The sequence below is a fragment of the Amphiprion ocellaris genome, chromosome 20 (assembly GCF_022539595.1).
Source record: "Amphiprion ocellaris isolate individual 3 ecotype Okinawa chromosome 20, ASM2253959v1, whole genome shotgun sequence".
Lineage (NCBI taxonomy): Eukaryota > Metazoa > Chordata > Actinopteri > Pomacentridae > Amphiprion > Amphiprion ocellaris.
Window position 1 is genome coordinate 6,223,268 of NC_072785.1, and position 68,785 is coordinate 6,292,052.

A 68,785-nucleotide genomic window follows, 5' to 3' on the forward strand; every position below is an offset into this window, starting at 1 on the left:
GCATTTTATTTCCAGCACGGACCAGACAGCTTAGCTTATTCAGCTGAGGGGGAGAATGGCTATTGACAGAGGCCAAAAATTAGACCAGTGAAGACTGAAGGTGAGGCACTATTAAATTTTTGATATCTGCATTTAACTGTCTAGTAATTTAGCACTTATCAAACATGTTAACACCTAACTTGGATTAAAAAATGTGACAGACACAGCTTGTATGAAAGCAACATAAATGCACAATGAAGACAAAAGGCAATGCCCTATCGACTTGTCTTACTAGTATGGGTTGTGTAGAGGATGAAGTCCACAACTTTATCCTCTACACAGTCCAACAACACTAAATAGTTTTAGTGTTGTTTATTAACATGACTGAATCCTCTGCAAGTACCCAAGGACAGGAGAGGGAGTGAGAGAGAAACCTACTGCTGCCACTTAGCTGGACATAGCGCCACAGAGAGAGACAGAAGAGAGCAGGGACCGGATGGACAGATAGGCTTTCCTCGTCTTGACTAAATCAGGTTGTGTCCTAGTTGAAAAGTGTGTCCAGAATCGGGGCACTCAAGTTACAGCCATGAGATCCCTTGTGCTTTCACCTGGCATGTCATCTGCGTCCAGTTTCTGGGCCATTGTTGCCATCATCTGCTGCTTTAACATACTCCTCATAAGGCTTCACAATGTCTCCACTGCCAAGGCAGAGCTTTTGAGGGATGGTATGCATTTTTCTGTTAATCCATGGTTTGTTTACAGTTTAAGATTCAAATACAAAAAAAAGAAGATAAGACCATGCTTTAATATCCAAACATCCATACCATTCAAGATTTTTTTTTAGAATGTCCCAGTACATGGTATGTTAAATGCAGTGTGCCAAAATAATACAGTAACAAAAAATTTAAACTGAAACAGTACAATGAAAAAAAATAGTGTAAAAGAATCACAGTATAAACAGATAAGAAGAAAAATAATCTGAAGATTGTCACTGAAAAGCACGCCAAAATATCAAGGTATGACATGATTCATGATCATTTTTAACGTGTTTTCTTTATCAGTGGGACATTTTTGAGTGCCAAATATTTTTTGATGTCAATACAACTTGTTCAGGTACAAATATCAGTTCAAGTCATGTTAACAATGCTAAATTATATTTTCAAACTATATTTTATTGCCAAACTAAATTGTCAGTGTTCTGGCCCCATACACTGGCTGGCCAGCTATGCAGCATACAGCTGTGAACAAGGTCAGCAGCAAAGTATATTTTGCAGGGAATCAGTGAGGACAGAGAGCTGGACAGCAGTGAGGATTAGGAGCTGGGTAACTGAGTGGCAAGACAGCAGTGGGAGCCATGCTTATTCCCAGAAGGCCTATAAGAGGATGACTTATAGGAACTTTGGAAAACAGGATTAAGCAGGGAAATGCGAGCTTGCCAACTGGATACATAACTGAACCTCTCATCATTCACGATAACAGAGCCATCAGCCTGTGTTACAAAAAAAGTGACATTTCTGTCTTCCTTGTTTCTCGTCAGTTTGAGTGTAACTCGGGAAAGAGGACTTTAAAAACAGCTTTGAATATGAGTGTTGAATGAATTAGTGGGCACTAAACTGTCTATGAAATCTTCAGTTGTCCAATATATTGTAGTTTTGCAGTTCTTGGTTATAATATATCCAATAATTCTGTATTTCTCTCGCTTCATTTACAAGAAGCAATTTTCAAATTAGCACAAACCCCAAAATGCACCTGTGGTTAACAGGTATGATGGGTATTCATTTAACAGCTATTTAATCAACAACCTAAGCCTTGGCCAAATAAAAAAAATCCATGACATGAGGGTAATTACAATTTATTCTCTGGAGACAATGAGTCTGTAGCAAATTTCAGAGCAATCCATCAGTGTTTGAGAAATTTTGGTTTGAACCATGGTGACAGACTGGTGAACTGAATGACCAACTGATGTTGACATCCCAAGAGCCAGATATGAAATTTCAGTTTCTATTTACTGACTGAGTCACTTGTCTGTATTAGGAGCATAGGAATTAAAGAGAGGTAGAAATTTGATATAATTTCACAGGATAATCATAACTGTAAATCTGGCTATACTTCCAATGTGGATGTATTCTGTTGATTTACTGTATACTGTATTTACTGTAGCTTGTCATGATGCACCAGAGTTTTCATCATGTCTACAATATCAAGTTGTATTAGACCATTTTCACTTTTTCTAGGCACTGCTTTATTTCCTCACAGTGTATTGACTTAGTAGACACAATACAATATGAGCAACATTTACAGATAATGTCATTGTACACAGGTATATGAAAGACATGTTTCTATGGCTTGAGCTGAGGGGAAATAAACACTGCTCAAAAAAATTAAAGGAACACTTAATCATCACAGTATTACACCAATTCAACTAAACTTGCGGGATATCAATGTCCAGTCAGGAAAATGTAAGTAACTGTGAGTCAAATGGTATCCTTTGAGCTGCTGGAGGCCTTTGATAAACAGCTGTCCAGAAAGTGATGCGAGTGTTATTTTTAGAAGTAAAACAAAGAACATCCGAGTAGTGAGTCCAGGTGCAATTGGCGCTGTGAAAATGTACTTCATACTGATTGTAGGAGGGTAATTCAAAAAGTTCTCGGCCTCAATAGAAAATGTCAGAAGAGAAAGATGTTCCTGTATTATTTATCAACAACAGTTTGATTTAACTTCAAGTTTAATCAAACTGTTGTTTGACAGTGTCAGATCCGGTGAGTAAGGTGCATGGAGCAACAGTTCAAAGCTACATTTGGCTGCTTTTGCTTCTGCCAGCTTTAGTGTGTGGATGGGCGCATTGTCCTTGAGCACAGCTTGAAGCTTTCCTCCCCTTTTTTCTTTGATTGCTTCAAACATTTGAGTTTATGTGGACATTGATAGAAGGTGTTTTAGTACAGTTAAGCCCCAAAATGGGACTTTATTTCTGGGTGACCCTGAAAACTTTCTTAAGTACCTTCACATCAAGCCAATATGGAAACTGAAAAATTAAGAAATCAAATTATTGTGCTGTGGTCTGAGGCACGTTTAATTCAAGTTCATTTATTTGCACCTGGGTTGCAAAGTACCCCAATATTTCAGAATGACACAGGACAAAATGTGTTGCAGCTTTGGTGTTGTAGATCATGTTTTAAAAACTCATTTAGTTGAAAGTGAGATGTTTATGAACTAATCAGAGCAATGCTTGAGATAAAGGACAGACTTTTTGGACTTGTCTTCCTCATACACAACTCATTTTTCTATTGATGCACTGTGTAATTTATCTAAATAATAAACTACCGTTTTTCAATACCATTAACTGAGAGAATTTATAAAATTGTACATCACTTATTTCAAACAAGAAAGTAAAGTAAGAGTTATCACACCGTAGGAGATCAATTTCAACAGTGTCTATGTTTGCATAGATTAATTTGTCTTTAATTACATTGGATGTTTGAACGGTTGAGAACAACTTTTTATAGGCACCTAAAACATCCCTTTTTACTGACGTCTGGGTAAATTAATTGTTACATCACTTTGATATGGAGTCTTGGCAACATGGAAACGCTGTTATGAAGGTTAAGAATACACAGACTGCTGTGTGATATTTTGCATATATACAAGGCATGCTACTAAATTTTATTCAACAGTTTCATTGCTGTATCTGGAAACTTCAAGAACTTTTGTTTGTATCTATTTAGTGGGCAAATGTTGATCTTAGCTTATTCCTCTCATGTTGTCACATGGATCACATTTCCTCTCTGATATTTTAGAGCATAAAAAATGTCAAATAGCATTCACCTGTGATTTTATTTTATTTTTTTACAATACAGCAAAAAGCCAGGTATTTATCAGTTGAAATGGACACACGGTATGCAGTTAGTTAATTCAATTTTCAATTCAATTCAATTTTATTTATATAGTGCCAATTACAGTCAAATTGTCTCAGGATGCTTTACAGTTAGCTCGCAGATCTGAAAAGAGTACAGGTGTTTTAGGGCTGAAAGCTGAATCATTTTCTGAACACTATTCACATGAAATGGTAACTTCAAATGAAAAAAGAAGAAAATCACAGACATAGTCCTTAATAATGGCATAGGTTCATTTCTACAGATTTAGTTCTATGGTTTGCCCATTTTTTATAAAGCAAACAAATTATTCCATACTGTACATTCATAGTAAGGGTGGCTGTGGCTCAGGTGGAGAGCTGGTTGTCCACCGATCAACATGTGGCGGGGCCAGGAATTGAGCTGCCAACCTTGCAAAGTGTCCTTGGGCAAGACACTGAAACCCAAGTTGCTCTCAATGGCAGGCAGGCACCTTGCATGGCAGCTCTGTCACCATTGGTATGTGTGTGTGAATGGGTAAATGGGAAACATTGTAAAGTGCTTTGCATACCTCTAAGGTAGAAAGGCTCTATATAAATGCAAACCATTCATTTAACATTTAAATGCTAGTGTACACAATACTTGGCTACACAAAAGCCCTTATACTTTCTGTACTGAATCTCTGAGACAATAACAATATACCATCTATCAGTGACAAACATTTATCGTCTGTTTTTACTAATAAGCCCCTTTACCAACAAAGCCACAGCTTTAATTTTTTTTTCTAGTAGCCCCATGAGATGGAATTGACTGTGGTTATGCACTACATCGGTTCCCTTTGCCAGGAGGTGAAACCTTATCTAGCCAGGACCTCTGAAGCTCATTCACACATTCACGAAATGGCATACCTCATTTGTCCTATACCACTAAAAGAATTATCACCTTTGTGCAGTGGAAGGTTTAGTGTGTCCTCATGATTCTGGGAGCTATGTTGCAGGAAGTGCTAGCCCTTTGAATGGGCTCCCTAGGCAAATTGGTTCTAGGGGAGAGACAATGAGAGCTCACCACAGAGCTAAGTACAAGTGTATGTCTGGTGGCCAAGCCTTGAACCATGACAAAGGGGAGAAACGATTCAGGGATTCCAGTTAATATGCCAAAACAGAGCTGCAGCAACTCACTCTGATTAGAAATCAGGGTTCCCTTCTGGCACCAGTCCTGGGAGGGGAACTGGCTGGCAAGTGTTTGTCAGGGCCCTCTCCCTGGTCCCTGCATCAGCCCCCACCTAACCTCCCTTTATTCTCCCTGTCCCTCCTTTTTCTGTTTCTCCCCAGTTCTACCTCTTCATTCTCCCTCCCTCTCTATTCCACCTACACCTCACTCTCGCTCTCCTGTGCCACTCTCTACAGTGGCTGTAACCAATTATTCCCTCATCAGCAGTAACTCCAGGCAGCTGTGGCGCTGTGCTCTGGTCTCATCACCTCTGCAATAAAAGCCGGCTTCGCACTCAACCCTCTGCTAGATTGTAGCTTCTGCTTACGCAGTTAGTAATTGGCCACTGCACTTGTTTTTTTTTTTTTTTTTTTTTTTTTAAATACTGTTTGCATGTACCTTGCTCTAATTTGAGTCTCTTTTCCCTGCAGTTCTGCTGGTCATGCTGCCTGTGCGTTCTGCTGGAACTATCCTGCCAAACCTCTGGCAAGGTCCTGTCAAGCCTCTGTAGTATCCTGCCATGTCCTGTCCACGTTGCAGCCACGCTCCCCTTCTAAAGAGTGTACCGGCTCCCACCTGGCCCAACTCCGATCTGTCACTGCACTCTCCACCACCAACTCCCCCTGTCCAGCGGTGACACCTCTGGATCACCAGTCCCCAGGAGCCAGCCGTCCCCCCTTCCTTCCAGCTGGTAGTGAGTTTAGTTCAGTTTCTCCCTCACTCTGGCTATCCTCTAGTTCTAGCTTTAGTTCTAGTTAGTTCCCTCACCCAATTTGTTTTTTCCTGTTCTTTTGTAAATAAAATTCTGTTATCCCTGTCACCGGTGTCTGTTGTGCTGCGTGCTCTCTGCTTGGGTTCTCATTGGCGCTGTGATAGTTTGGTGGCTGTGCCTAGGCACAGCCTGCAAAAAAGTTGCATTAAGCCACCACCCAGTACACCTACCATATGCAAGGATAAGAGCTGGGGTCAGGTGCACTGCAAGCTGAGCGGTATGCTGACTCTCAACAGCACAAACTAGTTCTGGGGATGTGGAACATCACCTCTCTGATGGGAAGACACTGGAGATGGTGTGGCTGGTGGGACAGTACCAGCTAGATATAGCTGGGCTCATCCCCACACATAGCAGAGGTTCTGGGGGCTGGGCTCTCTCCTTTCTGAGTTGAACTGGGTGATAGATGCCAGAGGGTGTGGGAGAAATAACAAGTCCCTAGCTGAGCAATGTTGTGCTCAAAATCTCCCTGGTGAGAGGGTTTGCCTCTTTGTGACAATAGGTCACTGAGGAGCGTGCACTGACTGTTGTCAGTGCTTAGGCACCATACAACACTTCATCTGCTGCAACATCTTCGATTCTTTGGGTGACGTTCTGGAAGGGATTCTGCAAGCGGTCTCCATAGTTCTATTGGAAGATTTCAGTGCTCACGTGGGCAGTGGTGGAGAAACCTGGAGTGAAGCAGAGTAGTGTTTTTACTTAATGCTATAACAGCATAGGGTAGCTCACAAGGATACTAAGTAACAGAGCTGACAGGCCAATCTGACAATCGACTTTGTGCTCGTATAATCAGACCTGTGTCTGTACTAGTATGTCTTCTTTTCTCGGCTGAAGAAAAGAACAGAGCTGTCAACAGATCACCATGTGATGGTGATTTAAATTGGATTTTAAAGAGGAAAGACAAGCTTGGTAAATGTTCCGTGAGGGTGAACTGGGAGCAGCCCTTTTGGAGGCTTTGTCCGTGTAGTCTTCAACATCTACCTCTTTAAGAGTTTCTTGTGCATTCTTCAGGAGGTTAGAGAAGCACTTTTGGTTGACCTTGGAGAGTTCCTGGCAAACCGGTTGACAATTCAGGAAGGAAAGCTTGGCTTGACTGGAGGTACTTTCAACAGTGGAAAGAATACTTTCAGGGTTCCTAAAGCCAACAAACTGTCCTCTGTGGAGGTGGCAGACTCTGAAGATTTAGGACAAGTCAAACCATGATCTTGGCAGACATCATTTCCATGAAGCTCTTCAGTGGCAACACGCCAAGTGTGGAGAAGATTTGTCAAAGTATGTTGGAATCTTTCATGAGTGACAGGAAACTGGAGCATGAGACAGATGGATTGATGTTGGGTCATCAACAATGCAGGCCTTGGACCGTCAATGGTGAAGAGGGACCTGACCCATGAGGCTGAGTTCTTGATTTACCAGTCAGTCTATTTTCCAACACTCATGTATTGTCGTAAGCTTTGGTGACCAAAAGAAAGAGATCATGGACACAAGCGACAAAAATGAGATTTCTACATAAGTTGGCCAGAAAAATCTAGCTAGCAAAGAACTTCAGGTGCTGCTGAGTTAAAAAAAATACTAGCTACATGCTGTGAGTGGTTCAGTGAAACTGCCTTACAGTGTTCAGTTTCATGCACAAACAAATCTTAACCTTGAATCCTCATACTGAAGTGAGATCCCTTACTTGAAAATGATGAAAATGTCAGTTCTACTGTGCTATACAGTAGTTACTTCCTGGCTAGTTTACTGTAAAGCAGCATAAGCTCCAGAAACAATCATGATGCTACAACTGTGTGGCAAATCGGTGAGTGCTGAACTATGAACCTCATAAAGAGTGTTCATGTGTGTCAAAATTTCATTTGTATAGAACTATAGCAACAGCTTAATCCAACACCAAACTTAACTTACAACAGAGGACAGAAACATTGATGTAACATCCTGTTATGTGCAGTGATTAAACGCTTACTGGTGCTGTGATAAATGATGAGGAAGCTGCATAGTGATTTCCACTTCAGTGCATATGTGCAAAACTTCATGGCAAACTTATGAACCTCTGCCATTTCTAAAGAAAGTGTCTTTCATATGCAACAAAACTGTATAAAAGGAAATTGAAGAACTTTATGATCTGTATTGTAAAGGATGCTGTTTTCACAACATGTTCCGAAAGGAAATTAATAATTTAGAGCTGGGAATTTTAAATATAGGACTGAGGTCTTTGCCTGAATAGCATATGAATGACAATTGTCACATTTTTTTGTAACTTAGGTATAAATTATGGCTGCTATAAAAACAACCATCATTGTATATGACAATTCACTGTTTGACTGAAGTTACAAATTTATTCCATGCAGTTGATTCTGAACAGAGTTTGACCTCAAATATTGTACAAGGTCCCGTTTTAAATAAACTGATAATAATAATAATAATAATAATAATAATAATAATAATAATAATAATAATAATAATAATAATAATAATAATATAATAATAATAATAATAATAATAATAATTGTAATACTGTGAGGTGTTGCCAACAAAAATAGAACCCTATGAACAATTAAACTGTTCAAATATTTGAAGATATGCCCCCTGTATATGTAAACCAATAGTGTCTTAGGTTTTGAAAACTCACTACTGATATATCAAATCTCAATAGCTAAATTGTTGGAAATTTGGGTGTACATCATAGGAACTGTTTGTCTTTCTTATTAAATAAAGGGATATACTTTTAAGAGAGGGAACAATACCCTACATTTCTTGCTACAATGCCAAAATGCAATGCCACATCCTTTCTGCTTTTGAATAATATCAATAGCACAGTGGACTAGAGTAAACAAAGTTGGAGCTATTTTTTTTTAAGTTTAATGGCAATCTCTCTACTGTGTAAACCAGAGCAAACATTTTAGTTAGTTACAAATGTCCACAACTAAAATAATGGAAATTCAGGCTTATTTTCATTGTTTTTTCTTGCTCTTGCACTGGATGAAGATGCCGGACAAGCTGAAGGACTGAGCAACTGCTGTAACTAATTTGTCAAGCCCAACTCCAACAACAGGGTCTGCAGCAATGAGGCGGTATATTCAGTAACTTTTTTTTTTTTTTAAATGCCTGTTTTCTAAGTAGCTAATATCTCTAACTATTCTAACTATGATGCTTTAATTCTGTGAATTGCTTGCAGATGTTAACTGTGAAATTCTTGTGAAATGTTAAACTCCAGTTGTCCTTCGTTAAGGTATTGGTTTTATAGATACAGATAACCAATCCAATAAACCAGATTGAAAAGGCCAAAAGCAGTGGGAAAGAATATTCGTGAATAGGAGTCAATCTTGGAAACTCGCACATGCATCCTGTTTTCACGCCAGGCTCCAGAACGGCAGTCATCAAAGCAGCAGAAGAAGCTGGTGCAGTCTTTTCCATCTAAACACTCATAAGCATAGTCATCCTCCTCATGATAGGGCATAATGTTATTCATCTGCAACAAGGATGTGCCAGGTCGGATGTTCACCATGCTGGATGCTTTCTGCTGTGGAGGTAGCATACAGGTATTTTAGTATGTCACTATTACTTTTAGTGGATTCAAAATCACATACAGAATCACGTACAGAAAAAAAACAAGAGACAAAATGATTGCTTGGTACCTGTGTGTTACTGTTGGCTTTTGCCTTCTTGGTCTGTCTGTTGCTGGTGAAGTAGTGTAAAGTGCCATACTCCATAAGAGCAGCGAAGGTGAAGATGAAGCAGACAGAGACAAATAGATCCATGGCTGTGACATAGGAAACTTTTGGCAGTGACTTCCTGGAGATGGTGCTTAGAGTCGTCATGGTAAGCACTGTAGTGATACCTAAATTAGATTGTCACAAAAACAATTCTTGATTGTCAAATATTAAAAGTTTTAAATGTTGATTGTTGAGTGCTGCACATTTATAATAATTAAGAGTTTAGATTTTAAAAAATGCACTGGTCTTAACTGTGATATAAGCAGCATTTTTTGATAATTTTGGCAGAAAATGTTGAATCCAAATTTCCATTACTCAAAGTAAGAAGTTGACAGGAGTTGTCTGACCTTTCGAAAGACTTTATTATGTTGTTATGATATACAGAACAATGAAAATTTGTACTCTTTCTAGTATAGTGCTTGAAATAAGAAAATATAAAACCTAGAGATGTGCGGGCTGGGACTGCATCCTTGTTGATCCAGAAGGAGACCCAGGACAAGACCACAATCATGCTGCATGGAATGTATGTCTGAATTGTGAAGTAGCCCATTCTGCGACTCAGGTCAAAAAAGATCGTCATGATTACATATTCGCCTGAAAATGTAACAAATGCAGTACAAGAATAAATTAAGTTTAGGTGATGATGTTGGACTGTACACTTCTATAATTCAAATTTTAAATTCTGATGATATCAATATAAAACCTGAGGCTGGCTACATGTGAGATAACTTGGACATAATCTCTAACCTGATTGTGTGTGTGCCACATCAGAGGTGTTCCTCAGCCCTACAAAGGCAAACTGATAGAGTCTCCAGTACCGCTGGTCGGCCACTTCCACTGCTCGTCTCTGCCACCGATACATGATCTCATTCTTGGGATAACCATCTGTAGAAACCCCCAACACAGATGAATGACAGATAAATTAGAAGCCTTACTAATACCACTAATATCTAACAGAAAACTTGTATCTGTCATTGAGTGAGCTATGCAACACAGGGAACGGGGAACATTCAAGATATAATTGACCTGCCCAGTCTCATGAAATTTCTTCAAATGAGCAAAATATCTTCCGTTGCAATAACGGTCTATGCATTTCAGTGTGGGGTATTTGCAAGCCAGCTTTGACAGTCCGTCCTGTAACAGTGTGTGTAGATGTGAATTGGTGTTTACTTAGTAAAATACATTGTGAAAATAACTGCTCTATCTGAGGTATACATTAAAGGAGGTAAGAAATTCTATTTGTCATTGATGCATTGTGTGGTGGTTTGTTGAACCCGCAGAAGTTTATACAGATTACTCTTGTAATGATTTAAAAATTGACTATTAAAGTGTCTCATGTTTGCAAGATTGAAAATACTTCTCGGTGAAATATATTTTTGGTTAATAAGTGTCTTCCAAAATGACCTGTATGACCGTTCTAATACTTTTAGGTTATGTTAAATTTTAGGGTATATGCAAGTAAAAACACTTGGTTATACTAAGGGAAAGACAGTGACCATGGCTAAGGTTTGAGATTGACTGATAGTACATTTAAGTCACCTTAAAAAAAAAAATACTATTCTAGAAAAAACGGCCTGGTTGAAAGTCGACTTAGACCTCCTTTGCAATGGTAATCCACTTCAATTACTGCTACAGAGAGAGCATTATTTGCACAAGTGCACAAGAATGTTTGCTTTGTTCTTATGTGCACATATATGTATATATATATATATATATATATATATATATATATATATATATATATAGATAGATAGATAGATAGATAGATAGATAGATAGATAGATAGATAGATAGATAGATAGATAGATAGATAGATAGATAGATAGATAGATAGATAGATAGATATAGTGGTGGAGAAAAGCTTTCGGACACCCCATGCATTTGTCAAATATTGCATTAAGGATCACTCTTAGGTCTTCAAGTGCATTTTATTTTTAAAATCGATTGGTTTCATAGAAACACATAAGAAATTTTGCGTATTGTGGCATTTTGGTACCAGTGATCCACTAATGAAGGTTGTGCTTTTTATTAAAAGACACAATTTTTGTTGCCGTGCTTCATGTCTATATAAAGCACATTTGAAAGTTCTTCAGAGACAAAAATGGCTAAAGCAAGGAACCTAATACAGCAAACATGTATGAAGATACAGATTCCCAGCCAGGAAGGGTACAGCTGCCACCAGATAGCCAGGAAGTGCAGATGCAGTTCTTCAGCAGTTCGATACACTCTGCAAAAATACAGACGAAACAACAGCTTGGAAGACAAACCCAGATCTGCTCATCCAAGGGTTTCTTCAGCAAGAAATGACTGCATCCTGATCCCAAGTACAGGGAAAACCACTGAATGGCATCACAGGACCTTTAGCAGCAGTGGTCAAACCAAACTGGTGTCCAGTGTTCCACCCACACTGTATGTGGTCAATTTTTAGATCATGGCTTACAAGGCTGTCAAGAAGCCCCTGATCAATGAGAGACAGAGGTTAGCCCGGCGTCGTTAGGCCCAAGCACACAAGAACTGGACAGCCAGGAATTGGAAGAAGAATCTGTGGCCAGACGAGTCCAGTTTCCAGCTTTATCTTCCTCCTGCTAATGTGAGGGTATGCAAAATGTCAGGTGAAGCATTATCTCCAGCGTGTACAGTATCTACTGTCAAGCATGGTGGAGTCAGTATCGTGGTTTGGGGATGCATGAGTGCTGCTGGTGTTGGTCATCTCACTGTCTGTGATGGCACGTTGAACTCTGCCCAGTATTGTGCCATTCTCAAAACTCACATGCTCCCTTCTGCACATGCACTGCTCCGTCTAGGTCAAAACTTGATATTTCAAAAAGATAATGGCCTTTGCCACACATCCAGGACCAGTAGAACTTGGCTGCAGGAGCACAGCATCCAGGTCTTAGAGTGGCCAGCTCAACCACCGGACATGAGCCCCATTGAAAATCTATGGTGGATTATCCAAAGGTCTGTTTCAAAACACAAACCAAAGAAAAAGCAATAAAGCAGTAATTCAAGAAGAATGGGACAAGATTACCCCTTAACAGTGTGAAAGGCTCATGGGGAACATGCAAGCCAGGATTAGAGTTTACTGCATGCTAATGGCAGGACTACGAAATATTAATTTGATGATGTGATGGTTTATTTTTTGTTCAATTTTGAAGACATACCCTGTTATTTGTTGACTTTGTTACCGACAATGTTGAAAATTGACATATTAAAACTGTCAAAAATTTTGTTTTGTTAGTTTTTCTTGTAAATGATAAACAAAAAAAAATCTCATTTGCATTTGTTTGTGTCTGTCTAATGCAGCCACAATACTTGAAACACAAAACACGATTTTTCTACAAATATTTCATGATAATATTTTAGACTGTGTAAAATTTTAAGAATGTCCGAAAACTTTTTTCCATCACTGTATATACTACCTGTCAAAAGTTTTCGAATGCCCAAATTTTTCCAATTTTTTATTGAAATTCAAATACTTCAAGTCCAATGAATTGCTTGAAATGGTACAAAGGTAAATGGTGAAATGCCCGAGGTTAGAAAAAAATGTAAGGTTACCCAAAATGGAAAAATAATGTGCATTTCAGAATTATACACAAATGCCTTTTTCATGGAACAAGAAATGGGTTAACAACTTAAAGTTGTTCTGCAGCAATGGATGTTGATCAAGCCTTGAAAGTTGGTGCTACTAAATCCTACAGGTGTCCCAACTTTTTTTTGATTACTTACAACCTCCTCTGTCTGCATAAAAGTAGTGTTGGAACATACCATGGCACCATACCCTCAAGAGCATTATTTGAACAGTATTGTACTGCTGAAAGTAGTATGTTGCTATAAAACAAGGAAAAGGCAATTAATAACACTTAAAACACTTTAAATTTAGGTTTTTCCTACAAAGAAATTGTGAAGAAAGTCAAAGTGTCAGTGAGTAGAGTTTTCTTCACCATCAAAAGGCACTCAGAAACTGGGGGAAACTGACAGGAAGAGGTCTGGAAGACCAAAAGCCACAACAGAATCAGAAGACTAGTTTCTTAGACTCAACAGCTTGCATGATAGGTAGCTCACAGGACACAGCTTCAAGCCAGCTTAATCGAGGTTGTAGTGAGCAAGTCTCAGTTTCAACTGTGAAGGGATGACTTGGAGTGGCAGGTTTGACAGGCTTTGCAGCAAGAAAGCCATTGCTCATATGTCAGAATAAGAAAAAGAGGCTTGCCTGGGCCTTGAAACACCGCCAATGGACTACTGAAGACTGGAAGAAGGTATTATGGACTGAAGAATCAAAATTTGAAATCTTTGGTTCATCACGCAGGATTTGTGTACGCTGTCGAGTAGGTGAAAAGATGGTTCCTCAGTGTGTGACAACCGCTGTCAAACATGGAGGCAGAAGCGTGATGGTCTGGGGTTGTTTTGCTGGATCCAGGGTCAGTGACTTGTATAGAGTGAGAGGAACCCTGAACCAAAACAGCTACCACGGCATTCTGTAGCACCATGCAGTCCCCTCTGGTATGTTCCTAGTTGGTCAGGAGTCCTACAGCAAGACAATGACCCAAAACAGAAGTCCAAGCTATGCCAGAACTACCTTAGGAAAAAACAACAAGAAGGTGAGCTTGAAAACATGGAGTGGCCAGCACAGTTGCAAAGCAACCACACATTTATGGGAACTTCTACAACAGAGTTAGGAAGAACTTTCTAAAGAATATTTGACTTCCATTGTGGAGAGAATGCCACAAGTGTATTCAGCTGTTATATCTGCCAAAGCTGGCTAGGTTGATGACTCAAACGTTTAGAATACATTTTGGTTTCTAAATTGATTTTGCTTTTAACGTCATTTGTTTGTTTGTTATATGCTTTCATTAACATGCATCATTTCCTATAAAAAAAAATAAAGGAAAAATTGGGGTGTTCTAAAACTTTTGACCGGTTTTGTGTGTGTGTGTGTGTGTATATATATATATATATATATATATATATATATATATATATATATATATATATATATCCACAGATGTGTGGTCATTTGACGTCATTTAGTGTGACTGTACTGTTTCTGACATTTTTCTCAAGTGCATGACATGGTCTCTGTATTTTCCTCTTGTATGTGGAAATCACAATGCAGGAGAAAAATGAAGGATGACACAGACAGCATGAATCAGACTAGGGATGGGTGCTTAATTCATTAAGCCTGTCAAAGAAAATGAGACTGTGGGACTCCTCTCTCTGCTAGTGGAGCAGATGATAGATTGGTACTGGAAAAGAGAGAGCAGCCACAAGCAGATGGGCTTTTTTGGCAGAAAGAAAGAATAAGGGCTTAGCCACCATGCCAGCCTGCACAAAAGCATCTCTTTCTGGCTATATTACAGAAGTTAAAGTCAAGATGACGGGTTCAAAAAAGAGAGGGAAATACAATTGACCACCTACAGCTTGAAAACTCCAGAGGACACGAATGCTCATCCATTGGAAAGTTATGCAGCTTAAGGTAACACTCCGCATTAATAGTCAACCTGACAAAAACAGAATGATGACAATAAAAAAATCAAGTCTCAGCATTGTTTTTTTTCCTCCCACTTATGACTAAACATAGAAAGGGTACTTCATGTTCTCTCTGTAATTACACTGCTGGATACAGAAGAAGTAATGACCAAGCCACAAAATTGCACATTGCACACAGTAAATCTGTACAAACAGCAAATATATTCAAGGCATTGATACTTCAAAATTAAAAATGCCCTACTTAAAAGATTTGCAAACTGACTGCACAATTGTCCCACCTCAGTGTGTACATGACTCTCCCATTGCTCCATAGCCTCAGAAGGCGGTTGGGAGTGGTGATCCAATGGGCGTCAGACTTTCGGGAATTCCTGAAGAATGTGTCGGGAATCCAGATTTTGCCTACCATGTTACTGTTAAGCATGAGCAACTTCATTGAGCTGTTGAACTTTAGTCGACTATCATACCATGTTTGAGCAAAGAAGATGTCAATCGTGTATTCCTGCAACAGAGTTAGGAAATCCATGCAAATAAAGTGAATTTTTAAAAAGACCAATTTTATTTTTTTATTTTGTAAACTATTTGATGGACCTTTCGCAACTGTAAGATTTCCAAAGGTCTTTGAAAGAATTAACTTGAAAAGATTCTGGCTCAGTACCATTAAATTTGGTACAGATATTCATGGACCCCAGAGAATGTATCTTAACTTAAACATTGTAAAAGCACACACTGTAGAGACACTTGCTGGTTATATAGCATTATGATAGGTTTAAGACTCCATGTATTAACTATTAAATCAGCAAAGAAAAAAACAGTGATAAATCAGAAGAAACAGTCTCACCATGTTGATAGGGTCCACTGGTCCAATGCTGTTGACATACACAGCTGTTTCAATCACTGTTGGCCTCACTGTAAAATAGCAGAAAACATACATAGCATCTACTAACATTGTACACCTTTGTTAGTTACTGTCCAAAAATAATATCCTATCAATCTAAATCAAAAAATGAAACACAACAAAAAAACAATGGGAACACCAGCTGGAATGAATAGCATCCTTTTTGAATTGTTGAGAGAATGGTAGATACCTGGAATACAATTGTGTTCAAATGTTTACATTCATTGTAAAGATCATGCATATCATGGCAGTCTTGAGTTTCCAAGTGACTGCTACTCTCCTATAAATACACAAATCTTTGTGACAAAAAACAATCATGCATTTTGGTTCTTAGATGTATTATAGGTCTTTTTTAAATTATGACAATATCTCATGGGTCAAAAACCAGCAGCTTTATCAGTTTTGGTAATGTACAAAGTTGTGTAAATTAAATATTGTTCATGGCATGACCTCTTGCCTTCTTGACCCTCTTGTGAGAGATCACAATTGACTACAGCTGCTAAATTCATTGAGACATTTTAAATAGCACCCATTTCATAAAGTAATTAAACTCTGCCACAAACACTACAATGGGAAAGTCTACGGTGTCACAGTCACAGCCTCTGGCTGTGGCTAGTGGCAGTGCTCCTCCCTCCCTTGGGCCTGGTCTCTTTCTTTCTCTCCTAGGTGTTCAGTGGTGGAGCTGAGTGGCGGCAGGTGTGACGACTTGTAATCAGCAAGATGAAGTGCAGGTGGAAGTCATACAATCATCTGCTTCAGGCTCCCTATAAGATGAGACGCCAGTCTTCATTTGGAGCCGGACTGTTGAATTCCATCCTCAGTTAGTGCTTCGCACTTTTCAGTCTGTGCTGCTTATTCTCGAGCTATTTGTAATCCTGTTTTTCTCTATTTAGTATGGACTCCTGCCTCCTCGTGTCCCTGGCCCTTCAGCATTTACACCGTCTGCAGTGAGTCACCTTACCTTGATTCTCTGGATCCTGGTTTCTGACCGCACACCTGCCGCTGCCACAGGAACACCAGTCACTCCATCTGGAACGCCATACTCGCCTTGCCTGAAGCCAGTTACCGGTCATCCTCAAGCCTGGCAAGCCAGCCACACCACCGCGGGCTGAGTTACATCAAGGAGGAGATCCGTTTCTCTCTGGACTGCCTGATTCTGGCTTCTAGCTTGGACTCTGTTCACTTAGAACATTCAGTTAAGTTCTCCAGCCTTGCATTATCAGATTGGTAGACCAGGCCTAGTAGTTTTGATCTGAGAATTTTGTATTAACTTGATTCTGGGATTATTGCTATTTCTAGTGGTTTATGTCTTTTGCTAGAAATTAGTTTCTTCTTGTCCTTAGGAGATTTTGGTAGTCAGGATTACTTAAGCCGAGAAATTGTGAATAACTAGTTTGGTGTTTCTTTTCTGTTGAACTCCTGCCTTGGTTATACCAACTGTGGGGTTTCTGTTTCTTGAGTTTTCTAGTTCCTGTAGTTGGTCTGCCTTACCTCTAGAGGGGTTCTAGTTCTGTCTCCTTTGCAAATACACTTTAGTTAACTTCTGGTTTCAGGGTTCCGGTTTTCTGATATTAGTTTTCGTATATCTTTTGGTGTTGTAAATAAATACTTTCAAACTGCTTTTGTTTCCTGACTCTTATTTCCTGCACTTGAGCCTCTGCACCCATCGTAACATACGGCGCTGAGTACAGATCCCAGGAAGCAAATCGTTGACTTGAACAAGTCAAGAAAGTCACTTGGGACAAGTTTAAACAAGTCCAAGATGCCAAAATAAACTGTAAAAACAACTACTTGTTGCGTTACTGTCATGATCAGGAAGAAAATGCTATCACCCGCTGTGGAGAAAAAAATCTCCGAGGTCAAAATATGCACACAGTAACTTGAATTATCAGTTTTGGTAGTGTAGAAAGCGGTCTTCATCAAATTTTCTTCATGGCATGGCCTCTTGACTTTGTGGGAGTGATTACGATTGACTGCTGCTGACTCCTTCCTAGTTAATGTAATTAGGGCCCATTTGATACATTCATTGGACTCTGCCACAAAGACAACAGTGGTAAAGTCTAAGGAGCTCAGCAAAGCTTGGGGGGAAAAAGTCTGGAGAAAAAAAAAATCACTGACTTGAGCAAGTCCAGAAAGTTACTTGGACCCATTTCAAAGCAGCTACAGAAAGTCAATTGTTTGCACAAAGTCAACTGTGCAAACAATTGTTTGTAAGTATAAAGTGCTTGTAACAGTGTAAAATACAAGCTATCACCTATTGCTGAGACAATTGGTCTCAATGGTCATAGAAAATGCAGGTCAATTCACTGTTAGTGTCCACAGTTAGCTGTGTTTTACATCACCATGGGCTGAGAGATTGCTGTGCAAGAAAGAAGCCCTTTCTCCCACAAGGGCACCTTAAAGTTTGGCGTGTGAAGTTTGCTGCTGATCAGATGGACAAAGAAAAGCCTTTCTGGAAGAAATCTATGGCCAGAACAATAATTGACCTATTTGTCTACAATGACTAGCAATATGTTTGAAGGAGAGAAACTAAGGCCTTTAACTGCAAGAACATCAAACTTACCATCAAGCATGGTGGTGGTTCTACTCTGGGGCTGTTTTGCTGCCAGTGGAACTGATGCTTTACATAAAGTAAGTTGAATAATGAAAAAAAGCTAGATGACTCTTCATACATTCTTCTTCTGCATTCTTTAGGAAAACCTAAAATCATCAGCCAGAAGATTGGGTCTTGGGTCAACTGGATGTTTTAACAAGACAATGGCTCAAAACACACATCAAAAGTGAAGTAAAGGTTAAAACTGGTTAAGGTAATTAAGGTTTTACACTGGCCACTTTGAAAGTCCTGACTTAAACCCCATCAAGAATCTGTGGACAGTGCTAGAGTCTGTGTCAAAAACCCAACAAATTTAGTTTGACTGCACAAGTTCTGCCAAGAAGAGTGATCAGAGATACAACCAAAAGCTTGTGAACAGCTATCAAAAGTTCCTAATTGAGACGAAAATGTCCATCCAAATATTTTAATTGCTGTATGTATATCTGTGACCCAGCAGATTTTGGCAAATTTGCAGAAGACCTTTAATAAATCTATGAAAACCAAAATGCATGATTGTTTTTTATGACAAAAATGCATGTGTTTCAATCATCCCATCATAGAAAATTAGGATTTGTTAAAGTCACTGAATACTGAAGACTGCAATGATATACATAGTCTCTACAAGAGTGTGTAAACATTTGTTCACAACTGTCAAAAACTCTGGGCTTAGATGATTACATGCATGCATTCATTGCAGTGTTACATGTTCTCCAATGTTGGTGCCAAATCGTGGCACTTTGACTAAGTTAAGTCTAACTCTGGGATCAGTGTCAAGTCCGATTCATGGTTTCAACATCCCAGTGTGCTGACAGCTCTATTAACAATGAATTATGAAAGGTGTGAATGACAATCTCCTCTGAACAAACACTTGGTTTTCTGGCACATGTGCAGTCAACATGTTTACAGTGCGTACAGTCCCCACAGTCAGAAATTTTGGGCTCAGAGACAGACAGACAGACAGACAGACAGACAGACAGACAGACAGACAGACAGACAGACAGTCTATGTGGTCCCTAATTTGTGTGGATGACAAAATATATGTTACCTGCAGCAATGTGTGTCCATTCTGTATGCTACAAAAGCTATAGTGCATATGTTCAACAGTAATGTGAATGTGTGGAATATGTAAATGCAACATACTGCAAATGTATGGTACAGTCCTGCCAGCTGACTCCGGCAGATGAGAGAATTCGTATAATAACAATATATCTATGGTGTCTATAAAGTGTCTTTGTGCGCATCTGCAGAAAATTATACTCAATCACAAAGCATTTAAATTAGAAAGTTTAAAATAAAAAAATGGATGACTAAACTGGAACTGAATCTGAAGGGACGACAGTGGATGGAAATGAACGAAATTTACCCTGATGGAAAGTGAACTGAAATTTGACTAAGGATTTGGACTTGGATTACTGGCATGATTTTGGACTCAGGATTGAAAGTGTTGAGCTTAAGGATGAATGATCTCCAGGCCCATGTGGTAAGAAGTTGAAATGAATTATCTGTCATCCTGTACTGAGACGATGATTGCAGACCTAATATCTGGATATCTGCATGTGTACATATAGAGAAAATGAGTCCATGAGTGTCTGACCTTTGATTTAGGATTATCCAATACATTCTTATTTTATGTTAACTGAATACCTTAACAGAAATTAAAATGGAAATGAAATTATTCCATCTTTGTGTTTCTGAAAGAGCATTACAGTTTTGTTGTAAATTAGAAAACTTAAAAATTCTTCATTATTGTACAGTCTGTCTTGCTGGTTCTGTTATTTCAGGTATGTCTATGGATACAGGAAAATTAAAGGAGAATAAAATAGGCTATTAACCAAGTTGACCAATATAAACTTATAACGGAGTTTGGCATATTCTCAAGGGACGGAGAAGGACACAATGTCTGTGACAGTGCTAAGTGTTCCTAACTTTATGTTAATGTGTGTTTGTTGTAAGGGTATGTGTATGTTATGTTGCTCCAAATTTGAATCTATCAAAATGAGGTGTTCTGAAATGTATATTTTGTTTGATGTTACATAATTTAGCTAAGAAAGGCCTAAAAATGAAAATTGTAGAATTGTAGAACTATGGCTCCTCATGCAGATACAAATTCTACAGCTGTGCCTCCATTTTCTATCACAATAGTCAGCATGTTAATCTCACCATGGCAAAGCTCATCAGCTTTTTCCAAGAAGCCATCATTAACAGTGCTACCCCCAACACTCTGTCCTTCTACTGTTCCAACTAGTGCTTCTTTCACTCCCTCCATTATAGATTCCATCTCTCCTTGTATTTTTTTTTTTTTTTTTTTTTTTTTTTTTTTTACCATAGCTACATTATTTAGCATCATCTCATTTGTCTACCTCCATCTGGGACTTACTATTAACAAATACTTGAGCTTCATCATTTTTTTCTTTTGGCTTAATCATCATAGGTTCCTTGTGTTTCCCTTCCATACTCACCTAGCTGACATCACTGATACAAAGCCTCTAGTGCCAGTGACCAACTCTATCACTCCTGTCCTACTCCAGGTGTGTTCCAATCTCTTACTGCATCACCTAGCCTGCACTCTTGACTCCACATTTCAACTGACCTTCTCCAATTTCCTGTGGCGCACAGAGTTCACTTAGTTCAAACTGCACAGCCATCCTACAGAATCCAACCTTCCTCCATCTCCAAAGACTGCCAATAGCAACCAAACCTGCAATCCAGTGCCCCTTATGTACTTGAGACTAGACTCAGATTAAACCCCCTGGGAACCTCTAGCATACCATATACAAACCAGAAAGTCTCAAAATAATTTCCCCTTCTGTTCATAACCAAGACTGGTGAGGTCGCAACCTGATCCTGGTTCCTCTCCCACTTCAAGCAAGCCTATTGAACATTGCAAGCATATCAGCTTTCAAAGCCTTCTCCCAGAGAAATCTGACAAAAATGTAAGAAGAATAAAGCAGACATAAACAACAACAAAGAAGAACTACAGAGTGCAGATGCTAATGGTAATGGAAAAGACGGTGCACGGCCGAAAGGCAGTGAAAAAGTAAAGGTGAGTATGAAGAAAATCCTACAGAAGATTCTTGATTTCAGAAAAAGAACAGCTGTCAGCTTGGTGACATTAAAGACAAGCTTAACAGGACAAAGCAGAGAATTGGAGAAGCAAGGTGGTACAGCAGATTTGGTTATTTGATAAAAGTCCCAACTTAACGTGAAAGCAAGCTAGTCCATCAAGAGGAAAGATCAAACAGAGAAAACATCAAAATTCATAATGGAACTAAGCATGACGAAAGTGGCTACAGATTTACAAAATTGTTGGCATGGAAATAAAATAAACAGCAGGTGACAGATTAAAGCACGATTGTGCTGGTGTACAATTGCACAATGGAAAGACAGAGAATGTAAAATAATAATATTGGAAGTTCATATACAGGCTATATTACCCATTAAGAACCTGGAAATGTACATGAATAAGTTGGACAATCCATGGGTAAAATCAGTTTTGAGGTACAGATAACCTTAATAAAGATATATGAATTGGGTGAAGATATTAAAATACTAAGTTGGTGTGCATATGACTCAGATTTCACCCCACATAAGTTGGATGCAAGATTCAAATTTTGGCTAGAAAAGGGAATAACATGTCTTTGTGGGATAATACAGAAAGATAAAATCATGTCCTTTACAACCCTTAGGAAACTGTCTTGTTAGACAAGCAAAAAACACTGCAAAAAGGAGGAATCATATTAGGGAGTGGCAAGATGTACATCTGTCTCAGTGGAATTTCACAAAATCTCATGCATGAAAAGCAGTGTTTCCTCTACATTCATGTAGATGTGGCGGACCGCCATTCCTACATCCTAGCAGCCGCTCCATCAAATTTCTTTTTTTTTTTTTTAAACTGTTGCAAATACACCATCGCCACATGTCTCCACCTTCACAGCAGAGTCCAGCACTGTGTCGGGTACTCGCGAGTACTAAGGTAAACTACAAATTTGATCAGTATCTACTCTTTGATACGTCGAGTTAATACAACATTAATTAACTCGCGAGAGCGCGGCCTGGAAAATGACATCACATCAAGCATCCAGGCACCAGGTCAGACAGTCAGAGGAGTTTCGTCTTGGAAAATAGGGCAGCGACTTATGGGAGAAAAGTTATTAGCTTAAGATAACTCATAATAGATTCTTCAAGTTAAATAGACATTTGAAAAATATTGATGTCCAGCTAACGTTATGTCACATATCGGTAGCTTCAGTTAATTTTGCCTGGTGTCAACTCAGTGTCGCTAATTGATAGCATTAAGTTAATATCTACACGCCATGATGTAACTGCTGACTGCATTTTCAGATGAGCTTGTTCAAATAGTTTTATTTATTTTATTTTTTATTTTTACATTCAGCCATTAAAAAGCTATTTTCAACTGGCCATTCAATAAATAAGTTGTAAAAGTAAAATCTGCAGTCAAATGTCATTTGTTTACGCTGCCACAGCTGAAAAAAATCGTAGAGGAAGCACTGAAAAGTATTCTATTGAAAGACTGGATCACATTTTTTTTAAAATTCCTCTCTTGATGAAAGCACGTTATAATAGTGAAAATTGTCAGTGTTGGATGAATTGTGTATATATAGCCGCAGACCACTACCACGTTTCTTGGGATTGCAAGACATACAGAGCTACTGGAGGATACATGTGGCAATTCAGACCATTCTGAAGACCTATACACCACTAGATTTTAAAGTTATGTCCTTAAGGTGTACCTCTCCAGAAGCAAAAAGTATTGACAAATGCTGAATAGGTATTTAATTGACAGCGGGAAAAAAGGCTCTGACTAAAAGGTGGTTGACTCCAGCTAGGTCAATTAAAAAAATTGGATTGACATAACAATAGAGATTTACAGGATGGAAAAGATTTCTTTTTCATTAAATCTAAAAATGGATGTTTTTACACGACATCAGGAAAACTGGGCACAATATGTCAAAACAATTAGATCAGATTTTGTTATTTTAATGAACTGAAGGAATGTTTACAGTCCCACTTTTAAAAAACTACTCCACTTTTGCGCTCCCTTTAAGGTGTGAGCACTTTAACTGTAACACTACTTTGGTCCAAGTTTTTCACTTCCATATATAGGGTGATCCTCTCTCTGGATGTATACAGTTATGTTCCTTTCTCCCCTTGCTATTTTTTGAAAGGGGGATGAAAAATTTGATTCATAATTTTAAAATGAAATATGATTGTGAGAATGCACCCTTGGTACAAGATAGCTTTTTATTTATCTTATTTTATACTCTTTTTTTAAGCATGAATCTGACTGTAGCATATTTTATTTTTGTACTCCCTATATGTCACTTAGTTTCACAGTGAAATGTGACAACATTAGTGCAATAAAAACTTGAATGGAAAAAAAAAGATGAATTTGACTTGCCTCCAATGTCAGGCCGTAGTTTGTTGTCGTAGCCCTGCAGCAGTTTATTTAGAATCAAAGTGACATCACTCTCATAGACCTTGGGTGATAAGACCCAGGTCTTATTGATGGGTACATCTTCATAGTCCTCTTCTTCCTGTTTACTGGGCCCAAATGCTGAACTGTGGAGTAGAAATAACATTGTTGAACACAGGTATACAATATTTGCATATAATTCAATGAATGTCTGTGAATACCAGGCAAAATGTTGTATATTAACAGAGTTGATAAAAATCCAGCCAGCAAAAAGCTGAAATGTTAAAAAGAAAAACTAGGTCTGGGCAATAAAACTATAGCAATATGTACTAGCAAGACACACTTCATCAATAGCAATAATAAAACTGTTTGATAGAATGTTTGATCATTTCACTTAAATACTTTAAATTCACACTGCCACGAAAACACATAATAAAAATTATAAATTCCATTGCATTAACAAATTCCAAGTCTGCTTCCTCCCTGGCTCAAAAACAGCTTATTACACATTGAGAATGGAAGCCCCTCAATCTGTGTCAGTCTCCCTGTGACTTCCAAACAGGTCTCCCCAGGCATGCTAGTATGTGACTGCTGGAGCCTTATTGTTTTGTTTCTTCAGACTTCTAAAAGACCACATTTCTTAATTTTCCCATTCACCTTAAATTTTTCATATTAGGCATATAAAGCAAATGTGTTTAAACAAAAGTGATACTATTGCATGGAATTAACCTAGCATTTGAAACAGAAGCACAATAAAGTTTTTGTTTTTAAAAGGATAACATATTACTTTGAAAATTAGCAAAACCTTTATCTGACAGTGTTGACAAACCACTGATAAGAGTGGAAATAGATGAAGTATACGTGCATTTTTTTCTCCAAAGAACTAGGAAGATCATAACAGATGAATATATCTAAATTACACCATATTTAAAGATATTTATTGTCTGAGGCAATCTAGCCAGGTGAGAGGGAACAAGGTGGGATGTTTTGATATTTTGAACCCTCTTAACTGTATTTATGTTAGGTGTGAATTAAATAAAAACTCAATTTTTACTTGCTGGGTTCAATCAAGAATTCTATAATTCCATGCATTGAATATCATAGTATACATTAAAGTATATCTTAAGCATAGTTTTGAAACCACATCATACTGCTATTTGTATAAATCAGCCACAATATATATGATTTATGTATGTATGCATGATATCTGATGGAGTTGACAACACTCAACATTATTTTAATCTCATCCTTTCATTGTACAACACAGCCATGTAATTCCTTTGTTGTTTGCTACTTCTACAACCTAAATGAAAATGTCAAATTTTATTCCATAATTATTAACTAAGATATGATATAATAATGTAAAGACAATGCTGACTTGTACAAAACTGTCACTGCAGTGCTTTCAACACTGCTGGTTATAATTTTTAAAAAAAATCACGAACCTGCCAGACAATGTTGAATCCTCCTTGAACATGGAGTGGAAAAGGGGATATCAGAGTCATGGCTTAGTACAATATTTTCTGATTAATTCAAGATTTGTGTAAAATCTTATTTAGTTTCTATTTCTATGCAGGACATGTTTTCTCTCTTATGTTAAGATTCAGTGTATTAGAAATCATTCATATACCAGAAACAAATTTGCAAAGCATATTTTTACAGGGGCTGCACAGTGGCATAGTGGTTAGCACTTTCGCCTTGCAGCGAGATTATCCCCGGTTCGCGTCCCGGCCTTCCTGGGATTTTTCTGCATGGAGTTTGCATGTTCTCCCTGTGCATGCATGGGTTCTCTCCGGGTACTCCGGCTTCCTCCCACAATCCAAAAATATGCTGAGGTTAACTGATTATTCTAAATTGTCTGTGAGTGCGAGTGTTATTGTTCGTTTGTATATGTAGCCCTGCGACAGACTGGCGACCTGTCCAGGTTGTCCCCTGGCTTGGGGTGCCAAGCCAGCTGGGAGAGGCTCCAGCTCCTGCGACCCTAATGAGGATTGAGCAGTGTATAGATAATGGATGGATGGATGGATGGATGGATATTTTTACAGTGACATGCATTACACAGATCACCTCCTGCTGAAAATGACATCGACAGGCATTCACGTATACACACTAATGTAGCTTTCATGAACACTTAATACATACAACCACACACGCACATCATATTTAATTTACGAAGGCAGACTTGACAGTAAAATGACAGAAGCATAACCAGTTGGCACAATTCAGGAAGACAGCAATAACACTTTGTAAATGTATTAGATTTACAGGACAGTGTAAAGTTCTGGTGCACTGTGATCAGTAATGAAAGTCTCAATGAATGATCCCAGCATCTGTATTAAACAAAAAGCACATGCAACAAAATACCACCTTTGTACTCCAAAAGAAACAGACCGCCTTGCTCAGTGTCACTCTTAAAGCAAGATACCTTAAATTCAAATCCTTTGATCACTGGCAATAGGTCAGAACTTAAATTCCTATTTGTATGACTATTTTTAAATTGGCTTGGTCAAGGCAAACTGTGCAAGGTAGTTCATATGTCCTTCTCCCCTAACCCCACACTCCAGAGGAATATCAAGATGTTTGCTAGCTGGATGGTACATCTAATCTCATCCCCAGTACCCCAATTAGATGTCCATGGAACATCTCGACAGGCACATGTACTTAAGGCATTTCTCCTAAAAAAAAAAAGCATATCCAATTCATTTTAAAAATAGATGTCTTGATGTTGTCATAAAGCAGCACCATCGCAGACTGGGCAGTGCACACACACCTGCAGACACAAACCACACACTCATTAATGCAAAGCAGTTTGTAAACATTACACAGTCTCTCCAGGATTTTGTGGGCGTTTTTCGAGATTGTTGTGGTCGAAAATGCCTGAATTCACAGCAGCTTTTGTAAAAAAAACTACGATGTAAGTTATGATCTTTTAAGCATATTTATTGTGATCAAATTGTGGGAGACAGTGACAATTGCTACAAGGTTGCATTTTTTCAGCTTTTAGAACATGTTTCATAAATGTAATTGACAATATTTATTCCGAAATTAATTATTTAAAGCCCAAACCATTTACACAAAAGCTGGCATACCATGGTGGGAAATTAGCAGCAGCCAGATACTGGTTAAACATGAAGTGGTTGGTAGATAAAAGGCACAAAGTGATGATTTATTATTGAATGTATCATATTTGGACATATCTGTCAGTGCCTTAAAAAGTTAATTTCACATCCTGGTACACATGTATTCAAACACGCTCACGGCTTGTCACATCAATTAACAAGAAAACCACTCAGAGAGCACAGTACTCCGCCAAGACTGTTCATTCCCTGACCTTGCGCTGAACATTAGCATGTATTATGCGCGTGTACGTTATGTATGAATACTGAATCGCATGACCTAAATATGTAGCGGGCGGCGGGAATTGATGGGACTCACAATTTAATCAATTGTTCTTTGTATCATTTCCAATACGTCCACAGCTGTGGATTTGTAGTAGGATCGCAATCATATGGCCATCAGCAGGCCGCTGAGATAGTGTTCACTTGTCATGGTTACCGTACCACTATCAGAAATATTTAACAAATTTGTGGATCCAGACTATAGGCAGCATCACTGCCAAAATCTAGTCACTTGGTCCTTGTGTCATTTCTGACCTTCCCTGAAAACTTCATCCAAATCTATTTGTCCGTTTTTAAGTAATGTTGCTAACAGAGGAAGGATTCACATATGCCGATTGTCACATAATTCTGATGTGTTCCTTTGAGGAGTAATTAATCTAAATCACCTTCACTCTTTCCGCACGCAACAGATCTGGATGCAACAACTTCCATCACGGTGATTTGTCTGGTCTGTGACCCAGCCAGCGGATCTGTCTTCTAATATGTTTCATGGTAGAGAAGTGTTTGTCAAACGGTGATTTTTTATTTTTTATTTTTTTTGAAGAACATCAGGGCATTAATTGTCTTTCACGGTCTTCAGCAGTAATTTTTGTTGGTTTGTTTGTTTGGTTTGTTTGTTGGAGAGACATTAGAATCGGACATGTCTGCATCTTCACACCATAAACAAAGAAGTGAATTCGGTGATGTACGTGCATTACGTTTGCGCTGGGGAGTGCTATGACTGGTGGAACTCATGGGAGGCTGGCCTAAATTGCGGGAAAGTTGCGGTGATTGGACAAAATTGCAAGGTCGCACAGAATTCGCATGAATTGGTGCGATCACAACATCGCAAATTCCTGGAGGGACTGATTACAAAAGGAGCTCTTTCCATGACTGGTAGCGGTGTAACTAAAAGAGTAGTTCTATTTTCTTTTACACATACATTCATGCAAACATTACATTTGCTTTCCATTTGTTGGAAGGAGTTGTATATTGGCTCTAACACAACCAGACGAGTGGGCCTGGTATGCCACCAGCTTGCTAGTCTCCCGTCAGTTCCAGCTCATGCATCAGCTAGTTACTAAGCTACTAGCGATGAGCTGGACCCAGTTACTGAGCAACTTAGCTACCTGCAGTATCTGCTAGTCTACAGCCAGTCCATTGACCAGTCAGTTGTCACTGAACTACCCTGGGCCAGTCGACGCCTCCTCAATTCCTGAGTCAACCAATGCCAGGAAGTTGGTCATTTTAAGATCATTAAGTAAAAATTTTAGTCTGGAAACCAGTGTTAGAATATATATTCTGTTGTACTGTTGGTCATTTTGTCTTGGTAAAAATGTTTTTTTGTGTAGTTTTTTGTCTGACTTATGTCAGGTCAACTAGAAGAAGCTGAAACATCAAAGAAAGAAGTAGCATTCTACTGGGGTAGAACCAATCTGCGGCTGCAGGTTTGCTACCTGCGGCATAAAAGGGGACACGCAGCACTGAAGGGGAACTGAGAAGGAATGACCTTGCTCAAACAAAGTGGCCGTGAGCTTCTGTTGGGAAAAGCATGAAGATCTGCGGCAAACTGTGCAGGACTGCTTTCATCTACAAAAACCCGGGTAGCAGCCGGTAAGAGCAGAATTATGAAGAATCTAAGAGACTGTTTAACCTGCTGATGTGTGCCGCTGCAGTATGTGTTTGCGTGAGCATTAGCCATGGAGATCGGGATCAGCCATGATCGGCTTGCTGTTAACTTTCTTATGTCTGTATGCCAATAACTGCCGTGTGTTTGTAATTGCTCAATTGAAAATAAGATTGCAGGGAGACGATGATGTTAATTAGAGATATTCCAGCTAAGGTTACAAGATCAGTTAATTCATTCTGGTTGTAATGGTGGGTTTATACTATGCACTTTATTAATTAATTAATTAATTAATTAATTAATTAATTAATTGAATCTGGAAATATGAATTAAAAAGTATAAAAATTGTTTAAAAATCTGATAAAAACGTTGAGTAAATATGTTAAAATGTGATTAAAATTAACTCTTTAAAATGTATTTTAAAGAGTTAATTTACATTTAACTCTTTAAAAGTTAAATGCCACACATGAATTTACCTGTAGGTAAATTCATGTGTGGTATAGGATTGGTTTGAAGATTGGTCATGCCATGGTTTGTTGCTTCGGTTTATTTGATGCTGAGGTGGACAAACGTAAATTGAGTGGAGTAGCATTCGCCAGTGAGGTGAAATTGTACATAAGGAATGGTTGTTACTATTTTGCTGAATGCAGTAATGAGAACATTGTTCGTTTGTGTTTGTTTAGAGGTTTTTCACCTTACCCTATCAACTAAACGTACCAACCTAACACATCAATTTATGGAAGTTGCCATCTTTGTATCCCATAACTTTGATACCACTGCAAAATAATAGAAGAAAAAAATAAAGCAGCTGTCTGATTCATGAGTGGAGTCCAGCTCAAAACCTGGGTAGATGAAACATCCTTTTCAAGTGGGGAAACTGCACACAAACCCTCAAAAGTCATCAATGATAATCACCCGTCATTGAAAGTGGGGAGAACATTTGACAATTTTTTTGTTCTGGTTGATCAAGTTGTATTGCATGTCATGTGACTCATGGCATGGACGTGAGGTACAGCGCGGGAGAGAGAGAGATCGGGTGGGTTAAGTGGCCAATTCTACAACCCGTCGGCTTTTATTTGTTTTCTGTTGGTCATCCAGGTGAACACAGTAAATATTAATTTTAATAAGTTTTCAGAGAATTTAATATTTTGTTTAGAGAGAAGTGAGAGACAGGTATTAGGTTTATTGTCATTTCATGATTCAAATGTAAAATTGTCATGTTTGTGTTTGTAGTTTTCACGGTGTACCATCAAATGATATAGTTCTGTGAAGATTAAACCTCTTTGTGGGCATCAGTGCGAAGCGTGGACTCTTTCAATGCACCAGTAGTTACAGCACTTGTGCTTTAATAAGAAAAATGAGTGCTCAGTGAAGAGACCCACCTGACAAGTGAGCTCCAGGTAGTGACAACACTCATTCTACCTACTCAATTTAGGCTCCCAACTGACATTATTTCTCCTCATCCAGATGCACTGACAGTCTCGACTGCTTCATCTGACATTTCCTTTACCGTCTTTCAAAATCCTGTCCACATAGTCCCAATTCTCCCAGTATTAGAGATAGTGGAATGTGCTACAAACCCTCCTCATCCTACTTCTACTTCTACTTCTGGACAAACCCTGATGCTAAGCTTTTCAACATCTGGTTATATCATCATTGGGACAGACTAACCTCACAACCTGACAGAATAAGCCTTAAGGCCTTAAGGTTGCTGTCCCTGTACACATCGGGCACGATGGGTTCCCCCTACCCAAAGTTTCAGGTTTTGGGATGACGGAAGCACATCGTAAGTTGCACATAGCAGGAATCTAATGCAGTTATCCTTCATGCACTACAGCTCCCTCGAGCTAAGCTTCCTCTTTTCTACACTCTCCCAATTTAACCATTGTCCCTGCTTGACCTGAGCCACTGCCTTTCTACACCTAACAACTTCCTCTTGCGGACATATCTGCTCCACTACCAGCTTCCTTCTGTCTTTAGGACCTGCCTTGTTTCACACTGGCCTGGCTGACGTAAGCCCCAAGCCTCTGCAGCCCTCCTGCACATTCCTTACAGTCTTTAAGTGCCTAAGAGCTGCTTTTGCTTCCTGTACTCCTGGATTTCATATCATAAATCTAGTTGCATTTGGAACCAACTTACCAACTACTGCATCTTTGCTCCCAGATAGCAACATCTCTGTCCTTACCTTTGTATAATTGAACTCTTCTGTTAAACTGGATATTGGTAGCTGGAGTATGCCCTTTCCATACAATGCCACAATATTAAGACACAAAGGAACTCCGAACCATCTTCTAATGTATAAATTCAACAACCTCTCCACCTTTAAAAATTGGACAACTGAACTTCATAAACTGACAGTGGCCACATCAGCCAATAGGTAACAGACCAAACTGCAGACACCATAGGATATCTATCTATCTATCTATCTTTTTGCACTCAAGACTCATTTATTCCCTATTCTTTTGAAATACATAATTTGCATGTACAAACAGTGATTTGTACAATTGCTTAAGGTCTCATCCAGTCAATTTATTCCATATAATAATTCTCCACTTTTAACCTTTTTTTTTTTAAAAACTACATTAGCTAAACTATAGTTCATTCTACTTTCCCTATTTAATAAATTGAGGATGTGTGGATATGCAAGTATGGCTAATTTCAAAAGTTCAAAACACTTTTAACACAAGAAAGGTTGGGTCAATGGATTCATGCTGAAGCCAGACTTGTAAGCCAGCGGAGTTACATGACGATCGGCATACATTTGTCCTTCCATCTGTCTGTCTTACTCAAAATTTGGATGAAATTTTCAAGGAAGGTCAGAAGTGACACATGGACCACCTCATTAGATTTTGGCAGAGACGCAGCTTATAGTCTGGTTCCACGGATTTGTTAAAGATTTCTGTATCATTGTGAGAAAGCGGCACGGCGTAACTAACTGACAGCAAGTGAACGCTACGTCAGCTCCCTGCTGACGATCACGATTGCAGTCCTACTACAAATCGACCACCGTGGATTTATCAGGACTTCTCTGTCAGAGATTATACAGCAACTGAGCAGCCTTGGCAGAGTACTGTGCTCTCTGAGTGCTTTTCTTGTTTGTTTTTTTTTGTTCTGTTCAGCTGTGTTTTGTTTTTTATTAACTTTTATGGTTGTTATATCTGTAACAGATTACTTTTAGAAACTCTGAGTGGCATACAGTCTGGATCCATGGATTTGTTAAAGATTGCCGTATCATTGCGAGATAGCGGCATGGCGTCACTGTAACTACGACAACAATTGGACACTATGCCAGCTGCCTGCTGACAATCACGATTGCAGTCCTACTACAAATTGACCACCATGGATTTATCAGGACTTCTCTTTCGGAGATTATACAGCAACTGAGCAGCCTTGGCAGAGTACTGTGCTCTCTGAGTGCTTTTCTTGTTTGTTTTTTTTAATTTTATTCTGTTCAACTGTGTTTTGGGTTTTTTTACTTTCATGGTTGTTATGTATGTAACAGATTACTTTGAGAAACTTTGAGTGGCATACAGTCTGGATCCATGGATTTGTTAAAGATTGCCATATCATTGCGAGATAGCGGCATGTCATCACTGCAACTATGACAACAATTGAACACTATGACAGCTGCCTGCTGACAATCACATGATTGCAATCCTACTACAAATCCACTGCTGCAGTCTTATCAGGACTTATCAGTCGGAAATTATACGACAGAGCATCCCTTGCGGAGTACTGCGCACTCGAGTGCTTTTCTTCTTCCATTTTTAGCTGTGGGCCTGTGCTCACTGTAGCCTCAGATTTCTGTTCTTGTTTGACAGTAATGTAACCTGATGTAGTCTACTGCTGTTGTGGCCTATCTACCTTCAGATTTTAATTGCTATGCATTCTGAGATAATTTTCATCTTAGCCCAGTTGTCTGAATTGCCATATCCAGTTCAAAACAGTGTGACCATTCTACTCTGATTTTTTTTTTTTCATTTTCAAGCCATTTCCACCTCAAGAACTGCTTCACACTAGATAGTTTTTGTTTGATTTTGACACAGGGATGAGAATGACAAATGGAAAAAAACTCGGAAAATGTCTGCCGAAGGCCCCCCCCCCCCCCAATGCGCGTTGCAATGCGCGTTGCAAAGCGCGTTGCAAAGCGCGTTGCAATGCGCGTTGCCGAAAGATGTTGGCGGCGGGATGGCCATCACGGCGGGCGGCCATCACAAGCCTCGGCTCGCGACGCGTCGGCCGGCCGGCCGCTTGCCTACCCCCCTACAATTTGCTCAACGGATTTACACGATTCACAAAAACTATACTTTCGGCGGAAAAAAACTCGGAATTCCGCGGATCCGCGGAAAATTCTCATCCCTGTTGACACCATTCTGAGTGAACTGTAGAGACTGCTGTGGTGACCATCTCGATGAGCAGTTAGATAAATATTCAAACCAGCATGTCTGTCACCAATCATTCAGTGGTCAAACTCCCTGACATGACATTGTGTCCTCATCCTTATCCTTATGTTTCATGTGGACACTAATTGAAGTTTCTGATCTGAATTTGTAGAACTGTATGCATTGTTTTGCTGCCACACAATTGGCTGTCTGGATAAATTGCAGATGTCCTTGGGGACATCTGCAATTTCACAGACATCTGCAATTTCACAGACATCTGCAATTTTCACAGAGCTCTTTATTGGTAAAGAGCTCTGTGAAAATTCTGTGGTAGCCGACTTTCACGAGGGATGCATAATGGACATACGCAAGAACTAAACCAAGGATCGTGTGTCTGTTAGTAGTGTTAGTCAGGACTGTTAGCTGCTGCTATGCAAGAACTGTAACGTTATACAGCATGAACCTTTTACCCTGCCAAATCATGAAAGAGCAGGGGAGGAGGCATGTGCACTTTTGTGACTGACAACTAGTTTAATCAATACACAATCAGAGAAACTACTTGTGATCCTGAACTGCTATGCTTCTCCATGAGACCACAACACCTCCCAAAGGGAGTTTGTGTGCATTATCATCTGTACTTTGTATATCCCATTCAGTGGTAAGGCAATTTGTGCTGCAAACTGCATAGAAGATAGTGTTCACACAAAACTCCAGTGCTCCCCTCGAGCATCCATCCTTATTATGCAGGCTAATAAAGGAAGGCTACAAAGCTAAGGCTTTTCTTGCGCTCTCCAATTCTGATCATTAAACTATTCATTTTATGCCCACATATATATCTGTGCTCAAGTCTAGCAAGCCCCAAGACAAGACCATGCTGCAGTGGACTGTGGGAAGTGTGGAATCACTGAGCAGATGCCTCAGCACTGATTGGAGTATTTGTCATAACTTTGAGCTTGAGGAAGCCACAGAGACTCTAACAGATTATATAAAATTTTACTGGGACAATGTAATTGCCAAAAAAGACATTTTACATTTTCCCAATAACAAGTCACACATTACCGGGCAGGGCTGTATTAATTTTTTTTTTTTTTAAAGTCAGCTTTCACAAATAAGTGAAAAGTTATGAAGTAGTTTGAAAAACATACCAAATTTGAACTACAACAGGAAACAGCTTGTCACACAAGACGAACAGGACAATTCATAAATTAAAAAAAAGAATAAATTGACTTTTTTCACAGTCAGTTTTTTCACAGGTTCTACTCTCTGGGCTTTTGTCAAAGCCATAAACTCTAATACCTCTACTGAGGGTAGTGGCTGGATGAAAATTGATCAACATCAGGTTAAAGTTACTTTTAGCAAACTATGCAACAACAAATGTATGGGGCCAGATCTGTGGCTTGCATTCATGTTAAAGACTTTCTCCTTTGAACTGTCCTCTGCCCGCTGCTCAGTTTTTCAGAATTCTCTGGATTGACACACTTTTGAAACCCTCTGGAAAAATAATCCATTACTGTCATGGTGGCCAAAGTAAATGTTAAATGGTCTACACTTTATACACATATTCATACAACAATGGCAGCAGAGCTTCCATGCAAACTGCCTGCCTGCCATCAGAAACAACTTTGGGTGCAGTGCCCTGCCCAAGGACACTTCAACATGCTGAGGGGGCTGCAGATCGAACCGCTAACCTTGTGCAAAGTGGACAACCCACTTTACCACATGAGCCACAGCCACCCAAAGTACTGTGCTAATCCTCCAATATTGATTTTAGACCAGTAGCCATATATATACCATACCATATGGAAATGTAGATCTGTACACTACAGTGTAGTTAGGACTGTGCCTGTACAAGTCATTGAACATTACTGTAGTATATATTAGGGATTCTCACTGTATGTATTTGTGGCTGTTTCTCAACATGCGTACTTGTCCATACTTGTGTTTTCGCATACTTGTGAAACATCATCAGTCGGAGACCAAGTACTGTTCCAATTCAAAGTACGCATCTAAGTACGCCAAGAATGGATGAAATACCCAGATGTGTACTCGTTCCACCCAAATTATCAAGGATGCATCATACCAGACTTGTGTGGACTTCGGGCAGCCAAATAACCCATAATGCATTTCGCACCGAGCAGCGGCAAACGTTGAACAGAAAACTTTCAGAGGTAACACAAGTATTTTTGGGAATACTACTGTTATTTTGACACAAAATGTAGTTTTCAGATTATTTCAGGGTAGAAAGTAGTTGTATAAACGTCTAATCTGTGGTCCATTTATCAAGACAAAGCCTGATTAAGAATGTGCTACAACTGTTTCGGAGATGTGAGCGTCCAGGTTAGACAGCTAAGCAGATGGTCAGTGCTCACCGTAGCCGCCATGAGCAGCCTTTTTGAAATCTGCTTCTGGCTCTGATGGTTCTATAGCAGTTAAACAGAGATATTAGTAGTTTTACATTTATCTAATGGTCACACTTTGGCCTCAAAGTGTATTTTTTTATTGTTTAAAAAAAAAAACTAAATTGTTAATGTTTGCTGATCACTGACTGTGTACTTCTGAATTATTTTCTTGTCTTCATTACCTGTAGTACAACTTTATTCTACTACTACTGTTACTGTGCATTAAAAATTACATGTAAGCAATAATTTATTCGAGGGACATTTGAAGAAACCCAGATCCTCAGTGACTACTGGGAGACTCCTCTAAATCAGACCTGTTTGATCAGACACTGCTTATGTTTGAAAAGGCTTCTGTTTTATTGCCGGGCAGGCAGAAGAAGAGCTCAGCTGTGTTCAGGGTCTGAGTAAAGCAGATCACATGAAACATTCTATCATTAATAACTAATGATGTTCAGTTCATACAGAAGTACTGGTAATCACATTAAAGTGTAGTTATGTTTGTGTGGTCTGAGAGATCAGACCATAAATCTCTGAATGTTGGAGGACAAACATCAGGTATGTATGTACAATGTAGACTAATGCATTTTAGCAATGTTAATAATAAAACTGTAAACCCATCCATCCCTGTTTATGAGGTGTATTGAGATAAAACACACGTGGTCCTATAAAACAGTCCTACACTGGGTGGTGTCCTTGTATAGGTTTAATATTTCTTCAGTAATCAGTTTCTGAAAAGTTTTTGTGGATCCAACTGAGAATGAGACAGTTCAGTTCAACTGCATCACAAACTACAGTTGTCAATAAATCAAGGCCGCTAAAACATTAAATAAAGATTTAGAATGATCTTACAAACCTTTATATATATATATATATATATATATATATATATATATATATATATATATATATATATATATATATATATATATATATATATATATATACAGTGTTTTTTATGTTAAAACGTGAACATGCATGGCTGTATTATTATATCTTATTTCCATTTCAATTGTTTTTTTTGTTTTTTTTTATGGTAAAGATAAACGGAGCAGATGAGCCAAGGCGGTGACGTCATCAAGTACGCTGGTGTTCCAATTGCACATTAACCGAGATGCTCTCCCATTCTCGAGAGTCCCTACTTCGAAGTCGTACTTGCAAGTCCGTACTCTTCAAGTACGCGAGTACGGACTTGCGTACTTGGAATTGAGAAACGGCCTGTGTCTGTCGAGACCCAAGTGTCCATCATTCAGTAGCCTAAGGCACTGTAAATGCTTTTTGACGACAGATAAAAGCTGAAGGGTTATGACTGATCATCTGAGACAATAAACCTCGAATTTAAGTGTAAGACATCTACTGTGTTGCTGCCTAAAATACACCTAACAAATGAACATATGAAAGAAATGTGGACATATTGCTCAGAATTGGTTGATTTTAATTACGCTTAAAAAAGAGAATTGTAGCCTCCTCTCACCTGTTCCCCTGAGGCCTCAGCTCAGACAATGAGCCACTATAATGCGGCCACTGGCAGAGAAAAGGGTGAACAACGGAGCTGTTTCAACCACGCGACAGCCACTCAGTCATTCACAATGATAAACCTGCGTTACTGCTGTTACTGCTCATCTTGATAGAGAAATCACAGCTTCTTTACATACTGCACACTTACCAGAGACCGAGTAGCGCGAAGAGCGGCCAGGGATTCATGGCTTTGTCCTGGACTGCTCCGAACACAAGGAGCTTCATTCTCTCCTCCGAACCTGCGAAAAGACCTTAACAGTGTCCTCGGTAATACGGTGAAATCGCCGGCTTTTGTCAAGTCGCGTCTGATTGAAGTTGATGGTTACATGTAGCTATGGTAGGGTGTGAGGAACGAGCCCATGCTGCGCGTGGACGGGAAGAATGTGAGGTTTTGTCGGAGAGCTGACGCTGCTCTATTCCATCTGCAGTGCCGCTAACAGGCTGTTTGACAGTGCCGCTATCAAAGTGGAGTCGATGTGAAAACTCAACCTGCTTCCTTCCTCATAGTAACTGAATGTGGCGGCTGAAGATTTATGAATGCCAACTATGTACTATAGTTCGCATAGATGATTTTTGCTTCTGAGAAAAACCGAGTTCTTGATGCAGATCTTTCCTGCTTGACATCTATAGCTGCTGTTGCAAGCCATTGCTGCGCAAGAGCTGCAATAGACCAACTGGCAGCTGTCCACGGGGGAAAAAAAAGCAGCCTCTAATGAGCTTGAGCCGTTTGAAAAAGGAATCAGCACCTTGCTCAAGGACACCTAAATAAACTGTCTGTGACTATGCTATGTTTTTGGAAGTCTAAAGCCTGCTTTTTGACTTTACAATAATAGGGAGAAACATCCAATAAAAAAATCTGGGACACAAAATTCTAAGAAAGACTGTAATATAAAAATGTTAAAAAGCGTTTTGTTTTGTTTTCTGTTTTTAATTTTTGAAAAATGACGTTTGGAGATTTGGAATATATAATACATATGACACTGTCTAAAATGTAGGATAAGCCCAAATCATCCGTTTATTTTTTTGTTTTACAGCTATATGTATACAGTATGGTTAAAACAGTGATGTGGAGTTTTGTACAGTCAGCAGAAATTTTACACTGGAAGGTCCATCAACCTTTTGGCGATGTAACAGCCATGAATGAAAATGAAGGTGTTATTTGCTATTTATTTGTCTGCATTACAACAGATACCATAGATTAAATCAGAAATGTTTACCTATTTTACATTACATATGTCATGTGGGTTACCTTGCTATCCGCATTTCTGAAGCTGAATGGTTCAAGCCATATGGGTTCTGTAAAGTATCTGAACTGTAATTTGCGCTATATAAATAAAATTGAATTGTTTTAAAACTTAAATCCAAAACTGTATTGTATATGTGTTTATTGTACTATATTGTACTTATTTTGTCCTAATGACTTAAATGTAATGATAACCAGTTCACATTTCTGGGCCTTGACAAAAAAAAAAAGTCCATGTTGTAACCAACGGGTACTATGAAAGACATATATTTATTTGGCATGACAGTCAGCACTGGGAGCAATGAAAAGGGTTTGCTTTTATGTACCGAATTCAGGACACTGCACAATCAAGTATTCAGAACATAGTTTTGTTGTTGTAAGAGAATAGCACTTCCAGGTGCTATATTACAGTAAATCTGAAATAAGCTTGTTTTAGCCACAAAAATAACATTTTGTAGGAAATTCCATTAATTTATTTTAAAAAGTTTAAAAATAACACCTCCTTTATTTTTCTTTATGTGTACACTTTATTGTCTTCTTTGTGGGCATTAATATGAAATTTTTTTCCTCTGTCTCACAGTTATAGAGAAATTTATAGATATTTTCTTTTAAAAAAAAATATGTGACAATTGATATTTTCAGGCCAGTTTCTGACAAATTTTACCACCAAATTGAAACCGCCTTGAAACAGCACAGATTGCCTCAAAAAAAAAGTTTCATAACTTTTAACAGTGAATATTTCTCACAAAATGTTTTTTGTTTGTATGTTTGTTTCATTTTTGAGTGGCGGTACCACACAAATCCTAATAGTCGTGTCACATCTGGCCAGATCTTGTTCACAAAATCTGCAAATGTCTCCACAAGGAAAAGGATGAAGTTTGTTTTTTTTGTTTTTTTAATAACTAAACTTGATCTGTTATTTGAAAATGAAAATGCACATACAACAACAGGAAAATCTTTAGTTTTAATCACTGTAATCAGAAAACATGACTGCAAAGTCAATAAGTTCTAAGATGCTCTGGTACCAGGCACACTTATGAGCCACCTTTACACCGTGGTGTTCATTGTGGCCAATCCATAACTAGCACAGAAGTCAAATATCAGAACACCATTCTGGATCATTCCACCCAATCATCTCCTCCAGGATTCACCATGATTGCCCAAATGAGTGCTGAAGTCCCCCAGGAGGGCTATAGAGTACCCAGTCAGAACAGAACCCCTTTCATGATACCACCAAGAAATTTCAAGAAGGCTGAGTACTCCAGTACTCTATTGTTTGTGCTTAGTGGTAAAGCTGCACTCAGATAATGGCTGAGAGTGTAGTGTAAATTTTTTTTGGGTACAATGTGCTAAAAGTAAGAGATGATATAATTATGGCAAATGCTATTAGACTGAAGACCAGAAGTAAAACATATGTATTCAAAACATAATGGTGCATAGCAAAGATGTCGCTGATTGAGCAGCAGCCAGTTGCAGTAGCTCTGACCCATCTCTTTGTTTATAGCGACTTTTTCGCACTTTTAGCTTTCCTCTACTGTTTTCTTTTATACAGTCATCGCTCCGGAAAATGTCCATTCCATGGTGTTAAGCTGGTGAGACTGCTGCTGTGTTTTTTACTGTTTTCTGGACTCTTAAATACCGCATCAGCGGACACTCTCGGTCGTAGCCCAGCTGTTGCTTACACACGGGAGCAGCTGTTGGCGCTTAGCCAAGCTAGGCTACATCCTGAAGCACGATCGGAGATTCCGGCCCAACTAAGGAGCAGAAGGAGGGGATGCAGAGCCGGGGTGAAACGCCGCGAAAGGAGACGACGGTACAAACCATGCCTTCCATCTGTCATCACTGGAAACGTGAGGTCTCTCATAAATAAGACGGATGAGCTAGCGGCGCTAACGCGGCTACAGCGGGAGTACCGGGAGTGCAGTCTTATTTCACTTAACAGAAACCTGGCTGAACGAGCTAACCCTGGACTCACTGGTGCAGCTCGATGGGTTTCATCTGATCAGAGCGGAAAGAGACATGAGGGAGAGTGGTAAGAAGAAAGGCAGGGGAGTTAGTGGGGCGGTTTAGCCCAAATATTCAAAAGAACTGTGCATTTTGTGATACAAGCACCAAATTTGGCACACATGTGCATTAACATGTTGCAAACATTTTCAGATATTGGGCCACTCGGAATTCTCTCTTTATGTCCGCCATATTGGATTTCAAAATGGCCACCACTTGAAATCTACATTTGCGATTATCTCTGGGTCAAATGCTGGTATTGACTTGATTCTGGTGTCTAACTGTATGTTTTTGGGGGCAAGGAATCCAATGGTACCAATTTCACAATCCAATGGTACCAATCCAATGCACAATCCAATGCATAATTCTAATGCACAAATCTAAATCAACTGCACAAATCTAAAATTATAATGCACAAATCTAATCCAATGCACAATTCAATGCACAATCCAATGGTACCAATTTCAACTTAATGTTATCTTTCACAGTCTGTCATATAATTGTATTTGGAAATTATCTAGGCAAATATTAGATTGAACACGATACTTTGAAAAGAATGATTTTATGAAAGCATGTTAAATGGGTGTAAAAGTCTTAGGTCTTTAAATGTCTTAGGTACAATTCTGACATGCTACATGGTCTAATATCTGAGGCTAGGTGTATACTGACATTCTACAATGGTGTGGTATCTGAGACTAGGTATATATTGGTACTGAAGATACGTGTACATAAACAGTGTCATGTTAACAAGTTCAGCACTGCCACAAGTACATGTATGTTGTGGACTCATCGTCATATGCAGTCCCCTTCACACACACAGAGGGCTGTGCACTGAAGGGCAGCCTTCTTGCATTTGCAGCGCCTCACACACCCTTTCTGGCACTTGCAAGAAACCAGCTCAGTGCAGCTGTGAGCTGCCTCAGGTAGCCTGGTCCAGTATGGTGTGTACTGTCCCCCAGTCATTGACCAACCCCAGTTGGTTGGTGGAGGGAGCTCTGGTGCTGGCAGCAGTATCTGACCCCACACATGTCCACCTTGATACACTGCCCTCTTGACATGTTCCTCTAAAGCTGCCTTCGTTGGAGGGATCAGCTGCACATTGTTCTTCCTTGCGAAGAGTTTCCTCCTGGCCTTGTCAATGTCCGTGCATTTGCTGTTTCCATCATACAACAGGATCACGAACCTCGCGATGATGCACATTGCATCGTTTGGTATGTCACGTGGTGCGGAGGACAGCAGCAGCAGCGCCTCAGTGAGTTCTGGCAGTACTGTCCAGACTGCCCACGCAGTCTTCTTGCCATGTCTGGCAAAACTGGACACAGTGTCGCATCCAGTTAGAGCGTGGAACATTGGCAGTGCACGAGTCTTCTCTTGTCCCAGTCCAGCTGCTATTTCGTGTGCTGCTAGGTATCAGAAACTTCGGCCTGTTCCGAATGCCAGCCATAGTTCGTCTTCTGGTTGCAACTCCTGTACCACGGACACTGCCAGCACCACAACATCGGTGTCTACAGTCCGGATGACTATTGAATGGTGTCCATGCTTGGCTGCGTGAGATGCATGCAGCAACATCCGACTGTCAGCCTCTTCATGATTACATGGGGCGAGTGAGGTCAGATCTGGTAGTAGTGGCTTGCTGAGCACTGCCTCTCCATCAGTAATGACGAGTTGCTTGTCCTCCTGGTCAAACCATTCCATGAGAGCTGCTGAGAGGAATCTGAACAGCTCGGTCTTGTTGCTGTCCACTCGTAGGAAGTTCTGCCAGTTTCCTGGTATGGCTGCGGCGGCCACCACACGTCTCCGCACGCCTTGTCCCCGCTTTGCACGTGTACTACCTTTCAGTGAAACAGCAAGATAAGTATCCAAGACCAGATCCAGGCGTGACACTGTTTGCAGCTTCGTAGACATATATGGGATGAAGATCTGATGTGCATACTCTTCAAAGGTCTTTGATGCAGCCGGTTTCAGCATCTGGACGATGGCTGCTCCATCAAGCACTATACAGATAGTGACAGGAGTCTCTGTCTTGGTGTCGGAGACTTCTTCCAAGCATGTGATGAGATCATTCTTGGTACCAGTGAAGAGGTTTCCACCATCAGACAGTGCAGGAGGACATGCCTGGTTCTCGTGACGAAAGAACTCCTCAAGGTTTCCATCCCTCGTCTGGCAGCCAATGTACAGGCGTGCAAAGAGTTCACGGTCATTCTTGACGGAGGCGAGCTGTTGCTGACCTTTGCTCTGGCTTCTTGGAGTGGAAGTGCTGAACACCTTCAGCTTGTTACGAGGAATGGGGTCATCCACTGCCTTTGTTCTGTCCGACAGACCCTCTCTGGTGAAAGCCTCGAACTGCTCTTGGCCAATCCTCTTGGCATTCATCACGGTCTCCACGGCAGCAGGACCTGCAATGTCCTTTGTGTCCAGTATGACTAGATCCTGACTCCCCTCCTCGAATGGGTTGCCCATCTCCTCTATGGCACCGACGAGAGAGCGAACATCTTTCACAAATGAGGCATGTACACTTGGCACCTGATCATGATGACGTGTGTCTGCTGTTTGCCGTCTCCAGTATTGGTTCCTGTCCTGGAATTCTTCGATAACCATAGCAACTTCTGGTCCCGCAACCATCCAGCGACGAAGGGCACTAGGGTTGTCAATGAGCCCAACTGCGCCACCGTCTCCTTTGATGCAGGCATTATTCTGCTCATGTGCCTGGTCAATCGGGATTGAAGAGAACACCCTCTGTGTTTTCTGAACTGTGAAGTGGCCTTCACTGAATTTCCTGGCTATGTCTGGGTGTTTGGTAGTGAGTTCGGCCATGTCCTTCAGGTGCACTGGTGTCCACCTAGCGTAGTGGGTATGATCTAGTGCGTGGAACCAGGGGACCAGCTCTGTCAGAGCATCGAGGTACATCATCAACGATCCCTGCCTGAGAGAACGCACATACACTAGAACCAACAGTTCTAGTTCCAGCACAGTTGCCCAGTAGCGAAACTGGGGGATGTTGTCTCGTCTCTGGCGACACCAGTCTTCAAACGCGGGAAGGTCCTCTGCATCCCTGGTTTCTCCCAGACAGTAGTGGTTGTAGGCATGGTGTTGCAGGATGTACAGTGCTGCTGCAGTCACTTCATGTGCTCTTCTTGTGCGCAAGACATGAGATGCTCGCAAGAATGAGTCTGCTGTCCCTGCTGTCGCAATCTCGGCTTGCACAAGTGCTTGCACCCAACCACTCCCTTGCAGCCAGTCCCCCAGCCAAATCCAATATGGCGGCCCATTGGTAAAAATATGCAATGCAGATTGTTACCATTGGATTCCTTGCCCCCAAAAACATACATTTAGACACCAGAATCAAGTCAATAGCAGCATTAGACCCACAGATAATCGCAAATGTAGATTTCAAGTGGCGGCCATTTTGAAATCCAATATGGCGGACATAAAGAGAGAATTCCAAGTGGCCCAATATCTGAAAATGTTTGCAATATGTTAATGTACATTTGTGCCAAATTTGGTGCTTGTATCACAAAATGCACAATAGGTTTGCTATGCTGCCCCACTAAGTAGCGATGTTTGTAAACAACAAGTGGTGTAACCCTGGGAACATTTATATCAAGGAGCAGCGGTGTACCAGTGACACTGAGCTGCTAGCTGTTAGCATCTGGCCGTACTACCTGCCGAGGGAGATTTCACATGTTATTGCAGTACCGGTGTACATCCCTCCCTCGGCCAACGCCGACTCAGCCTGTGAGCTCCTCCACAGTGTGGTTTCATGGTTACAGACAGCGCATCCTCAAGCCTTCTTCCTCATCACCGGGGATTTTAACCATGCTTCCCTGGCTGCCACTCTCCCCACCTTCCATCAGTTTATGGACTGCCCCACCAGGGACAACAAAACTCTGGATCTGCTCTATACAAACACAGCAGAGGCCTACAGTTGCTCCCCCCTCCACCCGCTTGGCTGCTCAGACCATAACCTGGTCCATCTGCTCCCTGCTTACACACCTTTGGTGAAAAAACAATCCCCAACCAAAAAGTGTGTGCAGCAGTGGTCTGAGGAGGCCAGTGAGGCACTCCAAGACTGTTTTACCACCACAGACTGGGAAGTGCTCTGTGGGCCGCATGGACAGGACATTGACAGCTTAACGGACTGCATCACAGAATACATAAACTTCTGCGTAGAAACCACCGTACCCACTAGGAGGGTACGGTGTTTCTCAAACAATAAGCCATGGGTGACTCCTGAGCTGAGAGCCTTGCTGCTGGAGAAAAGGAGGGCCTTTAAGTCTGGTGACAGAGAAGACCTGAGGAGGGTACAGAGGGACCTTAAGAGAAAGATCAGGGAGTGCAAGGCCAGCTACAGGAGGAAAATGGAGGATCAGCTGCAGAACAACAACACAAGAGAGGTCTGGAGCCCTCTCCATATCAGGGCAGGGCAAGGGCAAAAAGGGGGAGTCTGAACCTGGGGACAGAGACTGGGCCAACCAGTTAAACCTGTTTTTCAACAGGTTTGATACTGGTCTTATCCCTTCCCCCTCTAGCCTGAGCCTTGTCCAGCCGGCCTCCAGCTCCTGCTGCCTGCTAGCTCCCTCCCCCTCACCTCCTTCACCTCCACCATCTCTGGGGCTCTCCTCTCTCCCCCCATCTCCACCTCCTCCTCCTCTCTTCACACCAACAGTGGATCAGGTGAGAATGCAGCTCAGGAAGACCAGAGCCAGGAAAGCCATGGGTCCTGATGGCATCAGCTCGAGACTTCTCAGGGACTGTGCAGACCAGCTCTGTCAGGTGGTCTGCTACATCTTCGACCTAAGCCTGAGACTAGAAAGAGTTCCTGCCATGTGGAAGACTTCTTGTGTGGTCCCAGTCCCAAAGACCTCATGCCCCAAGGAGCCCAACCACTTCAGACCCGTGGCCTTAACTTCTCACCTGATGAAGGCACTGGAGAGGATCATCCTGAACCATCTTCGCCCCCTGGTGAGCCCAAACATGGATCCCCTGCAACTGCAGGAGGTCTCTGGATAAACTGTCTTCTATCATCAGAAACACCTCCCACCCTCTGCATCAGACTGTGAACTCCTTAAGAAGCGCCTTCAGCAACAGACTGGTACGCCCTAGGTGTAAGAAGGAACGCTTCCGCAGATCGTTTATTCCAGCATCTGTTAGATTGTACAATGCCGCACTATAAACTCCACTGTGTACTGTTTACTGCTGCACTTTTTTTTCTTCCACCATTTTAGACACGCATCCTCCTACTTATGTGCAATAACTGATACCTCATCAGTGCAATAACTGATACCTCATCCTCTTGTATATAATCTTCTACATATTTATAAGAAAAAAAAATCTGTATATAATGGGTTTTTTTTGCAACTTTTGCACTGTGTTTCTTTTTCTTATCTATTCCTGCACTGCCTTTATGCTTTTTCTTTGTAGCTGCTGTAATGGTGAACTTTCCCCACTGTGGGATCAATAAAGTTTAAAGGGTATCCAAATAGTAAGGATAAGATGTGGAGCAAAAAGTTTGAACATGTCTGGGCATGTTCTCTGTAAAAGGTGACGTAATGATAACTTAATGCACGTCTTCTGTAAAGTGAGATCTAGGGGTGAATTATGATAACCTGATGTCATGATGAAACTGCCGCTCCTATCATACATCCTATAGGCACAGAAAAATGACCAAAGCTCACAGCATAAAAGATGGGTGCACAGCTCTGTATCTTTAGTTCTTCTTGGGGTGTTATCACCTGCTAAGAATTACTCTTGGATTTTTAAAAAAATCCTGATGCCCTGTGAATGCTGACTTCTCTTGGTGATTTTTTTTGAAGATCTTTAAAGAAACTTTTTAGATGTTTGAACATGGTCAAGTCATAGACTCTGGCCTTGATTTGTAACTTAGTTTGCACTTCATCAAGAGTTCAACCCCTCTCTGAGAATTGGGTTCCAGAACCTTTATGTGCATGGAGGTGAGCCCAACTACAGCTTGTCAGTGCTGCTCCATCTCCTGCACCAGTTCAGGTTCGTTCCTGGCCAGCGAGGTGACATTCCACATCCCCACAACTAGTCTACACCACCAGGGGATGACATACGTAGGTGCCCACTACTGTCTGCTGCCCAGTCACCATTGCACCCAATCCCAGTGTCCAGTTCTGTGGGTAGTGGGCTTACGTTGCTCTTTCGGACTGTGCCCGACATAGCTCCCGGGGCAAGGCATGATCACCTGATGCTCACTGGTGAGCTCCCTTCCGACTGGGGCTCCAGGAGGGCACCCCAGTCTCCCTACTCTGGAAAAAAATAAATGAAAAATTGATAAAGATAACCAAAAGCATGGTATGAACTCAATCAAGAAATAAATAATTACAAAACTACACAAAAACTAAAAGTGCAAACCAAAGGCATGTCAACACTGGTCAGGTGAACAGGTGGTCTTACATGAAGGAAGCAAACTTGGTAGCAACAAAACAGGCAGGTATCTAATAGGGTATCCAAAGTTGTTTAAATCAATCCAACTGGACTTTAAGAAGGTTCCTTGAAGACGTTTCACCTCTCATCCAAGAGGCTTTTTCAGTTCTGGTGGTGGTTGATGTTGTTCAGATTTTGGACAGGGAGGACAGATGGTTTGAGAGAGGCGTGAAAGAAGCCATCCATGTCAAGTGGAGAAGCCATCTCTGAACGGGGAGGGGGGGTGGTCTGCGACATCATCTTTGGCCAATTTACAATCAGGTCCTTTCAAAACTCCCCAAAAGAACTACTCAGCAGAATGACTCGTGAAGTGGCTCATGCTAACGACCACCATTAGCATACGAGGGCACAGTGAAACTCGCATTTCAACGACCCCCTTTGTCACTCCCTGACAGACAGGCCTTGGCAATGGTCGTCGGAATGTGAATAGCACTGACCACACCTCACAGAGGTTATAAGCTGAGGCAACATCAACCACCACCAGAACTGAAGAAGCCTCTTGGATGAGAGGTGAAACGTCTTCAAGGAATGTTCTTAAAGTCCAGCTGGATGGATTTAAACAACTTTGGAGAACCATGACCTGGATGAATGAGAAACTACACAGATATCTAATAGGGTGGTAGAATATATATATATATATATACATACATACACACACACACACACACACACACACACACACACACACACACACGGACAAAATTGTTGGTACCCCTTGGTTAATGAAAGAAAAACCCACAATGGTCACAAAAAAAACCTTGAATCTGACAAAAGAAATACTAAATAAAAATTCTATGAAAATTACCCAAAGAAAATCAGACATTGCTTTTGAACCGTGGTTCAACAGAATTATTAAAAAAATAAACTCATGAAACAGGCCTGGACAAAAATGATGGTACCCTTAACTTAATATTTTGTTGCACAACCTTTCGAGGCAATCACTGCAATCAAACGATTTCTGTAACTGTCAATGAGACTTCTGCACCTCTCAGCAGATATTTTAGCCCACTCCTCATGAGCAAACTGCTCCAGTTGTCTCAGGTTTGAAGGATGCCTTCTCCAGACGGCATGTTTCAGCTCCTTCCACAGATGTTCAATAATAGGATTTAGATCAGGGCTTGTAGAAGGCCACTTCAGAATAGTCAAATGGTTTCCTCTTAGCTATTCTTGGCTGTTTTTAGCTGTGTGTTTTGGGTCATTATCCTGTTGCAAGACCCATGACCCGTGACTGAGACCAAGCTTTCTGACACTGGGCAGCATATTTCTCTCTAGAATACCTTGATAGTCATGAGATTTCATTGTACCCTGCACAGATTCAAGACACCCTGTGCCAGATGCAGCAAAGCAGCCCCAGAACATAACAGAGCCTCCTCCATGTTTCACAGTAGGGACAGTGTTCTTTTCTTGATATGCTTCATTTTTGCGTCTGTGAACATGTAGCTGATGTGCCTCGCCAAAAAGTTCCAGGTTTGTCTCGTCTGTCCATAGGACATTCTCTCAGAAACTTTGTGGCTTGTCAACATTGCAGTTTGGCAAATTCCAGTCTGGCTTTTTTATGATTTGTTTTTAACAATGGTGTCCTCCTTGGTCATCTCCCATGAAGTCCACTTTGGCTCAAACAATGACAGATGGTGCGATCTGACACTGATGTACCTTGACCTTGGAGTTCACCTTTAATGTCTTTAGAGGTTATTCTGGGCTCTTTTGTTACCATTCATATTATTCGTCTCTTCCATTTGTCATCAATGTTCCTCCTGCGGCCACGTCCAGGGAGGTTGGCTGCAGTCCCATGGATCTTAAATTTCTGAATAATAGATGCAGCTGGAGTCACAGGAACATCAAGCTGCTTGGAGATGGTCTTATAGCCTTTACCTTTAACATGCTTGTCTATAATTTTCTTTCTAATCTCCTGAGACAACTAACTCCTTCACTTCCTCTGGTCCATGTATAGTGTGGTACACACCATGTCACCAAACAGCACAGTGACTACTGTAACCCTGTAAATAGGCCGACTGACTGATTACAAGATTGTAGACACCTGTGATCCTAATTAGAGGACACACCTTGATTGAACATGTCCCTATGGTCACATTATTTTCAGTCTTTTCTAGGAGTACCATCATTTTTGTCCAGGCCTTTTTCATGGGTTTATTTTTTAAAATAATTCTGTTGAACCACGGTTCAAAAGCAATGTCTGATTTTCACTGGTTAATTTTCATAGAATTTTCATTTATTATTACTTTTGTCAGATTCAAATTATTTCTGTGACCATTGTGGGTTTTTCTTTCATTAACCAACAGTTTTGTCCACATGTGTATATATATATATATATATATATATATATATATATATATATATATATATATATATATATATATATATACAGGGACCTCATTTGAAAACAAGACACAGATAATTCACAAGACGCAGACTAAGCAAATTATGGCAATCAAAAGGGAGGGAAACAGACAGAAGCAAAAAATAAAGGCAGCAACAGACACACAAGGGCAGGGAATGACAAAATAAAGCAGGAAATAAACAGCACACAGTCCAAGACCATGACAAAAACGTCAAGATTATTAAACTGGATTGATATTGGGAGCACAATGTATGATAAGATGAGACCAAGATAACTTTGTTTGGCTTAGATAGGGTACAGCATGTTTGGAGTGAACCTGGTCAGGCCAACAACAATGAATGCATTGTCTCAACAGTGCAGCATGTAGATGGAAGTGTGATGATATGAGGTGAGATGACGTTCTCGTGAAGTTCTAGATATACTGTGCTGTGAAAAAGTATTTGCACCCTGACAGAAATCTTCTTTGTTTACAGATTTGTCACATTTAAATGTTTCAGATCATCAAACAAATTTTAGAAGACAAACTATTTGCCCCTTTATCTATCATATGACCAAATTCATTTGGCAACCAGGTTCAACTTCAACATCCACACTCACATATGCCAGGCTTGTTAAATCTAAACATCACTTCAGTAGAACAGTTTGGGCTTTGTGAAGTAGCTAATTCCAAAGCCAGTGCTAAAGCTCTGGGACTCCAGAGAACCACAGTGAGAGCCATTATACACAAATAGAGAAAAAAAAAATGGAACAGTGGTGAACCTTCCCAGGAGTGGTTAGCCTACTAAAATTTCTCCAAGAGCACATTGATATCTAATTCAGGAGGTCACAACCCCAAGACTTTTGGGATAACATCCTGTGCATTGTATTTTGTGTTTTGTAGGTTATCGTTGTCTAATATTCATTAGATATAAATATTAGTTTGATGATTTGAAAATTTAAGTGTGAAAACTATGCAAAAATAGAAAATTTCCTATGCCGCTGCTTACATGGGTCACTCGCTCAACCAGCTGAGTTATCTTGGCATCCTCAAAGCACACTTTTGACAGAACAAAAAAACTAAACTATGACCTGGCTAAGAATGTCAACTAACTTGAATTGAATGAAATATCTTCTGAGTATGTCAAAGAGAAAAGTAAAGCAACACAGCTTCTCTAGCAAAGGGCAGCTGGAAATACTGTCTCTGATGAATCACAGTACATGAAATTTGTGCAACACTGGTGGTCATAAAAAAGCATTAAAAATTTTGAATCTCAATTTTCAAAGATGTGCTGACTTTGTTGCACCGAGTTCCTACTGTAGGGCCTGGATTTTTAATGCAGAAAGTCATAGGTGCTGGTCTTAATTTTCCATGCACTACTGTTCAAATTAGAGGATGTGCAATTGCTTAAAAGTTGTGCAGTTTTGAATCATCTAAGTAATGTTGTAAAGTGGTGTTCTATCTTCTTTTGAATATCTTAACTTGGTTCAGACTGAACTCGGGACAAGAGGCCATATAGACCTACTAGCCACCTCAGTCTGGCTAGTGGGTTTACATCAACACAGCTAATGCATTTGAGTATATGAAACTCTGTGTCATGTCTGAGGCTTCCTGTTCCAAAACCTGTGCTTCAGGCTGAATAATTCTCAAGGAAATCCTTAATATCATTCATAAATACAATATGGAGGCTAGTCTTGTTTCTTTTTGAGTCTTAGATATTAAATGGCAGGAAATGTGCATTTATTTCTGACTATGTTTTGGATGAAATTTTCAGGGAAGGTCAGAAATGACACAAGGACCGCCTCATTAGATTTTGGCAGTTGATAGTCTGGATCTACCGATTTGTTAAGTGTTTCCCATTGTGAGATTGAGTCATGGCGTCACTGTAACTATGACTACAAGTGCCTTCTGATGATCACATGATTGCAATCCTACTACAAATCCACCGCTGCGGACTTACCCACTGGAAATGATACAAGGAACAATTGATCAAATTGTGGGGGTGTTTCAGAGTCCCATCACTTGGCGCCGCCCATTACATATGTAGGTCATGCAATATCCTACATGTAGACATTCATAACATGCCTCTGTACTCAGTGCAAGGTCATTTTTTATTAAAGATTTCATCCATTGGAAATGATACAAAGACTGAGTGGCCTTTATGGAGTACTGCACTCTCTGAGTGTCTTACTTGCTTTTACTATTTTATAGAATTCCTTTCCCCGTAGAAAGATGTTGCTCCATAAAAACACTATTCATGTGTATTCAGTATGGAGTATTTATAGTGACCATGCGTATCCCTTGATGTCACACACGCACACGCACACGCACACGCACACGCACACACACACACACACACACACACACACTACGTCTGCGTCTGTGGTACAAATACTCAGGCACAGACTGTCCACAAACATCCTCAGGCCTCCATGAAATTTTCTGGGAAGGTCAGAAATGACACAAGGACCGCCTCATTAGATTTTGGCAGTGATGTGGCTGATAGTCTGGATCTACCGATTTGTTAAGTGTTTCCCATTGTGAGACTGAGTCATGGCGTCACTGTAACTATGACTACAAGTGCCTTCTGATGATCACATGATAAAAGGTCTTTAGCAGTGTACTGCGAATGTAGAGCAGATTACCTTCTGTTACTTTATTCAGTTTTTGCTAGAACAGTGAAAAGTGTATGAAAATGGGATTATTTGTTCATACTTATGCTGATATCAACCTTTAAATCAATCTTAGCCTAAGGAAAAGAAAGAATGTTGCCTGTACTATATGTATTTGTCTGTGCTTGTGTGCATGCGTGTGTGTGTGTGTGTGTGTATGTATATGTGTTATGTCTTAGCAAGCAGTTGAGAATAAAAGGCAAATCAAAGGCAGGTGGAAGGGAAAATGCAAACATAAGGATAAATGTGCTGATGCACTGTGCATGCTGTGCTGGACTTGATTGTAGCTTCTTCAGCACTTGCCATTCAGCAGAACTTCACTCTCAGGAATGCGGCGAATCTAAGTACTGTTAGGATTTGAATGCAATGCCTGTTGAGTTCTTTATGTGTATAAGGGATGTCTGGATACTGCTATATGGGATCTTAAATGGAGTATAAACATGCACATTACACAATTTTAGCCCTAATAGCAGAAGAGAGTAAAGATAATTTTTATTTCAGTTCATTTCATATCAAATCTTAACAAATGCCAATTCAACACAGTTAAATTAGTATTACAGCTTCCCCCTTTGAGCAGCACGAGATTACAGTGAAAAAAACACCTTTTAACAAGAAGAAATCTCTGATAGTGTCAGGCCGGCTGCTGCCAGGCCGAGGTAGTGCCCCCTCCCTCTTTCTCCGCCCTTTTCTCCTTTTTTAGGTTCACTCAGCAGAGCAGTAGCAGCGGCAGGTGTCCATCGTTTACAATCACGATCAGCCTAAGCAGGAGCAGGTGGAGCTTCTCTAATCAAGATACACCTTCACCACAATATAAGCAGATGCCACTCACCTCTCAGTGCCGGATCATGACACAAGCCTGTAAAATGCTTACAGTTTGTTACTCCAGCCACAGTTCCGAACCTTCGTTCTTCTAATAATTCTGATTGTCTTTTGTTCTAGTTCACCTGCTCCTGTTCCGTTCCGTCTGGCCCCACCGCCATCTCCAGTTCCCTATTCATCAGTATTCTGGAGAATACTCACCTGTGCCCTTCCATCCATCCTAAGCATCCATCCAAACTCACCTGCTGCTGCAACCCCCCAACCTCGTTCTGGACTCCAAGCCACGGCGAAGAACCATCGACCGTCTACCAGCTACAAGCCCAGTCCAAGCATCTGGTTCCGTACCTATATCCAGTAGTCTAGAATTCCGTAAATAGCTTCTAGTGTTTTCGTACTTCTAGTTATATTGAGTTCTTCGCTAGAGATTCTTAGATATTGTCGCTGTTGTTCATAGTATATGTTGTTAACCTTCTTGCCTGGTTGTTACCCTATGTGAATTAATACCTTTTGTCCTTCCCGCCTCTAGTAGTCGCTAAGGTATTTTCTGAGAGTGTTAGTGCCCATTTCCTGTCTTTGAGTATTTCCTGTTGTAGTTCTCCGCCTTGGGAGTTGTAGTCCACATTTGAGTTTTTGGTGGAATTAAACATCATTTCAACATATCTGATTTCTGTCTGTTCATTTCCTGCACTTGAGCCTTTTGATCAATCGTAACAGACAAAATTCAGGGAGGGTGGCCCATCTGCTTTAGCCTGGTAATGTGAGTACAGAGGAGAGTAAAAAGGATCCTTTAATATTATGTGACAGTGTATATGTGGTAAATAATTCCACTTGCTGTAATTTGGTTTTCATTTATTGTTGTTGGCTTAATAGCATGCTCTCTGGAGCTGTAGTGTGTAACTGGCGTTGGTGGCATACCGCGAGGTATGCACGAGGTAGGTCAGGGACCACTTCATGGGGTCATAAATGATTGTCCTTTTGTTTTTCATCAGTATATGTACACTATGATCTATCTGGATGTTGATTGGAGTGTGTTGTTATATTCATTGTTTTCATTTGTTTAAATATGTATTTGAAGGAGGTTGAGATACTCTTTGAGCTAGCTACTCGCAGGTGAGCTAATGCTCGCTAGGAGCATTAGCCAAAATAAGAAGCTGCTCCCTTTTTAGTGTGCTGTGCATGAGATGCCTGAGCCCCAATGACCAAAGGTATTCTTACATTTACTCTGTGTTATTACCATGTTTTAATATTGCACCATTGTGTAAATTCACTGTCAGTTCCTGAGAGACGTGCACACGAGACGCCTGAGCCCGCTGACCAGAGGTTCTCTTACATTTATCAGATTAAACAGCACAAAGAAGATGCCTCAGTCTTCTGACTCCTTCATTTAAAAAACTACACGCAGAGTTGAGGGGTTCTGAACCAGCCAGTGACAGTATGACTGCGCATGGTTACAATTACATTAAGGAAAATTTCCAATGTCAGGAAAAAACAAAGAAAAAACAGGTAAATGATTCTGGTTTCTCTTCTTCAAATGTAGTTTAACTCATCCAGGCTGTCAAGTTGAAATGTCCTGTGAAATTTCCCATGTAGGGCAATTAGATGGATCCTTTGAACACAAATGAAGATTCATTGATCCCAGACGTTATCTTGTGTTGGTGCCTGAAAACTAATCATACCAGGGTGTGTTGACAGGTCTCTCAGCAAGTATTGGAGCAACATTTACACAATGGTGTAATTTTCCCACTGTTATTACCCCGCCAAGGAAGGCAGCGGCATTATGTGACGATCGGTATACATTTGTCCTTCCATCTGTTAGTCTGTCTTACTCAAAATTTGGATGAAATTTTCAAGCAAGGTCAGAAGTGACAAAGGGGCCACCTCATTAGATTTTGGCTGAGATGCAGCATATAGTCTGATTCCACGGATTTGTTAAAGATTTCTGTATCATTGTGAGATAGCACGGCGTCACTGTTACTACGACAGCAAGTGAACCTACATCAGCTGCCTGCTGACGATCACATGATTGCAGTCCTACTTCAAATCGACCGCCTGGATTTATCAGGACTTCTCTGTCGGAGATTATACAGCAGTGTGTGTGGTTTTATTTACTGCTGTATTGATGTTGTGTTTTGTCATTGTCCGTTGCATGGATGGGTTCTGCTATCCCTTGAATGTATGGTATGGTGATTGTGCCTCTGTTGTTATTGTCCGGTTTCTGTGTGTGTTCTGTTATCCTTTCTTTTTGTTTCTTCTCTTTGTTCCTGACTTGCTGTTTTCCTTTGTTTACGGCCCATTTCGGACACTGAAAGTATGTGAGTGCATTCCTGGTGTGTTTTTCTGACTCCTGTCTGTTTTACTCCTCTGTTATGATGCTGGTCCATTCATAAAGTGTACTGACTACACTGTAACAAATTGCTGTAAGAAAACGGCCCAATTCTGACAGCAACATGCTGTTTTCCGTTAAAACCGTACTTTACGGCAGAAAACAATGCATTTTGGAAAATATTTGCGGGCGGCTTGCCGTTTCCCATAAGTACTGTAATTGTTGAGTACGATGTATGCCACTAGTATTATGTGTGTTCTTGTTTGGCACTACTTTATGTGGAAGGTTACCATATTTTGTGTTCATTGTAAATAAAGTGGGTGGAGCTTCCCTGTGTCGTCTGGCAGTAAGACGTGACAATGCGCTGAGGCATGTCTCTGAGCGGTCAGCGGTGCAGTGGTAGTGACCACATGAAAATGAGTAAATGTCTCCAGTGTTGTGCCTGTAACTTAGTGTAGTTTGTCCGAAAATGATGCCTACACAAGAAGGAGCAATGTCCGCGCCAGAAGGATCAACAGTAATATACTATATATAACGTTGCATTCTGGGAGTGATGTAGAATTCACAGAAAAGAGGCCACACAAACAGAGCACTAGCATGTCTGTAGGAGACAGCAGAACAGTCGAAGCCAACAAACTTTCTTTTTGAAGATTATCTACCTGAATCCTGCACTTTATGCACTTTAAGTGCACATGGGTAACAGAGAGCAACACTTGTCGGAGCTAGTAGCGGCATTCAGTCACAGAGTGGGCAGTGATTAAGTACCACAGATCCAAAAGTGACCGCAACTTTTCAAAACGTGACGTAGGCATCACTCACTCCTGTCTATGTAATATGACAAAGGCAACTAACACAAAATACAGTTTATTTGAAAGCTAATGAGTGCACAGTATCAATGTCCTCCACAGCAGCATGTCTGCACTTAGCACATTAACTGTGTAAATTAATCCCAACTAAACTACCTCTAAAGTGAGTCGTTGACAACTTCTTTGACATCCCCAGGTGATAAAATAGCTCGGTGGATAAGATGTTATTGGAGATAATCAGGCTTTTAGTGTGATAACTGACTTGGTTAGCTAAGCAAATTTACCAGTGTTAGCCAACACTAAGTCATTTGCTTTGTCTGAAAGTCCCACCAACATATTTACCACGCTACAACAGTGTGTTGAGTATGTCTGAAACCTTAGTGTAAACTCACTTAGTGTAGTGTAAATTGTTTGAAAAAATGAGGGTATTATGCCACAGCAACAGATTTTTGATTCGTTAGACTGCTGTATGGTCCGTGATACAACATTAAGTCACAGACCAAATGTAATTATTTGTCATAAAAATTGCAATAAGATATTTTGTCTAAATTGCCCAGCCCTAATCCTGACTTAGACTACATTTTATGTGCTTTCAGGTTGCTGTTTTCTACTGTACAGCCAGAGAGATATGTGAGGTGTGTCATCCATTTTCAAGTTAGTATTCTACTGGCTGGGCGATAGTCCAGGGCTGTTTTTCAGTCCCAATTTGTCCCTGTGTACTATTATATTTCTATCCTAACACAAACTGTGACTGCTAGCATGAACTGCAGTCCTCTTAACCTTTCATGCTGTGACTGAATAGTACTTTTTTATTATTTTTTTTAGGTGGAACCAATTTTTCAATAGTTCAAAAAAATTAGTCATGTTATTTTGTTTGTTTAGTTGGCTTGCGGCTAGAAGCATTGTTTTACTTTTAATTGAGGATTTTTCCCTTTTTTGTACATTTCCACATGAATGAGTAATATTTGTTCTAACATTAAAAGACTAGAGCAAGTTAAGCCATACTTTTGAATCAATCAAGAGTCAATAATGACAAATTAAGAATATTAAAAGTGACGCTGACTTTCTGACCAACAATTTCTGTTTGGCTCTTTGGCTTCATCCTTTTTGTATTATGGGCCTGTATCAGCTTACAATGTGGATGACCTGTAATTTCCTACTACTAAATTCAGACAAGACTGAAGTCATTGTATTTGGCCCCAAACATCTTAGAAACTCGCTTTCAAAGCATATAGTTACTCTGGATGGCATTACATTGGCCTCCAGTACTACTGTGAGGAACCTCGGCGTTATCTTTGACCAGGACATGTCCTTTAACTCACACATAAAACAAATCTGTAGGACTTCCTTTTTCCACCTGAGAAATATTGTAAAAATCAGGAACATCCTGTCTCAGAGAAAAACTAGTCCATGCATTTGTTACTTCTAGGCTTAACTATTGCAATTCCTTATTATCAGGTTGTCTCAATAGCTCTCTGAAACATCTACAGCTGATCCAAAATGGTGCAGCGAGAGTACTGACGGAAGTTAGCAAGAGAGATCATATTTTTCTTATGCTGGTTTCTCTTCACTGGCTTCCTGTTAAATCTAGAATAGAATTCAAAATCCTTCTTTTGACATATAAAGCTCTTAATCAATCCCCATCATATCTTAAAGACCTGATAGTACCATATTATCCTAGCAGAACTCTTCGCTCTCAGACTGCAGGCTTACTTGTTGTTCCTAGAATCTCTAAAAGTAGAATGGGAGGCAGAGTCTCCAGTTATCAGGCGCCTCTCCTGTGGAACCAGCTCCCAGTTTGGGTTCGGGAGGCGGACACCCTCTCTATTTTTAAGACCAGACTTAAAACCTTCCTTTTTGACAAAGCTTACAGTTAGGGCTGACTGGGGGACCCTGAGGGGGTCAGCTGGATTCTTCATTTGCACAGCTGACTTCTCCTTTGTCCCTTAGTTCTGCACCTAGTTATGCTGCTATAGGCCTATGCTGCTGGGGGACCTCTCTTGATGCACTGAGCCATTCTCTAATTACTTTTATATTTAATATATATATACCGATATTGCATTACACTCACTCTGTTTCTCCCTGTGTCCTCTCTCCGAGTGTCCCTGGATGCTTCAGATCTGTGGTTGTTCTCCCACCAACTGGCCTAATCTCCATCTGTGGGATGCTGCTGCTGACGGAGAAACAAAGCAGGAGCAGGTGGAACACCTCTTGTTCGAGTTCCTAGTTTGTATCAAATAGTTTTGTTAATTCTCTGTAAATAGCGAAGCGAAGCAACTTCTCAAAAACTGACTGCAGTTTTTGAGAAGTTGCTTCGAATTCTTTGTCTCTAGTTATCGCGTAGTTTGATATTGTAGACTTTCTTGCCTCGGCGTCACCCAACGTAAGTTAGTTTTTTCAGTTGTGCAATTAGACCGTCCCTGCCTATAGTAGTTGCTATTTTTGTTTGAGTATTTCCTGTTGTAGTCATTTTTCGTTTTGTAGTTCTGTCACTGCATGTAGAGTCTTTAAATAAAACCTTTTTTTGCATACAGATTCTGTCTGTTCATTTCCTGTGCATGAGCCACTCCGAATTTGTAACAATTTCAGACCACATATTTTTCCTGATCACCCAATAAAGCCCAAGCATCATTTTATCTCATTATCCAGAGCTTATTTTGCACTTTGGGTCTGTTACGGCCAGCGCCTCCTACCCTGTGTGTGTGTGTTTTAACCAAATGTTGTGAGTATGCAAATAGGGTTGTGTGATCCCCACTCCCTGGTTGGACAGTGACAGCAGAGGCGTGGCTGCGACCAGGAGCCCAGTGATTGGTGCGGCGATCCCCAGGCCGACCAACCGAAAACTGCCAACTCCTTTAAAAGAGTTGGCAGTTCAACTGAACGGGGTGGCTGACTTTCAGCGCGCCATTCTGTATTCCTGTGTGGTCGAGGCAAGAGTGTCTGTGTGATAGGAATTGGGCAAGGGTTAGAAGCAAAAACTGATACAGCTTCATTTGATTACAGGTAGTTCCTTATTGTCTAGTTTCACCAGGATTAGGGGTGCTGACTCCTGTGTAAGTTTTGTTTTGTCAGTTCCCATTTAGTGAGCCTTTTTGTTCCGTTTGTCTTTTGTCCACCGCGATGGTAGTGTTAAATTCTCCTTATGAGAACTCTTTTTGTGTTTTGCTATTTTCTTTGATTTGAGCAGCACCCACCAGCCCTCTTCCTTAGTTTTGCCTCAGTTTGTATAGTAACGTGCACATTTCTGTTCAACCTTTTCTGTAATAAATAATTTGATTTTTACCACCAACAACTGTTTATGTTGCTTCCCTTCCCCCCCCGAGCCGGGGTTGTAACATAAAATGGGGGCTCGTCCGGGATCTTTCCTGTTAAAAGGGGTCTCGTAACACAAATTGTTTGTTAAAGGTAAGTTTGAATAGAGCGTGCCAAGTTAGACAGTGTGTATTCATAGTGCAGCAGTTTTCCATTGTGTGTCAGCCATGTTTGACTTGGAGTCATTTCTGGCTGCTCCTACTATTGAAGAGCTTGATAGCTGCCGTAAGGATGATTTGGCCAAAATAGCAGATCACTTCAGTCTGGCATATGCCAAATCAATTGTTAAGAGGGATCCTAAGGCCCTGATTATAGGTAAATTGGTGGAGATGGAAGTTCTGGTGTTGTCAGTGCAGTCTGACGAGGGAATGCATGTGTTTGGTCTTGACACATTGAGTGAGGGGGCAGGTGTCCATGATGTGGAGGATGAGCCTCAGCCTCATTTGTCGCAGGCCCAGCCGGAGTCTCAGCCTCAGCTTGCCCCGGTGGCAGCTACTGCTAGTGGTGGTGCTAGTGTGCATGTTAAGACACCGCATACGCTGCCTCGGTTTGACCCTATTTCACCAAGCAGCAATGGGTCACGAGATGAAGCACGGGTGAAAGTCCGCATAGCCCGTCTCCAACTGGAGTCACAAGAAAAACTGCAGTGACCGTGAAGCCCAGCTGCAGTATCAGCTGGAGGTGCGTAAACTGGAGATTGAGGGTGATAAAGCTGTAAAGCTACGGGAGCTGGAGCTCCAGGCCCAAAGGCTAACTCACATCCCACCCACACCTGCTAGCAACATAGGTAATCCTTCCACTCCCACCTCATTACCTTCATTTGATGTAAGTAAACGTGGCATTAGTACCCACTTTTCGTGAGTCTGAAGTGGATTCCTATTTTGGTGCATTTGAGCGCATAGCTTCTGCTCTGCAGTGGCCAGTTGAAGTTTGGCCTCTTTTATTGCAATGCAAACTTCATGGGAAAGCTCAGGAAGCTGCTGCTGCACTCTCCTTAGCTGATAGTCTTCAGTATGAATGTATAAAAACTGCTGTGTTGCGTGCCTATGAGTTGGTTCCTGAGGCTTATAGACAGAAATTCAGGAATCATAAAAAAACCCAAACCCAGACTCATGTGGAGTTTGCGAGGGAAAAGGGGATCCTGTTTGACAAGTGGTTAAACAGTTGTAAAGTGAATGATTTTGATTCCTTAAAAGTGCTTCTTCTGTTAGAAGAGTTCAAAAATTGTGTGACTGACCGTATCGTTTTATATTTGAATGAGCAGAAGGTGCAATCCCTCTCTGCAGCCGCTGTGTTAGCCGATGAGTATATTCTGACTCACAAGTCAGCGTTTTTGTCAGCTCCCGCTGAGAAGCCACGATATACTCTGGCTACACACAATAGTCATCCCAAACCACAAATTGTAGCAAAGCAGGATAGGGACAGACTGTGTTTTTATTGCCACAAACCTGGACATGTCATTGCTGATTGCCGAAGCTTTAAACGCAAATCACAGCAATCCTCTCCTCAGAGCGCGCAGCCGAAAGGCATCGGTTTAATTAAAACGGAGCCGCGTGCCTCATTTTCCGGCCCAGATGAGGAGGTTTATTTGTGTTTTAAGCCGTTTGTGTTTGACGGATTAGTATCTTTAACAGGTGAGCCATCTGTACAGCGTCCGGTACGTATTTTGAGAGACACCGGTGGCTCTCAGTCGGTGAATTTAGCTACTGCACTGCCTTTCTCTGAGCAGTCCGCCTGTGGCTATGGTGCTGTTCTATGTGGCATTGAGATGGGTTACAGCCCAAAGCCTGTGCACCAAGTACATGTGCAATCCAAACTAGTTACGGGTTTCTTTCCTGTTGCTGTTTGCAGTGAGCTGCCGATTAAAGGTGTCACGTTTTTAATGGGGAATGATATCGCTGGAGGTAAGGTTAATCCTGTTCTGGAGGTGTTAGAATCGCCTCCACCCTTTGAAGACTGTAACATATCCAACAACACAGATTTATTTCCTAACTGTGTGATCACCCGTGCACAAGCACGTAAAAACAAAGACCATGACGTTGAGGTGACTTTGTATGACAGTGTGCTTATGCCCGAATTAGCGGAACAGTTTAAAGCAAAGGATGAACCGGAGACTGTAACTGCGTCTCCCGGCAAACCCGCTGCCTTGCCGTTACGTTCCGACAGCGCAGCGCAGAATGACACTGATCTGTCTCTTCCAGTGACTCGCGAGTGTCTGAGTGCCGCACAGAAAGCAGATCCAACGCTGAAGAAGTGTTTTACCAGTGTGGTGAGTAACAACAATGCAAGTGGCGATAAAATCACATATTTGATGGAAAATGATGTGCTGGTGCGTAAATGGTCTCCTGCTGCTGCTGATTCAGACCCGTGTGCTGTTTATCAGGTAGTAGTTCCTTCTGTCTACCGTCAGCATGTGATGTCTGTAGCACACGAAAGCCAATGGTCAGGACACTTGGGCGTAATGAAAACTTATAAGCTCATTCTCAGGCATTTCTTTTGGCCTGGTCTAAAATCCGATGTTGCTAAATTCTGTCGATGTTGTCATGTGTGCCAGATTGCAGGAAAACCAAACCAGCTGATTCCTCCAGCACCACTACATCCTATACCAGCAATAGGTGAGCCGTTTGAAAAGGTAATTATAGACTGTGTCGGCCCGTTACCCCGTACCAAGAGTGGTAATCAGTATTTACTCACCATAATGTGCGCTGCGACCCGGTTTCCTGAAGCCGTTCCGTTGCGGAAAATCACAGCAAACTCCGTGGTGAAAGCTCTAACGAAGTTTTTCTCCACCTTTGGGTTGCCAAAAATAATCCAAACCGATCAAGGCACAAAATTCCAGTCAAGGTTGTTTAAACAGGTCCTCAGCGAGTTAAATATCAAACATGCAGTATCGAGCGCGTATCATCCTGAGTCCCAGGGAGCATTAGAGAGGTGGCATCAGACGTTAAAGTCCATGCTCCGAAAATATTGTCTGGAAACTGCCAAAAACTGGGATGACGGGGTTCCGTTTGTGCTGTTTGCTGCGCGAGAAGCCGTCCAAGAATCGTTAGAATTCAGTCCTGCGGAACTTGTTTTCGGCCACACGCCGCGTGGGCCGTTAAAATCCTTAAAAGATAAATTCCTGTGCTCCGCTGCATCTCCCGAAACAAACGTGTTGGATTATGTCAGCCGATTCCAGGAGCGTTTGCATCACGCTAACTCTCTAGCGAAACAGTCCCTTTCTTTGTCACAGACGGTGATGAAGCGTCGTTTCGATCGCGGCGCTATTCCGCGCAGTTTCGTGCGCGGTGACAAAGTCTTGGCACTGCTGCCGATCAGCGGCTCAGTGCTCTCCGCTAAGTTTTCCGATCCATACGAAGTCCGTGACCGCTTGAGTGATACCGATTATGTAATCAGTACTCCTGAGCGGAGACATAAGACTCGCGTTTGTCATGTTAACATGCTGAAATGGTATCATGTCTATGTTGCACCCGCAGTAAAGCCAGAGGTAGATGTTTCATCTCCTGTCCTTGCTGGCAGTTCCGCTCTGATTGTGACAGGGACACCAGATATGACAGACGGAGACGACGGCTTGGTGCTGCATCCGGCGGCGCATCAAAGCGCGCGGTTGCCAAATTCAGAGATGTTACAAGCGCTGCCGTCTCAGCTGCATCATCTGACGGATGAACAGCAAAGTGATGTCCTCGACCTAGTCAGGCGTTTTCCATGTCTTTTCAATGATGTGCCTAGTCGCACCACTGTCCTTCAGCATGACATTAATGTAAATAATGCGAAACCAATAAAGCAGCATCACTACCGGATAAATCCACAGAAGCGTGCGCTGATGAAACAGGAGGCAGAATATCTGTTACAACATGGTTTAGTTCCATCCCTTGGAGCTCGCCGTGTCTTTTAGAGGCTAAATCCGATGGTTCCCCTCGTTTTATCACTGACTTTAGAAAAGTAAACGCTGTCACAGTCCCTGATTCATATCCATTACCAAGGATGGAGGACTGTGTGGATAATCTTGGCACAGCAAAGTTTGTTAGCAAACTGGATTTGCTTAAAGGCTATTGGCAAGTGCCGCTAACAGACCGCGCTTCCGCTATTCCTGCCTTTGTAACTCCAGATCACTTTCTCCAGTACACCGTGATGGCTTTTGGCATGTGCAACGCCCCCGCCACGTTCCAACGCCTTGTAAACACCGTTCTTGCAGGGGTGCGAAACTGTAACGCGTATCTGGATGACTTGATCGTGTATTCCTCTACGTGGGGGAGCACATGCAGATTCTTGACCAGGTTTTCGTTCGGCTCGCTGACGCGTCGCTCACACTGAATCTGGCCAAATGTGAATTTGGCAAGGCCACGGTCTCATACTTGGGGAGACAGGTGGGCCAAGGTCAGGTACGACCCCTAGAGGCGAAAATCTCTGCCATTACTGGCTATCTGGTGCCTTCCACCCATAGAGCCCTACGCCGTTTCCTCGGCATGGCAGGTTATTACAGGTGTTTCTGCCGTAATTTCTCCACTGTCGTTCGTCCACTGACAAACTTGCTCAGCATTAAAGTTGATTTTGTGTGGTCCCCCGAATGTCAACATGCCTTCGAAAGTGTCAAGTCCCTTCTTTGCCATGCCCCTGTCCTCGCTGCTCCCGACCTCTCCAGGCCGTTTAAGCTGGAGGTTGACGCCAGCGCGGTGGGAGCAGGTGCAGTCCTGTTACAGGAGGATGCTGCTGGAGTTGATCGCCCAGTCAGTTATTTTTCCCGTAAATTCCTTAAGCACCAGCTATCATATTCCACCATAGAGAAGGAGACCCTTGCATTGTTGTTATCGCTGCAGCACTTCGAAGTTTATATTGGTTCAAGTCACTGTCCTTTCGTGGTAATGACCGATCATAATCCCCTTGTTTTTCTTTCTCGCATGTACAATCACAACCAACGCCTCATGCGCTGGGCGTTGGTTGTGCAAGAATACCACATTGAGATCCGTCATAAAAAGGGTACTGAAAATGTGTTGGCAGATGCCCTGTCCAGGGTGTGGTAAGTATAGGTGACAGTGGTATTAGGATAAACATGTTGAGTGATGATGAACCTTAATAAAAATCGATACGATTTTTATCTTAAGGGGAGGGGTGTTACGGCCAGCGCCTCCTACCCTGTGTGTGTGTGTTTTAACCAAATGTTGTGAGTATGCAAATAGGGTTGTGTGATCCCCACTCCCTGGTTGGACCGTGACAGCAGAGGCGTGGCTGCGACCAGGAGCCCAGTGATTGGTGCAGCGATCCCCAGGCCGACCAACCGAAAACTGCCAACTCCTTTAAAAGAGTTGGCAGTTCAACTGAACGGGGCGGCTGACTTTCAGCGCGCCATTCTGTATTCCTGTGTGGTCGAGGCAAGAGTGTCTGTGTGATAGGAATTGGGCAAGGGTTAGAAGCAAAAACTGATACAGCTTCATTTGATTACAGGTAGTTCCTTATTGTCTAGTTTCACCAGGATTAGGGGTGCTGACTCCTGTGTAAGTTTTGTTTTGTCAGTTCCCATTTAGTGAGCCTTTTTGTTCCGTTTTTCTTTTGTCCACCGCGATGGTAGTGTTAAGTTCTCCTTATGAGAACTCTTTATGTGTTTTGCTATTTTCTTTGATTTGAGCAGCACCCACCAGCCCTCTTCCTTAGTTTTGCCTCCTCAGTTTGTATAGTAACGTGCACATTTCTGTTCAACCTTTTCTGTAATAAATAATTTGATTTTTACCACCAACAACTGTTTATGTTGCTTCCCTTCCCCCCCCGAGCCGGGGTTGTAACAGGGTCACTCATTCGTCTGTGGACACTATGATTTTGAGAGCATGCATGTATATTTTAAACAGTGTGCAAGAAAACTGCATAACTTTAAAACCTTTCCTCAACTCTCACAGAGGCATGAACTTCTTCAGGCTTTTCTGAGTGCTGGCAACTTCCTCCCACCAGCTGTTGTAGTAGAGAAGGGGTACAGATCCAAAGTTGTTTAAAACAATCCAACTGGACTTTAAGACGTTTCACCTCTCATCCAAGAGACTTCTTCAGTTCTGGTGGTGGTTGATGTTGCCTCAGCTTATAACCTCTTTGAGGTGTGGTCAGTGCTATTCACATTCTGATGACCATTGCCAAGGCCCATCTGGTTCCTCAACGATGGTTGTTGGGAGCCAGGGAGTGACAAAGGGGGTCGTTGAAATGCGAGTTTCACCGAGCCCTCGTATGCTAATGGTGGTCATTAGCATGAGCCACTTCACATGAGTCATTCTGCTGAGTAGTTCTTTTGGGGAGTTTTGAAAGGACCTGATTGTAAATCGGTGAAAGATGATGTCGCAGACCACCCCCCCGTTCAGAGATGGCTTCTTCACTTTGACATGGATGGCTTCTTTCACACCTCTCAAACCATCTGTTCTCCCTGTCCAAAATCTGAACATTGGTGTCCTGAAATGAGTGTCCCTCTTTCTTGAGGTAAAGGAAGACCGCCAAATCCTGTCCTGAGGAATTGGCTCTTCTGTGTTGAGCCATGCGCTTGTTAAGTGGCTGTTTGGTTTCCTCTATTTAGAGATCTGAGCATTCTTCGCTGCATTTAACTGCATACACCAGGTTGCTCTTCTGACTGTGTGGTGTGGGGTCTTTTGGGTGGACCAGTCTTCGTCTGAGGGTGTTATTTGGCTTAAAAAAGACAGGGATCTGGTGTTTGTTGAAAATCCTCCTCAGTTTTTCAGACACTCCAGACACATACGGGATCACTATGTTGTTTCGCCTGTTCTTCTTCTCTTCAGTCCTCACTGGGTTGTTCTGCTTTCTGGATCTTGTGTGAGCCTTCACAAAGGTCCAATCAGGATATCCACAAGTTTTTCGGTGCCCCTTTCAGGTGCTTGTGTTCTTTTTCCTGGCCTTGGGTACTGGTGGGTAACTTGTCGGCCCTGTGTTGCAGGGTCCTGATGACTTGTGCTTGTGCTCCGGTGGGTGGTGAGAGTCATAAAGCAGGTACTGGTCTGTGTGTGTTGGTTTCCTGTATACCCCAACACTCAGACTTCTGTCCTCTTTTGGATGACCATGACCTCGATGAATGAGAAACTACACAGACATCGAAGGGGTACAGAGTTTTACTTAGGGGACTACAACATCAGAGAAGCAGTTGCACATCATACTTTTGAGCCAGAAAACCCATGAAGTGATTGTGAAGGGTACAAAATACAAAAAGAACATGATCATTATTATTGATGATGGTGAAGAGGGGCTCGTCATGGGAAAAAGCTATATAATACTCATCCATTGACCAGTATATTTTATTACTGAGAAATGTCTAGCTATGCGTCTCCTTGATATAGGAGTTCACTTCCCACAAAGTCAGAAAAGGTATTGCTGTGTTAGCCAAGAGAACCTGCTTGAGTACTATCCTTTGCCTGAATACATTGTGGATGGCATGGCACTAATAGTTCTCCACCATTCTTTGCTGTCATTGTAGGTAATGTCTGCTTTAGTTGAAGAAATCAAGGGTATCATTGTCAGGGCATTGCCAAACCTCTCTGAAAAGACTCAACTGCAACTGATTTCTAGGCTTCAGTCTTATGGCTTAGAATCAAAGACTTGAAATATGTACAACAGGAAGACGTGACTGACCTCTTCCCTGTTATTCAGCTCTGTAAGCTTTTGGATGCATTTAAATCAGGTTATGAAAATGTGGCTCGGTGTGATTTTGGCTTGAAATTAACCTTGCCACCAGCTGTCACTGGTAAATTTTAGCTTTGTGCAGATTTTTTTTTTTTTTTTTACAAGCTACTTTGTCAGTTTGGCATCTTTTAACAATCGTTCACTAATGTGTTGTTTTTCTTTGTTTTAGAGACAGAGATATATTGCCAAAAGTATTCGCTCACCCATCCAAATAATCTCAATCAGGTGTTCCAATCAATTCCATGGCCACAGGTGTATAAAATCAAGCACCTAGGCATGCAGGCTGCTTTTACAAACATTTGTGAAAGAATGGGTCGCTCTCAGGAGCTCAATGATTTCCAGCGTGGAACTGTGATAGGATGCCACCTGTGCAACAAATCCAGTCGTGACATTTCCTCGCCCATTTCCCACAGTTTGTCTAAAAATTGTGAGACAGTACCTCCAGAGTTTTGCTGATGTTTTTGCAGATGGCTCAAACTCTGGAACTCGAAATATTCATTCTCTGCCTCTTTTCAGATCCAGACACAAAACTCATCTGTTCAAGACTGTTCAAGACTTATTCTCTCTAATTGCCTCTTTCATTATGTAGGGTTTGTTTTATCTCTATGTATGTTTTTTTTTTTTTTTTAATCTTCTTGTATGGTTGTCAGGAAAATTCTTCAGTGGAGTCCCGACTTCTCCAAATTAATACTCAGAGTCGTCTCTCAAGTCAAAGCAAAGTTTTACTTGCGCAAGAAATCAACATGCACAGAACACAGTCTGGGCAAGTGACTGGCAAAGGGTGAAAATAGCACAGCTTTTATACAGACATATAAACATGAGTTACACATTTTGGTATGCGTTATCTCTAGGTTGCTACAGGCAGGTGGTTAGAACTGGTTTCTTATCCTTCAAACTCCTGTGCGAGTAGCTTGTGTCCTTGTTTCTCTTTTAGCACACATCACACTCACTGTATTACAATGAATAAGAACATTCAATCATCAAATACAATAATTTTCATAACAATGGTTTTTATCTGTTCTGTTATATTTGTTTTTCCTGTAAAGTGACCTTGGGTGTCAAGAAAGGCGCTTACAAATAAAATTTATTATTATTATTATTATTATTATTATTATTATTATTATTATTATTATTATTATTATTATTATTATTATTATTATTATTATCCTTCTTGCAGATGTAAGCTTGTTTCTCTTCTTTCTTCATTTTTATTGCATTGAATTGTTGCCATCTTAAAAATCATTTTATGAAACTAATATTCTCATTACAGTTATATTGATTGTACACTACAGAGTTCTGCTACAGTGGCTGATGTTGAGAACACCCTCACCCTACCCCCAACTCCTCGTCTAATACTGCTTGGTATGTATTTAGTGAATTGACATTCTATATTTTTCATATCAGATGAGCTTTTAAAGTTATCTATAACTTTTAAAGTTATCTGTATTCCAGTTCAGTGTGAACATTCTTCTAAGCACAGATATATATTCAAGACAAAATACTTTCTGAAATTACTCTAAATTCACAATCAGGTGGTCTAGTGTCCAGCAGTCACATGCGTACAGTGTGTGATTGGTGGACGCTGGATGATCAGCTATGAGACTCATGTCCTATTTGAGGGCATCCAACCAACATTTGTGACAGGGCTCGCTGTTCTGTTTTAAGTGGACTACATCTTTAACCTACAGTTCCAGGAGGAGGCTGCCTGTACACCTGAATTCATTCAATGGAAAAGCTAACTTTTTTTTTAACAGCAGTCAATTTGACATGAAATTGTACAGATGATACTGATGACATTGACTAAGGTTGCATTCTAGTCTAACAGAGCCAGGGTCCGGCTGTCTCACTGGAAAGCCTCTGCTACACTTATCCCTTTGATGCACAGGCAAACAAAAGGTACGACACTTCAGCATCACCCGTGCCAGGGCTGGCCCGGCTCT

General features: G+C 41.0%; 1 protein-coding gene across 2 annotated transcripts; it reads right to left on the bottom strand.

The window, feature by feature from the left end:
- Window positions 1-3,887: 3,887 nt before the first annotated feature.
- Window positions 3,888-37,870, bottom strand: gabrg1 (gamma-aminobutyric acid type A receptor subunit gamma1). 2 transcript variants are annotated; one of them, XM_035949643.2, is made up of 9 exons: window positions 37,370-37,870; window positions 23,907-24,067; window positions 15,838-15,905; window positions 15,278-15,498; window positions 14,928-15,010; window positions 10,260-10,397; window positions 9,954-10,106; window positions 9,435-9,637; window positions 3,888-9,316 (listed from the first exon to the last, which is right to left on the bottom strand). In XM_035949643.2, the coding sequence occupies exons 1-9, from the start codon at window positions 37,444-37,446 to the stop codon at window positions 9,038-9,040; spliced, it is 1,383 nt and encodes a 460-aa protein (XP_035805536.1). In that variant the 5' UTR covers window positions 37,447-37,870; the 3' UTR covers window positions 3,888-9,037. The 2 variants fall into 2 exon arrangements, with proteins under 2 accessions (XP_035805536.1, XP_023129347.1); XM_023273579.3 differs by having other exon boundaries at window positions 3,888-9,319; window positions 37,370-37,867.
- Window positions 37,871-68,785: the final 30,915 nt, after the last annotated feature.

What these genes read in the sequence shown, in the direction of transcription:
- gabrg1 (XM_023273579.3), bottom strand. Translation starts at nt 37,446, where the DNA reads ATGAAGCTCCTTGTGTTCGGAGCAGTCCAGGACAAAGCCATGAATCCC. An exon ending in CCCAGCCCGCACATCTCTAG is followed by an intron (nt 9,638 to 9,953) that starts GTTTTATATTTT and finishes AATCTAATTTAG; the next exon opens with GTATCACTACAGTGCTTACC. An exon ending in AAGCCAACAGTAACACACAG is followed by an intron (nt 9,320 to 9,434) that starts GTACCAAGCAAT and finishes CTACCTCCACAG; the next exon opens with CAGAAAGCATCCAGCATGGT.